Source organism: Bombus affinis, chromosome 8 (assembly GCF_024516045.1).
Source record: "Bombus affinis isolate iyBomAffi1 chromosome 8, iyBomAffi1.2, whole genome shotgun sequence".
Taxonomy (NCBI): Eukaryota; Metazoa; Arthropoda; class Insecta; order Hymenoptera; family Apidae; genus Bombus; species Bombus affinis.
The window spans coordinates 15,885,195-15,955,546 of NC_066351.1; the positions used below are offsets into that span (position 1 = coordinate 15,885,195).

The following is a 70,352-nucleotide window of genomic DNA, read 5'->3' on the forward strand; positions in this document are numbered from 1 at the left end:
TAATACTTTGTCAATAATAATATATGTATATGTACGTAGTTCGTTCTAGAAGATATCGATTTTATATTTATTGTCTCAAATTATATTTATTGTCTCTTGATTATCTTGTAGATACATTATTGTAGACTGTATAGTTTTATAAAATTTGTAGTAATTACTAGTTAAGTGTAATGAATCTTGCAAGTATTCTGTGCAGTGAAAAACATGAAGGGAATATTTCTTTAGTTTAGGGAATATTTCTTTTATTTTCGATAACGTGATATCCAATCGCATAGAAATACACATTGTGAAGTCTGAAATGTTCCTACGATATTTCAATTTCAATTTAAATGAGATATATATATGTATATAAATGTTTGGTTTATAAGTTAAACAATCTAACGGGATGAATGTACCAATATAGAATATCTTATAACAATTTATATTAGCAGGCGTTTATCATCGTATACAGTTGCCCAGCCTGGTCCTTGATAGCGTTTATCACTATACAGCAGTAACAAAGATTTATTATTTCTATCCTCCTGTCATTAATCTGTGATAAGGAAAAGAACTGGTGTCATTTCTTTGCAAATGCAATTAATTAGATAATATTACATTATTTTCTTATGACAAATCCATATTATGTAAGTTCATCTTGAACGAGCTTAAAAATAACATAACGTTGCTTTACAAGTACAAGTGCCGATATTCATTGGAAAGAACAATCAAATCGTGTTATAAATAATAATAACTTTGATTAAACAGAAGTAATAACAAGGTGACTCAATCTTGATGTTCTGCTGGACTGACAATCATGACACGACTAGGAGGCAGAGCCTCTTTAATGATCACCGTAATGATCAGTTTTACTCTGTTGATTGTTATTTATCATATTCTCGATAATGAGGTCAAGGACATCACGGCCAGTAAATTAAATCCACAGTTTAAGATCGAAGAGGTTTATCCATTGAGTGACCTGACCGAGAATCCTCTTAGCATTGCCAGAAAGAAACAAATAGAGACTCAAATAATGGGAAAATTGAAAAGCGGAGGAGGAAAGCTATTCAATGATATTAATTATGAAAGATTGCACGCAGAAACAGTTCCCTTGTTTAAGGGACATAAAATCGTGCATTTAGATTTAAAAGGAGCTCCTCCAAAGGCAAGTTATTACAAGTACCTGCTAAATTTGCTCAAAAATTTAGGTGCCACTGGTATACTTATAGAATACGAAGATATGTTTCCTTTTGAAGGAGCGATACAAAATATCAGTGCAGGAAATTGCTATACTAGGAAAGACATTGCAAAAATTCAAAAGATAGCCAGTAAGAATAAGCTTATAGTTATACCATTGATTCAAACTTTTGGTCATATGGAATTTGTTCTCAAGTTAGATCAATATAAAGACTATAGAGAAGTTTCGAGGTACCCACAAGTTTTATGCCCTACTTACAACAAAACTCTACCATTGATATACGAAATGATAGACCAAATAGTAGAAGCACATCCTGATATAAAGCATTTGCATATTGGAGCTGATGAAGTTTATCAGATAGGAGAATGTCCTAGATGTTTAGATACAATGGTTAAAAGACAGTGGGGCAAGAAACAATTATTTTTGGATCATGTTTCAAAAGTGGCAAAATATATAAAAAATAAGTATCCAGATCTTGTTGTTCTTATGTGGGATGACGAATTTAGAGAAATATCATCCGATGAAATAATAGACAGAGGCTTGCATTTAATGGTAGAACCTGTTGTTTGGAAATATACCACCGATCCTGGAGCATCATTGACAGATCAATTGTGGAAGAACTATGCATCGGTTTGGAAAGATATCTGGCTCGCTACAGCTTTCAAAGGTGCTACTGCTCCAGATAGATATTATACCGATATTGGTTATCATATGGAAAATCATCAGCGTTGGTTGGAGATTATCAATAAATATTCTACTGAAATTAAATTTAAGGGTGCGATTTTAACAGGGTGGCAAAGATACGATCACTTTAGCGTACTGTGCGAACTTCTACCATCTGCTATACCTTCACTTGCTGTAAATTTAGCTATCCTGCAGGCTCCAGATTTATGTAGATTTCCGATAGAAGTACCTGCTTCAGTATTACAAGCGCTAGAGTGCGAGGGCATCATTTCTCTAAGTATTCCAGAACCTCAATATGGTTGGACCAGATGTAGTTATCACGGTGTATCTATTTATGCTGCCATATTGCGGCTGTATTCTTTGACTCAAGCAGTTAGTAAAATGGAAGAGGATAACACATTTAAGGGATGGTTGAAACCGTACAATTTAAAATATTCTTTTTCAAATCCTAGTCACGTAGAAAGAGCGGTTGCAGAACTGGATAAATACAAGACGGAGATAAAGTATATTGAAAAAGAAATAAGAACAGCTATGGAAAACATATATGACAATTATACCATACAAGAATGGATAGAAACATATATCGCTCCTTTGAACGAGAAATTCACTCAACTATGGGAGGCTAAAGAAAAGATTTTAGAAAAGAACGTATGGCCAAGAAGACCACTAACAAAACCTATCTTATAGTTTAATAAATGAATAGTTTCCATAACGTGTAATATGAGACTGAAGATCGTACTAGAGTAAAAAAAGAAGCGATATATTAATCGAGACATTTAGAATCTTTGTTTTATAAAGAGAGGAGTAATCGATGGTATATAAAGTTTACCAAAACTATAATTTTGCACGTTATATGTCTACATTATATAGAATATGCTCTATATCTCAATTCAAGCGGGTGATCAAATTTTATCGACTGCACCGTCCGTAAATTAGTTTACCTTTTTTCCTTTTTTGAATCGTCTAACAAACATTCGATTGAACATTTGATCAATGGAAACTGACCTTAATTCGCGCACTTGAAGAGCGAGCTAATTAGAGTTTTTCAACTAACACTTCTAGAATATGAATTTAAAGTTTGAATTTGTAATACCGTATATAGTTTCGATGAAGTGTTAATTTAAAAATTGATCCTAAAATTGATTAATTCTTCTATCTTCTGAATTACTACGTCACTAATTCCTAAAGAAAAGGGCTCCACTAACTTAGTTGCTATTTATTAACATATTTTGCCATTTAATACTTCCGACGGGCATCTTACATTTATGTTATTCAAAGCTAATTGTTCTAAGAATACGCATATACCGCGATCTTACTCATTCTTGTTTGTTAAATGACGTGTTCTTCCGTTGTAAGCATTCTGTTTTGTATATTTGTTTTTTTTTTTTGCATATAGTTTTGCATGATTAGTGCCATTAACAATTAGGTATAGAAAAGAACCTGTGAATCGACAATTTATAAAAATAGAGATACATCTGCGAATCGTTTAATATGGACGAACGAGTTTTCTCTCGGTCTTTAAAACGCGAATAAACATTTATTCGTTTACTATCCTGTTTTACTTAATCTTACGATATTTAAATGCGATTATAGAGCTTTCTTTGTCTGGTGATCTCTTCACGGATTAACTCTCGATATCGAACGATCTTTTCCCACCAGCATTTATACATGTACGATAAAATTACCGAGGACTTGAATACAAATCTATGGCATGTACTCAATCAACAGTGTATATACATCACTGTAACGAACGATGCTACTATTATTGTAAAAGTATTTTTAACATTGTTACGTCGATCCATATTAACATTATTACCGCAAGTAGTAAGATTTTATCAATAAATAAATTTGTTTTTAAATCTACTACGAAGACACCAGTGGTTTATTGCATTGGCCCCTCAAAGTATAAGTAATCTCTTATATACGGTAAGAAAGTAGCGAAAAATATTCGTATGGACGTCTTATGTACAGGTGAACAGTCCTTGACGTTAGACAAAAATATTGTATTGCAAAAACCACTTTTCGTTATGGTAATTTTCACTGTAGCAGGCAAACTGACGACTTTGAACCAGGTAAATGGGGATGAAATGGTATTTGACTTTGCTTTTTCGTGGGGATCCTTTTCACGACCTTGTGAATGGTGCTCATGTCCACTGTGTCGCCTATTTCTGCAATTATTATGGGCTTGTGATAGTCCTGGTCTGTTTTCGTTAATCGAACACCCAAAATTTGCGCGGCTAAGGTCACTATACACAAAGAAACCTGAAATGAAAACCAGTTTTTTTTAAAAGGAAGTACAGGATATTGCTCCTCTTATTGTTTAACGAATATTTTACCGCTTCACCGGTTCTAGCGGAAACATCGTGAGACGGAAATCCATTGTCTGCGGCGAATTTGTGTGTTCGATCCTTCTTCACCGTCCTCTGATGTTCCATGTCGCATTTGTTACCAACTACGGCCATCAGCGGTGTTTCCTCGTAGTTGTCGCTCAATTTTCTGATTTTATCTATCCATTCTTCTAGAACTTCGAAACTGAAGCTATTGGTGACGTCGTAGACTAAAAGGATTATCTGAAAAATAATATTTTTCCTCCTGTAGAAGAACAGCTGATCTAGATTTTTTTTTGTGAAACGATGTTTCGACTGAAACGTATGTCGGATGCATTCCGTTTTCTTACATGAGCACCGAAGACGTATTTGTCCAGCATGTTTCCGTGTAACGCAAGACCACCGACATCCCATAAATGTAGATTAACGTTTTTATAAAAACCAACGCTGACGTTCTTCAGGAAGAAGTCGATTCCAGACGTTGGCGTGTACTGTCTCGTGAACTCGTTATTGCAAAATTTCTGAGCGATGCTCGTCTAAACAGGGATCCTTGAATTTCAGTTATCCAGAATTGCTATTCTATCGTTACGACGAGATAGAAAGAGAGAAGCTGTCGTGCTTTTCTAATCAAAGAACAGCTTTTCGGCTTCAAGAAACGAAAATAAAAATATTCTATCTATCTATCTAAATAAAAAAAAATCATCGACTGGCAATCAATATACATAGCAATCTTAATAACTAAGGGTTTTTGGATCAGTAGAGTGTTGCTCGGGCATTCGATTCATAACACGGAATTTCTACGTCGATCGAAACTCGCGTGTTATGCTTACCTGCTAATTAATAGCTAGAAGTTGTTTGAGAACTAGAAGTCGCTCCTGTTATTGAGCAAAAGAATTTTGACGAAGAAAGGAATTCAAGACAGACGTGAAACGGCTCGAATCACGAATACCTAATTTTGCTCGAACTACGCGTAGACTGTAGACTCTAATTACTAAAGATTTATCGCTGACAGTGTATGACGCCTCGAGCGACGAAGATGTCAAAATGGTTATTACCAATAAAGTAAAGTAAAAACACAGTAAACATAAAACGTTCTATACTTGCGAAAGTATGTTTAATCGTGGCACTGACCACACTTCGCACGGAGGAAATAAATCGATACGTTGCTTGGTTCTTCGAAGCTCAGGCACTCTGAACTCGAAACAATTTAATCATATACATCGACGTTTCGTATGTGTATACCCTTCCAAAAATGTACGATCGAAAGTCAAATCGATATTTTGTTAATTTCGCATTAACGCAAAAACAAAAGACTAGAAAAAGTACACTGTCGCTTGGGACTTGGATCGCACTTCCGGTTAAACGCCGGGAACATTAGAAAACTCACTTTGCCGGATCCAGAATCACCGACCAGCACGATCTTCAACTTCTTTACCAGTAGGTCCTCCTCGACGTCAGACATTGGGGAAGATCGGGATAAAAGGAGCACGAAAGGAAGAAACGCGACGATTGACGGAAAGTTTCGGGAATCATGCGAAAAGTCGTGTCGGCCACGACGGTTCTGCGTCGACTATAATGCAATATATAAACGAAGGGTCTGGCATGTGGCTAGAGAATGAAATCGAGCGAATCGACCGACCGGCCGTGGGCAGTGCGACGTCGTCGTCGTCTACACGGCTGCATGAATAAATTAGCGAATAATCGATACGAACAGCTATGGTGCGTACCTCTGTCTCTCGTCGATATTATACTTGACAAACTTTTTCCAATGACGATCTTTCGATTAATTATGAATACCCTGTGACGTAATGGATCGAGGTCTTGTACTTGTACGTGTCAAGGTTTTTCCTAATAATTCTCATTGATTACGTGGTTAGTCTTTTTCCTATTCTTTTTTCCCTTTTCCTCTTTCTTTTGCTGGTGTATATGTATAGTATACATATATAGCGTATATAGTACATAGGTAACGGTACGGTAATATCAAACGGTTCGAGATTCAAGGGTCAAAGTAATTCGACCTTCTCGTCTACTCACGCTATGCGCTTGAAAATAGTGTAAAAAAATATGTATCTGTCTTTCGTAGGCAGGAGTAAGTGCTTGAGTAATCGCAGGTAGATTCGTTGTTCGATCGTAATTGTCGTTGTTCGCTAGCTGAAACAAGAAATTTATTACAAATTATACGTTCCATAATATCTTTCTCAGCGTCTACGTTTAATCCTTTCATGTATTACCTTCTTTATATGCTTCTTCGTTTCGGTGCTTGTATTTTATGGAAGAATTTATGTACGAATCCCTGCAGCGTATGTACAAATATTTATATCGTAATAGTTAATTAAAAATCAAATCCTTATAATTTGCTAAGAGGTAGTAATTAGACACGCGGCAGCACGTTGTCGTACGAACGACCGTCAGTCTGTCGGCGCGTTCAAAATTGGCCTTTACTATTTCATAGTATCTTCCATCGCTGCAAGCGCATCGATTTTACAATTACAGAGTGTACTTTATTTATTGCCCGACTTCAAATATGATTATCCGGTTATGTGATTACCTCAAGCTTAAGCACCGTAATTTAATGCATTTTACACGTAGTATATCTATAGCCTTCTGACTTTTGTCGGAGAATCGAAGATTCTCAGGATCCCAGCGGAGTTCCAGCCGCTCTAAATTTGGACAATTGTTAGCAATTCCGTCCATCAACTGATCCACGTGAATATTTACGCCTAACCTCTCCTGTGTTCCCATTACAAGAATTCTAAAATAATAAACAGATATTTCAATGATATCTTGTCGTAGTATATTAAAGGTATTAAAGATCTAAAAATATATTTTACTTGGCATTGGTCAATATGGGTAATACGCTCTGCCATAGTTGATCGGTGATGTGAGGCATGCCGAATAAGGCGAGCCCCCAGAGTTGATGACCGTATCTCGACAAGAATTTATGCAGACCATCGTCGGTCAGGTTATCGGAACTATCCAGATCTAGAGCGATCAGGTTCCGAGGATTGCCGAGTTCAGCCCAGGCTTTTAACACGCTATCGTTAAAGCCGTTCAGCTGACCAGCGCTGAGGAAACGAAGGCCTGGAATTCTGGTCAACATGTCGATCAGACATTCCGTTGACAGGTCCGTCCCGGTAACGTCCAACTCCTGGATGCTCGACTTTTCCCATTCTACCTGCATCACGTATTCGCTCTGAAGATCTGAAAGAGGTGCGTAACATTTCAAGTTTTGTATAACCGAAGATTGCACGTCGATGAATATTTAGTTACTTGTTCCTTGCATGAGGAGACACTTTAATCTTCTGCTCCTTTGAAACAGAGTCTTCATGGTTGAGCCAGTGACTTTGGCACAGAAATTCACGGCCAAACATTCGAGCTGGATGCAATTGGAAGAAAATGCGTCGATGTGCGAATCGTCTACAAAATTGATCCCATATAAATTAATTACTCGCAAATTAGGGGTGGCTGATTTCAATTTGTGCACATTTATCACTTCGTAGATTTCCTCCTCCTCCTCTTCCACCTTCTCGTACGTTCCTATAAGATTCTAGATGTAGTTAGTTTCTCGTTGAAACAGGTGCTATGATAAGGATTCGCATGGATTTCAAGGTAGACACGAACCTATAAGGTGAAGGATCTCCAAGCCGTTGATAAAATTGTAAATTTTTCTCATAAAGCCCTCCATGAAGATTACCTCTGACAGGCAGATGCACATGTACTTGAGTTTAGTCGGGAAGGCTTGCATCTCCGAAAAATCGTGCAGCTGCATGGCAGTGGAGAAGTCGAGAAGCATGTGAGTCAAATTCGGACATTTATTCGCCAATTCGTGAAGAACCGTATGGGTGATCAATTCGATCGGCAATTCGATGTACCTCAGCGAAGCTCCAAAACGCGTGCTGTTACCAGAGAAAGTTATTTTAATACTTTACGGCTGCGTGAATCCACCATATCGCTACCGTTTACGAGTTATATTTTGGCAAGTGAAGAAGAAGTTGATTCTGGCGTGAACCTCGAACGCGAACGTTACCTGCCAACATTATATCGAGAAAGTATCTACTACCTGATCAAGTGCAGCAGATTGTCCAAAGAATTCACGTGCAATCCACTGATTTCCGGTCGCAGAGATACGTGTTTCCATAATCGCGTGTCGTACGCGATTTGCCGCCATCTTTTGCACACACGTGCTACCCTGCATATTTCGCGATGAGACAGATAACTGAAGACGTTTAACAATACCTTGTCTGGCAGCTTTTCTATCGTCTAAAAAAAATGAAAGAACGATAATCCTTAGTACGAGACGCGTTAAATAATTCGACAGCTGCCTGGAATTAAAAAAGCAAACTCGAGTTGACGTCTTTCGTCACATCTTTGGTAAAGTTGATCACTTACTGTCCCAGCGAAGCGACTTTTAACCACGCCGCCCTCGGAAACGAACATCTGAGACGTTTCCACGGCGATCTGACCCCAGACATCGACACCCCCCAGATCCATCTTGTTATTTTCTCAAAGCGTACTCGAGGCACAAAATTGGTTTCCCTTTGGAAAGATATTGTCACAGAGCTTACTTCGATCGACAGGATGTTGATCTATCCGATCCGATGAACGTTTAATCCACGTGTGGCGAATTGAACTCTGCACCGCGCGCAAAAATTACCGATACGCAAAGAAAAACGGGAATATTTATTCAACGACGAAGAAGGTTCGTGAAAATCGCGGCACACGGCAGATTTCAAGGAATCAGAAGTTCTAAGTCTTCGACGGGGATTTCTAATCGGATCGCGCCTGCGCGTCGTCCTAAATATAAGACTTGGAAGACCCGTCTCCGCTTTAATTTTAAACTCGTCACCTGCAGCCAAGGTACATTTCCTTGTGTTTCCCGTAAACGTCAGATTTTGGGCGAAGTTTAGGAAATATCCGCGAGTCTCGCTATAGCCATTGTTCGAAACTCGTTGCGCGTGATCGTTAATAATTAAAGAGTTTCCAGAAGTGCTTGTACAGTTTACTTGCAACATAATGTCGATGAAAATTGTTTTTACATCTCTTTAAAATCGGCGTAAGAAAATCGGGAATTTATTTGCTGACAAATTTATGTTTTCCAAAATTTCACCTCTTCTTTTTCGGGTTTTCTTCCTTTTTTTGATTTCAGCGGACGTCGTAAAACGCTTGACCACTAATATTTTGCCTCATCGAAGAGAGTCATAGGCTTTTTAGAAATCTGCCAGAACGGCCTGGTTGATGTAAGACTTGGAACTTATCCGACACGAGACTTGACAAAACACGTGGTATTTACACAAAGATATATGTACTACAAGAAAATGTTTTTTTTTTTTTTTCTTTAAGAATCCGAGTCGTTTCTCGATAAAACACTTGGACTCTGTTACCTGATTATCGATCGTCATTGGCTTGGGATATTAAAAAATCGAGTACTTCGATCAAATAGCAAGATGGATAAAAACGTCGATCTAATTTTGTTAAACGATATATCTTTTTTTTTTTTAACAATCAACATTTGTCGCTGAACTCGCAAGTTCAGCTTCTATCACAAGAAATCTCGAGTGTCATGATGTGATAACGAATTTCATAGTAGCAATCGATAACGTCACCGCTTAGATGGTTTCATCCGGTACAAATAGGATCTTTTTATTTTCAAATAAGCGCAAAGTTATTATGCAATACTAAGATGAACGCTCTTGCGCGAACAAATTGTTAGCTGGCTAGCTAAACGTTCAAAATTGAATCAAAATCAAATAGAACTATCGATTAATATTTTAACTAAATAATTACCACGCTCGACGCGATTTTTTTCCGATAAATGCTACGACCGACATCCTCTCTAGATATAGCATTCGTGGCGAATTCCACGTCCAGCTGATGCCAGGTGCTCATTGTTGGAAATGCAATTAATCACACCGTGCTGTACGATCGATCTAGGAAAAATCACTTTGGACCACACCTTTCTCGATCTACACCGAATTATTGAAACCGTGTCATATGCAGAAATATCGCCAAACGGTTCAACGTTCCTTCGTTCATGTCAATATATTTTACAGACACTCGAGTCACCGCGAGTTCAGAAACGGTCCCGAGCCGGCAACCAATTTGTCAGGAGTTCGTCGGCTGACTGGACGATGCTAGGACTCATTTCAAGCTGAGTGGTAGCTTAATTAGTTATAAATAAAGGCAAGCAGTCAGTCAGGCAGACATCAGGCAAAGATAAGAATAGATAGAACGCACTTGTATGTACATCCTACCAATACGATCTAAAGAAGAAGTCCATCTTCTACGTGTCATAATTCTGATTTGCAAATCGTAAATATAAAAAAGCACGATATTGCGGATGTTCTTCTAAACGGTGTAAGAAGAATGCAAGATTGTTATTGCGACAACGTTTAACAAATTTTGTTACGAGAAAGAATGCTAATGTCTGTTTTGATGATTTACCGTATTCGATCGTTTTATAACCTCCTTCTTATCGTCGTCAAAGTTGTTGAGCTGTTGAAGTGCAGCTTCTACGCTCAGTACGTTCCAGTTAGACATTCTTCGTGCATCCATAGCGATGGTATATCGGTTGATCGAGAACGGATTTAGATATCAAAAAAGTAATGTTTATATCGCTATACATATATCTCCGTACGAAAACAGCACACTCTAACATTACACTGTTTACTGAAAATGCTACGAAAGAACGAACAAAGACTTTACACTTTCACCATATCCTTTGCGATTCAGTTTAACGCGTAACGTCACTCGAGCAAACAATAGGAAATTGTAGAATAAAATCTCACAAAAACGATTTGTGCATCACGAATACACGGAAAAATACGAATTTTGGTAAAGAAGATCGAGATTGCGTACGTTCTCCTTCGTAGATACTTTCTGACAGAGGATGGAATAGTAAGCCATCGTTTAACGACGTCCTTCCTTCGGTTTACGAAAAATGACGGTTGACGTTTGGATTACATAATTATCTTATGACTGTGATCGAAGTAATCCTTTTTCTTTTGTGTTATTTTAAATACTTATCGTTGGTTAGTCGGAACGCATGCAACCCTCGATGCTTGTCGAAAATCAACCTAGTCGACCATTGTGATGTTCTTATGCTAAGCACCCTACGTTCTAGATCGGAGGTGAAAAATGTAACTAAAATAATCTTAACTTTCTGTCGTTCCCTAAAATAGACTCGCTGGAGAGCTGTGCCACGCAAGGATGCACAGCCAACAGAGGGCCGTCATGGTACATTGCGGGACTTTTCGAAAATTCAACAACAAAAAATATGTTGAATTCCATTTCGGATTATTCGGATAACCCTTTCATTGTATTTATTTTTAGTCACAGTTAAATAACGAAGAAATGCAACAACCTTTGATTCTATAACTGTTTGATCTATAAAACACAGATCGTTTCGTTGTCCAGTACGTACTTTAACGAAAATAAATAATTTGGTGACTCATGAAATGAGTCTCCAAATAATGACTCATAAAAAATATAAATTTATATTATTTTTATTTTTTTATAATATACCGTAAAAATATTGCGAATGACAAACGCCTTGTATGCGTGACAGTTGTTGAATATCTTCTTGATTGCAGGCCAAATAGGTAGCATTTGGCTTGGCGCCATTAGCAATTTGATTAATTAAGGCCACATAATGTACGAACACTGACAGTGACTTACAAGATCTTGCACGATGTACGCTAACTATGTCCAGTTTGTTTATAATTTTTTATCGACATAAATATTTTCTTCTAGTGGACGTGTCTTTAAATGATTCATTATGATTCTTAAATATCAAGAAAACAAAATATCACGATATTCCGTAATACTTTTTTTTAACTATTTCAAGTTATCGAAAAGTAGAAAAATAATGAGAAAGATAGACATTTATAGATTTATTAAGTTTCTATACGCATATGTTTGCAGTTCATGAATAAAGATGGCGTTAAAAGTTCTACGTTACCAACTGTAGGTTTCGATTGAAGAAGATACACTTGTCAAACATTTTTGTATAAATATATGTATGTACATAAATAATAGTTTGCAATTTGCTATATGAATATTATTAGATATATATGCGTATAACAATTTAAGGTACATGAGACACAACTTGTAGATGGATTGAGATTTTTTAATAATGTGTACTTCTACGAGCGATTGCGCGTTTTACCGGATGGAAATCTCATTTTTCATTTAATTTAGTCTTTGCATATGACTGCACAATAGCAATATGTTATCAGTCATGTTCATTCTTTCCGCTCTTTGTTTTCGTATTTATTAAACTTATCAGTAATAACAGTTGACAGCCAATTGTTATCTAGCAGTAAAGAAAAGTGTATATTTATACGTTAATCGATCATCGAAATGACGATCGTGAAAGTGGAGTTTCGCAATAGATCGCAATATTTACTTCGCTATACTGCGAAAAAGATAATCTGAAGAACATTATGCGTTTAATTTTATCTGTAAAAGATGCCACGTCTTATAATTACGTACGTCCATAGTATTTAAAAATCGAATATTCTTTTTATCTTGGCAACGATGCAATCGAAATATATACACATCTATTGACAAATAATACGGAGAAGTAATGCGATAAAAGTATCAAATATGTATCTTGATGCAGTGAAATTAGTTGTCACGTGGAGGCCATTTTGCGCAAAATTGGAATGTTAAATTAAATCTATGTACTCTAAAATTTTAATGAAGTACTTTACATATCTCAAATGCAAAAAAAATCTAAAGCATTTATCTCTCTTACAGTTGTACATAATTGTTTCAGTACTAAAAGTCATATTTCAATTTACTTCGCATTTAATTTACATGTAATATCTATAATCTATACTATACATGTATAGACAGTATATACATGCATGCATATCTAAAGATTTATAAGGAAGTACAGCAGCGCCTCTATGAACTTCGATAGTAACGAAAATGTATTTTCCTTTTCCTTTTTCGTCTATTCTTTTCAAAACATTTTCTTGAAATAAGCAATTAATTGTCTCGTCATTGAATCGTGTTGAGTTCATTTTCATTGATTTAAATTCATCTTGATTGTTTTTCCATTTCCTTTTTCTTTTTTCCTCTTCTATCCTTTGTTTATCTTTTTCATCCGCGGCAGACATGTTTTTCGTCTCTGTTTCGTATGTAGAGCAATCTGGTGGAGTGTTTTAGTAGCTATAAAAAGGACTGCTTTCCTTACAACATTCATTGGCTGTTGCATCGTTGCAGTGAATGGGTGATATAACACATTGTTTCTTGTTTAGCAAAATAATCCGAGAGTACAAAAAAGGACAGAGTAACAACATTGCAATTCTATTCGTTGCTCGGTGAGTGTCACACTCGTTGTGTTCTCACACTACCAGTTCGAGACATATATAACCAAAAATATAGGGACCGAAGAGTCGCAACTTCTCGCGAATACATATGTTCCAAGCATATACTGTGTGCTGTTGTGTAATCGTGTTTATCAGCTGTGGCGGTAAAGGTGACCACTTCACTCCGTCAATGATTCAAATTTCCACAGCGTATTGAGTACCCTGATTAAAGACGTAACAAGGTAAGAAGACCAAGAGACAAGATTGCATTTTGCTGCTGATAATCTAAGGCGAACGTCAATCTGCATTATATCCTGATTTCGCTGGCATGAAAGACTATCGTGACAAATGCGAATCGGATAAGTTACATATTGAAGAAAGAGAAAAGGAGTAGGAGAAGAAGGCGTACAGAGAAATACATCACCGGACAGGGTCATTTTGATATCTATCATTGGAGGACCGATCTTGCAGCTCTTATCCCCGCATCGCGACGGTATGAAATAACAAGAGGCTTCACTTGATCGACAAAATCGACGACGTTAGTAGAGGCGGCGACTGTCTGATTTGTAGCGTCCGTACTCAGTCCTCAGTGTAGGCTAGTCGGGCGCACAGTTGTCGTTGTCTCGACGATTTCCAAACGCTCGTTTTTCTTGGTAAATCTTTTCCTCAACAACTGACGTTTCATTCCTCGAGATATTCTTCAAACATTAGTGTTATTTCTACACATTTAATCAGTGAAAAAACGCAAGTATTTTCTTAAAGGTATTTGGCAGAGGTTATCTTTATATAAACAAACCTCGAAAGTAGAAATTTCTTGTGACTTTTACTTAGTATATTTCCAACGAACTTTGATAAAGATCATAACATCAAGGAGAAACCAAAGAATCAAGAAGATTGAGAAAAAATAAGTGCTTTTTTGACAAGTTCGGTGTTCTATACACGACGCACAAATATGGCGACAGACATGTGTATGCAACAGAACTGTACCTATTCTATCGGATTTTTGTATGAAATGATCACAGAAGAAATGTGGACGCCATGGAAGGCGACGGTGGAATATTTCGATTACACACCATGGCTGTTTTCTTTGCTTGGAAGTACCCTGATCGGACTGACTGGTATTTTCCCCCTTTTTATCATCCCCATTGAAGAAGGTGCCAACCTAAGGACTGGAGGTAACATTTTTTTTCAATGACACGTAATCGATCCCCTTTTTCCTTTGTTATCATGTTATTTTCTTTAATCAGCATGAACCTATTAAATGATTCATGTGGAATCACGATGTTTTCTTGCTGCGAGGCATTCTGACTATTGCTAAAGGAGGTTATACAATGTACTTCCATTTTACCGCGCACGCGGGAAATAGCTTCACAATAGGTTTAATACAGGTGATCTATATCAACGAAGTAATTTGTTATTTTATAGCACGATGTTTATGGCTAATACAATGCTTTTACTTTCTTATTTTAAACTTTACGTAGAGACATCTTTTTACATATATAAATGTCATGCGCGTATAAATTTATAATAAACAAATGAAGTTCTTCAATGAAAATTTTCGACATTAATTAACGTGTTCTTCAAGTGTGGTCTTTGAACCACGTTTTATTTGCTGGAAGATTAGATTATTAATAAGAACTAATGAAATTAACCATTTCTTTTTAATGAAATTCTAAGAAGTTATCTAATCAATCTGTCCCGTACTAACTTGCAATAAAATATTATAAATAAAGGTGATAAGGGTCTACATAAGTAGTTTACCGCGTGCACGTAGGATGATATTTTTCTTTAAGATTCAATGATCATAGTAGTAGTAGCAAATCGTTTTGTGGAATATTTGTTGCAAATAACCATCAAAACCCGTTAGAAAAATATCAATTAGTCGTGTACCGTTTAAAATATATTTATCTTTACTTTTTAGTGATCGCTGCTGTTAAAATGTTTTCCACCAAACTTTAGTGTAATATGTCATGTAACCCTGATAATGTCAGTATACTACGCAGCTATTTGACAAGAATACGAGATTGTTGTATTCGAGGTAAGATAAACGCTAATATATACGTATTTACACGAAAGCGATTTCGTTACGTTTTTTTAGACCCTGAGTTATGGATTACAGGTATATCGTTAATAGTAAGAATACCGAAACAATAATAAATTTCACAAATTTAAAATTCTTACTTCTCTAGTACGGATGTTTATGAAATTATAAATAATTGTATGATCTTTTTCCAGTGTATTCTTTAAATAGTCCGCGAACAGAGAATATCGTATACATTTGCAAGAGATTACGTCAGATTGACAGTTATATTTCTTACTCTTCAACCGTGTTAATGCTCGTCAGTATGCTTAGTATCCTGTTTACCATAATGTATGAAAATAAGATCATTTACCATTGATTTTACTAAAAACGTGTGCTCGATCGAATCGAATCGAAAAGAACTATTCGAAAGACAAGAAAAACACGCTTGTTACGCGCTTTCTTCCTATTCTATCCATTTAATCGTATAGTTCTTCTAGGAATAAAAAGATAACGGTGTTTCGACAGGAAGATTACGCAAATTGTTGGAAATTAACGTCCTTGTGTATCTCCTAGCGATTATTTATAATGTCTCCATGCTCTTTATTCTTATTTAGAAAAAAATTTTGTAATTTTGTGTATACAAAATTGCCACGTTCCACGAAAACTACGATACCACGGTAGACGAGGTAAAAGTAATGACGCGTTATTACATAGAGTAGAAAGATTCTTCCCGGTGCTCGAAAAGAAACGTATTCGGCCAAATGGAAAGAATCTGCTGCGCAATACCGCGCATATTGTTTACCTAACCTTCAAATGCTGCGTGCCAAAGGCTTCTCTTGAAACATAATCTCGTCTCTCTCAGTGGAGTGCCACAAACTGCGCCAGAATACTTGTTCTTCTTCGAATCGCACGAAGTTGATACCGTGTCGGTGTCTGAAGATAATTTGTATATGTGAATCACTTTCTTTTGTTTCTACATAAAACGTTTTATATTTTGCATTCCGATGTCAATGGCCGAGAATTAATTCCGAAACGAGTGAAACGAGAGATATATTTTCTAGTGTTATCACATGTCGGAGAGAGTAGCAGTCGCTGTTTCGTCTCGTTACGTAGTGATACCAGGTGAAATTAGGAAAATGCAGACAGAGTAGTCCATTGTGTGTACGAAACACAATCCGTGAATCCGTGATCGGTGTTAATGCGCGATGACTCTTGTTCCACGCCAATGTGAACAGACAAGGTCGTGGAACTTGCGTGGAGATGGTATGCATTGTAGTAATGAAATTTGTAAACTAGAAAACAAGGTGGACAATGCAAATGTGATCTCGTTATATATTCGACAAATTACGTTCAGTTTGGGAGACGAGTATCGAAGAAAAGTAAACCTTTTTATTTAACCTTTCAAACTTCAAATTTTCTTACTCAGGTGGGATTTTTTTCCTTTTTGCCTATCTTTTTAATTGATTTTTATATTATGATAAAATAATAAAATAGTTGGAAATATATAACAAACGAGGAATTACTAATTTGAAAATTTCACTTTCAACAAATAGAATAGGGAAGGTGAAACCGGTCTTCGAGCTTCCAAAAATCGACTAGGGGATATAGAGGTAAAAGGTCGAATCGAAGCAATGACGGCAGAAGTGCTCGGATCGCGCCAACATGTAAAGTTCACGTGTGTAAATGGCTTACCGCGGCACACACTGTACGTCGAAGGTCGTGGAACCTGTTGGACAGAATGGAGAATACGAATGAAATTTCCAATTCTTCCGTGGGTGGAATGCACGTTGTATATATGTGTAACGTCGTTTTAACCGGTAGAAAGAATTCAAGGACACGCGGTAGTTGAGGCAGATGGTTTCCAGGCAATTTCGACGCCACTACGCAGGTTATTATGTGAAAATTAGTATTACTTTAACGTTAACTGCATACGAAATAGATTTCTGTAATTTGTCCATTTATGCAGATTTATTTCTTGTTCGTATAAAGATTGGTCAACGGTAAGAGCAAGTTTGAAATCTTTCGTTGGGTCAGTCCTTTAACTTTTCTTCTACAATGGTGACCCGTCAACCCGTCAACTCCTATTCATTTTTACATGGAAACTTGCTACTTGAGATTGCAGGGGTCTCTTGGGTTACAAAGGGCATCCCAGAGTCTTCTATCGAAGAAAAACCGAATCAGCTGTTGCAGCGTACATTCACTGGCCATCTTCCATTATACTTGGGTACAAAATAGAGAAACTATAAAAATGAATCGATACGCCGCTGTACTTTTTCCGTTGCAAAACTAGTTGGCAATAATTTGAAGGTAGTTTTCACTTTTACTCTTTTATCACGTAAAATTAAGACTTAGATTTTAAAGACAACAAGGTTGAGCCGCAACACAGCTACTATCTTTATTTTCTCTCGAACTTTATTGAAAACGGAGAACTCAGCTTTCCCGGTAGCCAAATATTCGATTTTCCCATTAGGTAACTATCTGTCTTTTCCGTAATTTGTAAGAACGTACGATAAACCTAAGGACTGTTCCAAGGACTATCCATAACCCGATAAAACTTGCAGGAACGATAAACCAAAAGTTTAAATTCATGGTGGGTCCTTGAGGTTATCGAGGGCCCGCACACATCTGGCCTCTAATGTGGATTGACGTCACACTTTCATCGTTCACGGTTTTACGGTATGTCTCGCAGGAAATCCCCACAACTTGCAGAGTCTTCGCAGTGTTCTAGAATTTACTCGCAAAGCACGATCAATAGCCGTAGGTCCATTTAAACGGTAAATTACAACTAGCGAAACTGAATTTAAATTGTTTCCTGTAACGCGACTGTGACTCTCCGAGCCGTACAGTTTCTCGCAGCGAAGCGAATTGTTATTCTCGTTTATGACTCGAACAAGACCTTTCTTGTTCCTTTTCTCCAATATCTCGTCGCAAGGCACGTGCATCATACGCCTGTTTGTTCTTGGTCAGTTTAAACATCGCTTTTGGTCATCGACGTTTAAGAGCTTGTCCTCTTTCTCGTTGTTTCATTCGTAGCGACGTGCAAGGGTCGAGAAAAGCCATTTACATTGCGAAACTGCGAATCGATGATGCAAGGTTGTGTAAGCCGATTTTCTGCCATTCAACGATCGGACTGCATTCTCGTTTACGTGTATCCTCTCGAACCTTCCATCTTTCATTATGAACGGTATTCCTATCGCGAATTCCGTTATCGATACTATCGTCCTCTTATACTTCTATCGACTATTATCTTTCTGATGCTACGGTCTTAACAATTACATCTAAATACTGGTAATTTCGAGATACGAATTTAAATCGTTGTCTGCGAAACAGATTCTTCGAGTTAGTAACATATATTTAAACCTATTAAAAGTTTGGATGAAAAAGGCCGTCCGAAGCCTTGGGGAATTAACGCGTTTAAGTCTACATCGTCATTACTGCATTTAGAACGGAACGATTGTTACGGACAAATCTGGAAATGATCGCGTGGATGGCGCGCGAAACGAAACAGCTTCCCTCGTTTTAACCGAGAGAACGACTGTTCTCGAACGAATCTATTATCGAGCGTGTCTCGCTGCTCTGCTCCACGATTTGCGTTCACAGATGCGTTCTCCATTTCTCTTTCGCTCAACCCGATCGCGATTAGATTGTGACAGGCGGTTCGTTCGTGCACGAACAACTTCAGCCGCATCGAATCGCGCGTTTAATTTCTTTGAATGCTTCCACACGCCATCCGATCGATTTTTCTATTTTAGAATCACGCGACACACGTACCGCGTTTCCTTGTAAATATATTATATACTATACAATTTCGCGTGTAGGATCACATTTGACCACGTTTCTTGGCAAAATTCACGCGAAGAACGTGGCCAAATTGTTCTTTCCTTACGTACGGTTTCTTTGCTTCGTGGTTGCATTTAATGCCCTCTATATCTTGTTAGTCAATTAATTATTCCATTGCGGACAATTAGGGAATTGCGTTTTAAACGATTCGTTAGATAATTAGTATCATACTCTGCCAGTGCTCTACATAGTGACGATGCTCTAATATCGTTCACAACCGCATATAGCTCGTTATCAGACGTTTTTTCCTATGCGTCAGTGCGTTTATCAGGATCGTTTTTGGTAACAACGCGTCATCGTGTCTATTTTGTTTAATATTCGACCGAATTAGACAACACTATTCGACACGTATTTAATTTTGCAACCTGCAACGAATGATTCTTGTAGACTCGTGTCCGAGCTAAATACGAATCTGCAAACTGTATTTTCTTAGGAAAGCGTTCTCTCTACGGTTTCTAGGAACAACCAATTTTGGCAATTGCCATCGAGATGAGATGATTCTGCGGTGTCTGCCGAATAAAATGATACGCAGTTATTGCGTTATAAACATCTAAACGAGTTTAAATAACGATCAAAGTGAAAAAAGAAAACGCCTAACACGCAGCATTTTTTACTTACATTTTTCAATTTATTTAAAAAACTAAAGGGGAAAATCAACACGCGATAGAGTAAATATTTTTGCCAAGAAAAGCATCAGGAGAAACTAGAATATCACTGTTGAACAGTGTTATCGACGATCTTCTTGCGACGCGATGTTATTATCAATTATCCTGCGATATTTGTGCACGCTAAGTACCGTTGCTCCATGCAATTATCCTCGTAATGGCAAGAATGCGGAGAACGAGAAAGAACTGTTTCGCGCGTTCAGGCAACAAGGTACCTAATTGTTTGAAATTGCAATAGCAGAGTTTGTCACGTGTTCGGAGAATACAGTGATTACTTTTCAAAGTGTAATTAACCTCTGATCGTGCGTTTCAGATAATTTCGTCGATATATAGCGTTTTGAAAACGAAAGACCTGTCGCTGATCTTGCGTAACTATCGGCAGATATGATTTATCCGATACGGAGCAATGAAAAATAAAAGGAAACAATGAACGTCAATGTTCTATTGATCGATTCCCGATATCGTATCGAATTATATCTAGTTGATAACTTTGTAGCGACATTGTAGTTATTTCATCGCGTGCCATCGTGTTTACTCTTCGCTCGTAACTTTTCTTCTGAATCACATCGCTTATCTCTTTGATTCTATTCCTATGGAGAAGTACGGTTTTTGCAATCAAAACATTGCAATTTCGATCACGTTGCTGCAATTTTATATTCGCGTTCTCCCTCGAAGAACCTAACGATGACTATATTCGTGAAACCACAATCGATATTCTAATCTATGCAAATTCTCCATATTCCTGGTAAATACATCGAATTCCTACTAGCAATTTGCAACATTGTATCAGTATTTCATCGTGAAAAAGGCGCGACGTGATTCTCAAACGATTCTAGGAATTTCTTGTAAACTCAGACAGGTAGAACTGATGAATACTCATTATCGCGCGATGCAATTCGAAATTCGAAAGATAATACGCACCATCGTCATCGTTCGACGGTTTATCGAGAGATTGGCGTTGCCAGTAGTAGATTCGAGTAATGAAATCGCAGCCAAACAACGTTTGTATAGAAATTGGTAGAGATTGTACGTGTATATAAATTCCGTTCACTCTTATAGTTTGTGGTTTATCTCTCTTTCTCTCTCTCTCTCTCTCTGATTTCGCTATCATTGCGTGTTTCAAAATCAAAATATCGCAACTGGGGAAGAGTAACGTCGTATATATTACTTGGCATTACGTAGATCATAATCTGTTTGAGCGACGCTTAATTCTTGATTTCTTCGTGTACACACGGTGATTCGAAAGTTTCTTTAATTCAAAACGAATTGTAATCTAGAATCTGTTGGCGAAATAATAAAACGATAAAAAGTGATTTTCTACCTCTGATAGCGTTTGATGCTACCAGCGCAAAATGGAGGTCAGCCGTTAAATAATTTACACGTGGTGGTTGAGCGATTATTTAGAAATATGCGAGTTGCGTAACATGCGAAAACAAGCTCGCGCTACTCGACATCGTTCGTTTAATTGGTCATTATTATAAAGGAAACAGGGAAGTGGTTTTGTCGTTGCAACGATCGTTTTCGGGCAGCGCTTCATCGTCGATTTTATTACTAACGACTTATTGTTCCCATGGTCGATCGCGAAACCGTGTTATGGCAACCTTTTTACGATTATAGTGGCTATCGAGGATGCTTAACGACGCTAATGATATAACTTTTTTCTTGATTGATCGATGGCCGTTCTAGCGAGCGCAACACACGTGTAATATTGTATGTAAATGCTCATTCGCTTTAAATGCAACTGAGAGACGTATGATCTATTGAACCGATGTATCGATTACGAGGACAGTGCAAGGTTCGCGTTGCCAACGAGAAAATTACTCGAAAACTAAATTTGTCGTCGAAAAGAAAGTCCAGACACGCGAGTTATATTTGTGAAATCGTATGTCGAAAAAATGACGATACTGCTTCGATTAACCCTTGATCGGTAGATTTTTCAAGATACGCCTATTTGCTAGTTTGCTTATCGCCGCGGAAAATGTTTTTGATCTCTGTGGACGCGTTTTACCATTTTGTACACTCGAACATATTAGACGTGTAAATTGACAATCCGTAACAGTACATATCTACGTAACAACGAGAATTTTCCGTAACAGGTCATTGTATCCAGCAGGCTATTTAAACGACATAAGCGTTTATCACGTAAAATAATTAGCGCTACAATAGTACTACTTAACGAATGCTATTCGTGATAAAGGCTAATTAATCAAAAATATGTATATCGATTATTGCAAAAGCAGACTTGTTAATTGTTGTATATTAACGTTATCGTTGTTGCATATTTTTCCTGGTAATTCATTACAGAAATAAGAATGCAGATATTTTGGAGTGAAATTATTAAAATAACTTGAATCCGAATATTTGAAAAACTCAGGATGTTTGTCGAGGCCAGTCTACTCCGTTTTTTCTACATATTTTTTCTACATATTTTTTCTACAAGAAGTGGAGCAAGGTCTATCGAATAATTATCTCGTATCCAATGAAACGATGAAATTATTTCCACTCAATTTTTAATAAAAATTGCAACTTCTCGAACGCCTATTATTACGATTAAATAAAACGGTTAGACCCCCGCCTATTTTTTTAGGGAACAAAAGTGATAACACGCTTTACGTAACCTACGATGAAATGAGATGTACGAATTGTAGTTGGAAAAGAGCCGAAGTATAATTGAATTCGGATATTATTCTATTACTATTTATTTTAATTTAATATTATTATTTTCAAAGTATAATTGACTATGTGGCAAAATGAAATATCGTCTGATTAAATTTCAACTGTTGTATCTTTTCCTAATCGAAAATTCAGATAACTCTATTCTAAAAAACTCAGATATTCTATATATATATTTTTGTATCGAGTTCGCTCATTCTAGATTATCATTGATTACCGAAGAGAAAGCAGATAAGGGCCAAATCGTATTTTAACGAAAGTATCGATGCCCATAAAGAAACTCAGTCAATGGTAAAATTGTTAATATCGCGCGATTTAACTTTAAATTTATCGGCTTCGTACAGGAAAGGCCGGCCATCCATCCGTGCACAGACGCGTATGTGCGTAGGAGGAGAGTTAGAACAATTTTCTAGAACATCTTCGATCTGTTAAGTACAATCTCCTGCACTTTTTCATCCTATACCATGTTCTATCTATAATTTTATCAATTTTTCCGCAGAACATACGATAATAATTATAACGCTAAATTATATCGATCGATATAAAAATAATTCGTAAATGTTGCTTCTTTTTCTAGAACCTTCTTTAAGAACGCCGACCCTCTTTATGTTACAGACAGTGCTAATACACTGAAAATATTGCTGAGCTTCGCAGTCGGTGGCCTTCTGGGCGACGTCTTCCTGCATCTGCTACCGGAAACATGGGCGAGCAGCTCTTTGAACAAAGGTACGAAAATACTACAGAAAGGAAATGAAAAGAATCAGTGGTGCCAGCTGCACTCTTGGCAGATAATAAAAAACTATCATCAACTGGTGGCTCGTTCTTGCTTTGGCCAATCATACGAGATAACGAGCGAACCAATCACGAAGTTCGCACGAACAAACTTGGAATAAAATTCTCCTCTATTCTTTTTCATTCTTCGAGTTCGGAGAATCTTGAAAGTTGTCATAATTGAATATGAAATGTTCGAAACGAAAATAACGTATATTTTCCATCCCCAATTTCATCCTAAAACTTTCTCGAACTTTTTATTCGATCGAACGTATTGCATTCTTTCGAACACGTTCAACTATACAGCAAATTCGAATTGCTACGAAATCTACACCATCACAGGCGAAACTTATCGCTAATGTACAAAGAACGAGGACGTTTCTAGGGTGATCTAATTTAGTTCTTTATACGTCATTGACGAAACATTACCTAATACACAATGTGTACTATAGAGTTATGTAATGAGAAAGTTATAAGGGGTAACAGCCTTGAACGATTCTATTCGGGAAGACCCGCGAGTTTATCGTGTGGTGCTAGCGTTAGATAAAAGAAAAAAGTTTCAAAAAAATATACGAGAATAGTGTCAAAGATTAAGTCGAGGTCGTTAAAGAATCAATCGATCGACGCAATCATGCATCGAGCGTGAAACTCGACTGATCTAACTATGTCGTTTAATCGTAAAGTATGTATATATATATATATATGCAATTCGCATGCACAGACACACGGACTTGACAGTTGGTTTTATCGATCTTTCCTCTGCAAAAATTCAAAGTATCATCGTATAACATGAAAGAAGCATTAAAGATTTCGAAATGATTCCTGCTAAAAATAGATGAATTTCTTCTTTTGCTTCGCCACTTTTGTAACGGTGTATTTTTGGTTTTACAATACGAGTCGTATTGAATAAGCAGCGATACAAATTTCAATCGAAGAACATATATTTAAATTACGGACCACTTTGGCCTCAGGCTGCAATTCATCATATTAGATCTATGCTAAGCATGACTCGAGGCGATCCTTCACCTCCGTTGTCCGCTTTATGAGCGATTCAAACGGCATTCTCAAACCCTATTGTATTTCAGTTGCGGATTTCAATTGCCAGCTGTCCTCTCCTAAATGAAACTGGCTCGTTTCTAGTCCACCTACAATTTCTCAGTTACCTTGGCCATGTTTTTCTCTTACAGATGACTGTGTCGTCCTCTCTAAGATCTAGAATCGCTTTGCACGTATCTGTACAAGTTACATCGTTTTGTTTCAGCAACGGATGATAGACATCCGTCGATGACGTGCGGTCTATGGGTACTAGGAGGCTTCTTGGTATTCGTCATAGTGGAGAAACTGTTTGCTTTCGAGCAAGAAGCTGAAATCGAGGATGCGCCCATAAATAACACGGAACTGCGCGAAAAAACCAACACTGAAGCTGAAAAGGAGATGGAAAATAACAATTGTATTAATTTGATCGGAAGCAATCCGAAAAACGGTTTTTCGAAGCGACTTCCCAATGAATTTTCGAAAGCCATTAACGAGGTGATACATCGATTCTAAAATAATGTATTATTGAAATATATCGTTCTTGAACACGATACTAATACGAGTATTTCAAATTACTCTTACAGTTGCGGCCCTTCTTAGAAAAGAAAAGCGGATACTCCGAACTGCCAAATGATTTCAAAGATAACCATAAGAACGGCTTCGTTAGCAACGGCATGAAGCCAGTATTAATGTGCAACGAGTTGTCGAATACCCTAAAAGGTTTGCCGCTGAAAGAGGCAAAAGATTGTTTAAAGAAATTTGCGAAGAACGCTAATGGCTTTTCAACCGAGTTGTCGAAAGGTTATTTAAAAAAAGACAAATCGGGCAAAGCTTCTAGCGATGAACAGACTGTTGCGAAGCAAAAGTCCAAGCATATAACTGGCTATCTTAATCTGATAGCCAATATCATAGATAACTTTACTCATGGATTGGCTGTAGGCGGTTCTTTCCTCGTATCCTTCCGTTTGGGTGCTCTCACCACATTTGCTATTCTCATACACGAGATTCCGCACGAGGTCGGAGATTTCGCAATTTTATTACGCAGTGGATTCAACAGATGGGATGCTGCGCGGGCGCAGCTTCTCACAGCTAGTGGTGGCATTTTTGGAGCCATGTCCGCGATAATTTTCTCTGGCGGTGAAGTAGGTAAGTATCGCTTCTTTAAAATTTTAAGGAGAACGGCTTAAGAATTTCTTCGCTCAATGAATTGTACATTTTTAAGATTTGTGACAATTGTATTTCTTTAGGAGCGAAAACAGGTTGGATATTGCCTTTCACCGCCGGTGGCTTCCTTCATATCAGCATGGTCACCATTTTACCCGAACTGCTTAAGGAAACTACTAGTCCTAAAGAATCTTTCAAACAAATAGTCGCGTTGCTCTTTGGTATTACCATTATGGCAGTTTTAACGATTCTTTTCGATTAATAGAGTTACTTCATTTAGCAATAGCATTAGGTAGTACTACTTGTCGATATATATCGACACGTGTCGAGTGTAAGTTATTGTTATATTAACGTTCCTTGATACGTGTCGCGACAAGTCGTTCGAATTTGCCATAAGAAATTCTATCGCGTAATACTTGTTGCTCAATGATGGTGGTGCATCCATGCCGGGAGACAGAGGAAATGAAGAACGACGGTTAACGACTGACCAAATTCATGTAGAAATTACTTTTGTACTGATTTTAGTTTCATATAAAACTTCATAGTCATCTGTATATTTGAAATACGTTCACGTTTAGATAATTCGATAAATAAAAATAACGTCGATCTCCTTCTGCGGTAATTAATGTTCTTCTGATAGCGAGAGACAAAGAAAACAGGGATATCTGTACAAGTTACTTTTATATTTTTCGATCGTTTATCGGGGTTCGTATTATCGGCAATTCGGTATTATCCATCTATATTGTTGCATTAAAGGATACTCTGTTACAAACCTGGCATAGTTTATACATAAATATACGTATGTTCCTCCATAAACAATCGAAAACTTGTTGCATGAAACGTCATTTCCGTTTCTATGATATCGACTTATTTCGCACTTAAACTTCGTTATCTAGGCGTTACACTGTGAAACCAGTATTGACGTGTGATTTTCACGTTGTAAAACATCATCGTGTACATAATATCTATGCTTCCTCGTTTACTGTTAAAAAAAATTGAAACTAAAAAAAGATTGTAAATTACGCAAAAAGAAAAATAGTATATTTTGTGAGTACATCTATCGGTTTGTTCGATCATTCCGACAAATGTATAATTTAAGTTCCTAATGTATTGAACTCTTAACTACCTTATTGTGAAAGGAGGAAATAACATATTCCTGATGATGAACAATATGCGAAAGATATTATGTAAAATCTGTAAAATTGGTATGTAGATATAGAGTCATTGTATTTAATAAAATTTGAAAGATTATGTAAACTCAAGTATTTTAGAAAAGTTTACGAATTAGATGAGTTATTGAACGGAGATTCCATCTATTCTCCGTAGTCTCGTGTATTATCTAAAGGTGCTGGTTTTATAAACCGAACAAAACGCAATCCTTGTACTTAAAGGATTATTCTTTTACAACAGAAACCTTGATACATGAGCATCGTTTTTAAGCACATGTAAATAGAAATTCGGAATTACGAAGCTAGTTTAATCAGCGATTTGGCAAGTATATTTTCTATAAACTATGACTTCACGAACAAACTGTTCGTATGTAATCACTATTATTTGTAAATAAAGTATTTTATTCTATGATATATATCGTCGAACAATTTTTTTCTACGAAACAACACAAATGTGAACAGTAAAAAATAATTTATTAAATAATTTTCTTAAAACATAAAAAAACATGACACTTTCATTTACATTTACTGGATGAGTAACACAGATTTCTTACATAATATATGTACAGAATAATTTTCTAGTTTGCATATATACACACACGCTTTTCTTATGATACATTGTACATTCATCCGTTAAAACTGGTAATAATTTGACAACAATGTTTGTAAGATATCCACGGCCAAAATATTCAAAATATTCATGCCGACGATTTTCTTCATCACACATGAAAACTTTGTACAATTATATCTACACGACACGAAATAAATACTGGAGCTCAGTCATTACGAACGTTTAATTTTACCTTCCCTTTCTCTCTATAACTCATCGTGGGTAGTTTCGAGTGTTTGAAGCATGCCTATTAATATGTTTAAGTCATGATGCAAATCCAGTATGTGCTGTATAATGGGAAGAAATTCGTCTTTATGTTTTCTCCACTTGTCAATACAGATGGGAGCGGCGGTGATCATGCTATCAGAAATAGTTTTAAGAAATTCATAATTAGTTCTCAACAAATCACTAAGATCAATTTTGAAGCTTGTTATCATTAAATTGCTTAAGTGATCGCAATATGAATATTTTAATAATTTTCTCTCAATATCAGCAGCAGAATATGCTTTTACTCTTAGTTCTTGTTGCGCAACATCGGTAATATGTTCTATATGTTGTCTCTCTACGATTAAATCATTGATTAATTTCATAACTTTCATTTGTACTTGTAATTGGCCATCGACTAAAATTTGTCCAAATATTTCTATTCCTCCATGATCGACCCACACCTTTTGTCCTATTGGAAACTGCCTTATCAGAGCACCCAAAGCAAAGAGACATCTCGACTTCAAGTCTGTTTTACTACTTGTAGACAATATATGTAAAAGTTTTTGAACAAAATCATTTTCCAGTGCTTTTAATTGTACTTTAGGATTAGATTGGACAGCTGCACCCAGAAGTCTCAAAGCTTCGATCTTTATTTCGTTGTTTGTTCCATTGAGGCATGGAGATATAATTTTATTCATACTGTAATTGAGAAATCATGAAAAAATAGCTCTGATGTTGATATTTCATTAGAAAAAAAAATTGTTTTTATACATACCCTTCCATATCGGCAAAAGCTTTGGCATTATCAATGTGATGAAGCAGGTATTCTAAATTGTACAAAATATCTAAAATTCTTTCTGTTTCTGCAGTCGTTAAAATTCCCATAGTGACTCTATTTTTATAAATTTGAAACTTTTTAATGTAGCTACTTAACAAATCAGAATCACTAACAGTAATGTTTATTTCAAATGCCTTAAATTCTTTCTTCAAAGCTTCATAGTCTCTAAATTTTTGCCTTATTTTTTTTGAGTGTTCAATCTAGAAATATTTATAAATGATTTAAAAAAATTCCTTATATGTTATACAGAGACCATAGTTAAAAGTAGTTACATCTATTTCTGGAAAATCTTCACCCTCTTGTTTCATTTTTTTCAATCTATCTTTCAATTCTTCGATCGAGTAATTAAACAAATCAGACTTTTCTGCTGGTACATGATCTTTTTCTTCCAGGATTGCGTTCTCAGGATGCAATATTACAGAATTTGTATTTGTATTTGTACTGTTCAAATTTTTGTTCGAATCCTCTTCTTCTAAATCGTTATCATCCATTAATTTAGCTTCTGTTACACCAGTTTCAAAATTGTGTCGAACATGTAATCCTGCAGGTATAGATGTACCTAATGAATTAAATGAATTAAAAGAAGAATTAATATAACAAGAATATAAATTGATATCTTTTTTATGAATGAATAATTAAATTATTAAATTAAAAAATGAAGTAAATGATCAATCTATTTGCACCTTTAAATAAAATTCTCTATACGTCACTGTGGTATAAGTTGTAAAATATCGTATTTGAATAAACTATAGATATTCGAAACGATAATGAATAAGAAGTTTACAAAAAAACTTTTCGTAAACTTAACGGTACTGCGCGTAAGAAAATGGCCTGAATACTACAGACATATTGTCTCAAAGAACCGCGATGTCAAATTTGACTGACGTGGTCTTAGGAAGAGAACAATCAGTTGCGTAAAAAAGTAGTCCCAGAATGTACGTAGAACGAAATTAAATAAATGTTCGCTTACCTCTTTTCACAGTTTGCCATTCTCGAGTTGGTACAAATGTCGTTTCATTTTTCTCAAGGTCTCCGAGAACTACCGGTAACAAAAGTAAACAAGTTAGAATAATCGTATTGGATTGCATTCTCATCTTTTCCTGTGGTTAACCGAGGGCTACGACTTTTCTCAAGATACGGCGATGACTTTTCATAAAATTATTAAAATTCTCTTAATGATATTTTGTTAACTGTATTACAGAATATTTTCAATTTTCCTGCGAGTCTCTTTCATCGCGCTTTTGTTCAATTTAAGTATTATTCACGTGTTGCGTCCGATATTTATTCAGTTAGTGTGTCAATGTTAGTTTCATGTCTTGCCACCAGGGCCTACGTAGACCAATAGTCGTTCAGTACGATGTTGCCAAATTTTTCATTCAAATTGTATTACTGTATATTAGTCGTTTTTAAATAATTACTTGAGATTGGTATATATAACAGACCAAATATTTTGGTACTTTACAAAAATATACATTCGTAAATATATAATACTAAATTTCTTTATTATTTTCTTAGAGAAAAAGGATCGAAAATAATCACATAGTTTTATATTCCATTATTTTGAAGGAGAAGTAATATTTTACTAAAAATTCAATAATTAAATCTTCCATGTTTACATCAAATAGGGATTAAGGTATATCAGCATGTACTTATATATATAACCTTCTGTCTAGGAATAATTTATACGCTTAATTTTTTGTTATCTTGCGCGAGATTCTTACATTTATCGGCCAAGAATAATGATAAAAAGAGTGAATTTGAACAGTTACATTTTTTATTCGACTCGTTTCTTTCATAACCGGCAGAATATTCGTTGTGAGGAGGGGAGGGGGATATAATACCCGTCGGAAAGTCTTCAGTGTAGTTCGTGATATTAGATGGCAACGCTGTTGATGATAGTTGAAAGTACACCGACCAATCAAAGAGAAGAACGTATTCTAGGCGCGCAAGGCTGAGTACGTGAAACTCATTTGCTACGCGTTCGTCTAGCACGTGCGACCACTGTTCTTCGCGCAGCGAACGTTGTGCGCGCGGCGTCTTTGGCTTCTCTACTCTCGTTCGGCACGCACACTCCAACGGGTTGCTTCTATACTTCCACTAACGAGAATCCTTTAATATCAAGTCGATCGTCATGGCAGAAGAGTATCTTTATGGTAAATATTAGAAGCTGTGTTATCGGTAACGTTGTGGCTCCTTTATTTTGTGGAGCACGCTATTACTTTCGTCGTCATTGGCCATTCGACGCGAGCGGTATTATGGTCGAGACGCCGGCTGGTTTTCGGCCATTGTGACGAGGAGACCCCATTGTCCCCTAAAGAGCTAACGAACTTGATTTTTTTTATCAAACTATGATACAACGGCAAGCATTTACGATATTCCGTGTGCGTACTCTTGTGATTTCTGTGTCCAGGAATTACCCTCGAAGGACTGAATTCTAGCGAGGTATGGGATCCAGAGCATAAAAACGACGACGCAGACGGAACAAACCAACATTTCGGTGCCGATCAGAAGCTGATCATAAAAATGGTAAGTAAAAAATATCGATAGAAATTCGCTGGGAATTTGCATTATATATATATATATTTTTTAATTGCTGCTTGATACATTATATACGTTTCGTTTGCTTTTCGTCATGTTCGGTTAAGAGTAACGGATTTTCATTAACGCGCGATTTCATCGAGAATGGCCCTTTTATTCGATTTGCGATGTATATCTCTGATTTATTTCCATACAAAGTTGCTATATTTTTACGAACTCGCCAATATTTCGTATATGTATCTATTAACCGTGCAAAAATATATGACCAATATTTGGCGTCACTAGCAATCACGATTTTTCGAGCGCTTTCATCACTTCTTGTTAGGTTTGCGCGCGAATTTTTAATCGTAATACGAAATTAAAATGCTGCTCTTTATTATAGCCTCCATTCTTTGTTTTCACGCGCCAGAACCCTCTTTTTGTTTCCGAATTTTCGAGAAATGAAAGCAATGAAGATTTGTGATCTTGATGTTTGTTCCGTGAATGTATATTATTTACATATATCTTAATATAAAAATATTCGCAAATTATAGATAAACAATCCAACGTTTATAAACATATGTAAATTAAGAATGTTTGCCAAGCTTCTTTTTTTATAGAAGCGTTTATAACTGTTTGTAGCAGTCATACTTTACGATTGATTGGGATAAAGATTTTATTTCTACATAAATGGGATTCCTTTTATAAATTTGTGTAATAATTATACACAATTGTGGTTCCTGTTGTCATTGGCGTACATAAAGCACCGTATATTTCTGTATACATGCATATGTATATATATATTTTTTATGTATTTTATAGGCTCTTCTAGGTCCAGAGGCTAAACCTGGTGAACTTAATGTATTACAAGTTGAAGCAATGGGCTTAAAAGGACCCATCAAAACACCAATTGCTTTATTGGAGATGGGAAAAACTGCACAGATTATTCTGGATCTCAGTTTTCCTGACCCTCCAGTCACATTTACTTTGGTTAAAGGAAGTGGTCCTGTTCACATAGTAGGACATAATCTACTTGGTAAGAACGAATATTGTCTATCGCCATATTGAATTTAGGATACTCTTTATAGCAAAAATTTAACATCTTATTTGTATAATTAAATTTCTAATAAAATGCATGTTAAGGTATTGATATCCTTTTTTTCGAGTAATCAATTGTATTAAATTTAAACATTACATAGAGAAGGGCGATAATTGCAACTGGACGCCTTTTAACAGTTGTGATAATAACAATGTAGCAAATTTAGATGGAAACTCGAATTGCAAAAGTATTTGAACAATATCTTCAAACGTTAAATTTAGGGAAATGCATATTTCAGAGCTCTTTTATCTAGTTACGATAATTGTTTTACAATAATTTGTCAAGAACACTTTGTTTTCTTAGAAAATGCATATGAAATTACAGATTTGAAATAAACCATGCAATATTAATTCGGATTTTTCAGGTACACACATGGAGGAGTTTGATGATATGGATGATGAAATGGAGGAGGAGAACATCGATGATGATGATGATGATAAGGTATAGAAATCATAATGATTAATCTAGAGTAATGATATAGATAATATGTACATATTAAAAGTTATTGAAAAATTTACAATTAAAGAAAAGATTGTATTAATAACTGACATTCTAATTAGGCTTGCATAAGATCTTTTTGAGAATTGATATATGGAAAATGCGGAATATTTTCGACCGAAGCAATTATGTTTATAAAGATCAACTTGATATTAGCTGTCTTTGTTATGCTTTTATTATGTATATTACCAGAAGTGATAGTATTTCATTTTCTATATACTAGGAATACAAATTTCAGGCACCGCAAAAGAAAAGAAAGCATTCTGCAGAGGGTAAAAAAAATGGCACGAAGCGTGCCAAGATGGATGAAGCTGTAGACAAATAGAGTCCTAATATTAAAATGCTGCTATTCAATCATCCCTGAAAAACAAGTTTTACCAAGAGTATTTTAAAATCCCATTATACGACTTAAAATTTTCCCGGGGGTGCGGGGGGAGGGCGTGTGGGCACTGAAGATTGAGGAATAAATGAAAGTCGTGGATATAACTTTCTGCGTTTGTATTTTCATTCCATGTGTCTTTTCTTTTTTTTCCATAATAAATCATCCCATTTTGAAATAGTTGCTTTTATTCCTTACTTATCATGTTTCCTCCTTTTTCCATTTTTTGTGTTCAGACAAATTTTTAGTATTATAGGAACAGGAAGTGCATTAGAATGTCAGTAAACAATACAATCTCTTATAAAACAAAATTTCGCATCTAGGTTTCCATCTTAATGTAACACTAGTACTTGAAACTTTGCAAAATATTTGCATAGTTATATTCTATTTGTTACTTTAATATGTTAGGAGCCAGAAGATGAGGAAGACGATGAAGATGAACCCAAGAAGAAGAATGCCAAATTAACAACTGCAGCCAAATACAAAAATCAAGCTAATAAGAACAAGAAAAAATAAGCACGAGCCTTATTACTATGGAAACAACAAACTTTTAAGTTAGGCTAAGCGTAAGTCCATCAATATCATCCGCATTTGTGCGAATCTAGTATCGTTTCACCAGATTATCAGACGACAACGTTGCCTTCCACGTTTCTACAACACAACTGGACCAATGAAAATTATTATAAAATATTATGCTATGTACGAAGAATGTCGCATTTCTTTGATGTATAAAAATTTTAATTATGTCATATGTCTATTATGAACAGAAAATGGGATTTATTTTGACAATATTTTTCCCAAAATGCCTTAGAGGAATGACCCGTATTAAACAAACTCTATGGGATATTAAGAATGTGAATCAAAAATTATTTTTTTGACAAAATTTTATGGAGTTGAAAGTTCAGAGGGCATTCTTCTGAGAGCCAATTGTGTGTATTAACTTGTTTTATTTTGTTACGGGGCTGCTAAAGAAAAGAAAGAAAAGACCATATTGTGATGAAAATTACTTAAAAAAAAAAAAAAAAAAAAGAAAAAAAAGAAAAAAAAAATATGTGTAAGACTATGTAAAAACAAATGTGAATTTTTAAAAGCAAATGTGGAAAAAAATAAACATATTTGGCCCAGTTGTTGTTAATAAAATTAGTGGAAAGCACGGACGGACCCACAGTGAGGTGTATTCGTATTGTTTCCTTTTTGTCTTCTCCGATGCCGTGTTCACACATCGATACTTCCAGTGATGCGAAGATACACTATTCTAATGTAGTAATGTAAACGCGATTCGCAGAAAAAAGAAAAAAAAAAATATGAATTACTATGCTCCTTAAGGAAAAACAAACAAATTTCGAAGATAACGTTCCAGTGTAATTTATTATTTTCGTGTGTACAAGATGGGGAAAGGGTAATAGTCACAGAACCCTTATGTTAGAATGTTATTAATGATTGTAAAGAGGGTAAAAAAATGAGATCAGGATTTTAAAAAAGAAACATAGTTACGAGTCATCTCGATATTCATTCCATTTGATGAAAGATAACAGAAGAGGGGATTACACAGGTGTACTACACAATGTGATGCTCTTACATCAGTGTCATATGCGATAAAAGCATATGTAATGCGTGCATAGGACACGCCCATACGATTGATAAGTAGTCTGTACACCTATTTTGTACATATACGATACAATAAAAAATTTCACAACTTTTAATCAGTATTGCGCGATGTAATCTTTATTCAGACGCCTTTCCCGATTGTACAAGAAAAATGATGTATTCGTAGTTTGCAGAGTTTTATGACATTCAAACGTTTGTCATTTGTTAGTACAATCAAAGATATATAATAATTATTTAGTGAAAATGATTTTTCGCCATTATGTGAAGAACAGAAATTGCCTGTTTATAAAATTTTCGAGGAAATAAATACAAGCATCATGTTAATGATTTTTAATTTATAAGAGGTACATCAGCTTATTTTATTAGAAGAGTCCTGTGACTGTCTACAAACGAACAGAACCTAACAATTTTATAGATTACTGTATAACTAAATTTTTTAACATACTAAGGTAAGTGAAACGTCGTCAATGAAATGAACAATACGAAACATTTTGATGTGATGTAGTTGAAGGTCAAGAAAATTTTACCGCTGATCGCTAGCACGTAATACTCGCTATTATGATATGCAGAATATTAGTTGTAAAAACGGCTTGAACAGGGGTACAGAAGCGAAGATTTTTCACTCAAGTAGACAATGTCAAGTAGCCAGCGAGAAATTAACAAGTTTATATCAACAAGTACGTTGAATACGAGTCATTTCATATGGATATTTAATCAGTGATCCTAATATATGTCTATTTGAAAGGTGGCAGACCTGAAGGAAACAGTTATATCATTAGAAAACATAATACAATTAAAGGATGTTCAATTGGAAAATATGCAACGAGATAATGGTCGACTATCGGTCGAATTGAAGAAACAGCAAAGATACGTGAGGAACCTGAAACGTAAGACTTTGGAAACTTGATTCGAGTTCATCGCGATTCTTAAATGTATCGACTTAATTTCAGAGCAGTTGGACGATGAAAGATTCCTCTATCAGAGAGAAAAGGATTTCTTTGACAGTGAAATGCAACGACAAAAAGTACGATATGGTGCCTCGAAATTATCTCAACGAAGAAAAGAATTAGAAGTAGTACGAGAATGTTTGGAAGATGAGAATAAATCGCTGCGAGAAGAATTAAACGAAAAAGCGGAGACAACGTACAACTTGTGTATAAAGTTTTTGCGAATGAAATATGCTAAGGATTCGTTGAGGGAGAAATTTGATCAATTATTGAAGGAGCATCTAGGAGTAATGTCGGATATGATGGAGAAATTAGACGAGGCAAGAGAAGAACTTAATATAATCGTTTCCGAAAAATTTCAAGACCCTTTACCTTTGAGCAAAGCAAAATTTTTGCAGGTGAGTTTCATAAAGATGCGATTGATCCTAACCATATCTCGATTCTATAATGTTTTATTTTTAATCTTTTTTATTTTTTTTAATATAAAAAAAATCATTGTTTATTGCGTGAAATCTCAGGTGGTGCAACGAAACGCTCGACTAGTTCACGAAAATGCGGCACTCAAAATGCAAATACAGCAATTGACGTTAAACATCGAAAGATTAAATAACTGTATGCAAAAAACGAAGTCAGTGAACGTAGACGCGAAAATTATTGCCAAACTAGCAACGCAAAATAAAAAAAGACGTAGCAAAGAATTTACAAAATGGCTACCGTTTCAGTAAGATTATATGTTTCGTAATAGATGTCAGTATATTATCTGCTTTTTAAAATACACTTTTCTATCTTTCTTTAACGTTTTCCTCCTTGCATCCTATTCTTCTTTACCTCGAAAATTGATCGGACGTATTTATTTTGTCCTAGTTTATATGAAAACGAAGTTGACAAAACTTTGTCCCTTACTAAGTCGTCGAATACTGAAAATCCCGTTGATTACTCTGGAGATGCGAAATTAGCGTCGAAATTTCGTTCGGACAATATAAAAAAGTACGCGACTGCTGCGGTACAAGAAGTTCGAACTGAAGAAACACGGAAATTGCGAACGGAACGTGCGCGAAGCGCACCAGAAATTCGACTAACGAAAGTACAACCAACCTCGTCGGTGAATATTTGAGCATAGCTTTTGGTCGAATGGATGTGCGACACGCCTTAACGAATACTTAGGACTACGAATCTAGGATGTTGTAAAAATGTAAATGTTATAATTATCTTTTTTATATTTATTTTCTTTTTTGTTAAAAACATATCGACTGTAGAATATAAAGTGTGATGTATCAACTGTAGATTAAGTGGCGTGAGAGTAAACTGTTTAGACATTGTCCCACCAGAGGGCGAGTTCGGTATGAAACAACCAGTTTTATTTGTTCGGTACCGCGTTAAAGTCGTTGCGTCTTAGTCGACCGTGTAATTTTGTGATAAAAATAATTTCAACAACCTTGGAAGACGAAAATGCTGCAGCAGAATGACGACACGAAACTTCCGGTTCAAGAAAAACTGCTGCATCGAAATAACGTTCCAAAGCTTCCTTTTCTGGTAAGTAAAATAATTTGTGTAATCTGTACATACACGGAACGAAGATAAATTAAACGAAATCAATGGTGAACGTTGATCGATGCAAATGCGAGGTAGTAATTACTTGGCACGGTAAATCGTTTACGGATAATTCTATAGCCAATACGGGCAATGAAAGCCAAGCTTAAGAATCACGAAATTAGCTGATCTCGTAAATTCGTAATACGATATTCGAATTCTTGATCGCAATAACCTTTAAGATACAGTATGCAGCGCCACCTGAGTATTAAAAATTTATGACGCGGAATATCGCGCAACGTTTTATTTCGAAACGACGATACATAATCCGAATCGTTAAAGAGAGACGATTTCTAGGGATAAAAATTCTTCTTACCGGGGTAAATAAAATATACCGATATGGAATAAATAAAAAGGGATAAGGGGAATAAGATTCGATATTATTTAAAGGAATTAAAAGGCGATAGCTACTGTCACGATATTCGCGGCACTCGTCGATAACGAGAAAAGTAAAGTCGTGACGAGAAATCGGCAGGGCCTCGATACTTATAAACGTCGTTACGACAGAAAGCCAGTGATTACGTTAGAACGACGAGAATTGCCGGTGTGTATACGAGGGTGTGGGTAAGAAGGCAGAGGAGAGGACCGGGTAGCTTCGTCTCGTTTCATCTTGTCGGTTCTCGTGCGGCGAGGAGCCGGTTCGAGGCGAAGCCGGGTTTTAACGATCGGTCATTAAGTCGCGAAGAAAATTGAGACGTCCACCTCTCGGTGAGCTCATACCCAATTGAGTAGCGGCCTTAATACCCCTTATGTATTATCCGGTAGGCGAAGCACCTTGTTAAACGGATCCGCCATTTCTTCTTCTCACTTCGTGTTTTTCCACGGTGATCGTGGCTCGATCGAAAACCCGACACTGCCGTAACAGTTCTTCGCTCCCGTTTCTTTCCTTTTCCTCGATAGTTTGTCCGCCACCATTTGAATTTCCCTTTTCGTCTTTTATTTCCAATTTCCAATTTGCGAATTATCAATCTGTCCCTTATTATCAGATACATAGATCTCACTGTGAGTTTCAATTTCAACGAATGCGTCAGACCTTGAAACATCGTTTCATCGACGAACTCTTACCTCTGGCTTGTCGTACGATAGAAAAATAGAAACGCGGAGATTCGTATATGTCTTTCTTCCTTATAAATATGTAATAATAACGACGATAGATCGACGAGGAGTTCGGTAACGCGTGTTTAATCGTCACGTGACACCTCTTTTCCCGGTGTGTCAGATCTTTGAGTAATGGCCTCTTGGAGAATGCGAACGTCGATCCTGATTACCGATTCCCGATCCTGTTCCGTTTCTGATTGCGGGTATTAGCGCGTACGCCGGTTATCGTTCATCGGACGTCATGCACGGTACGAACTCGGCATAAATGTGCCGCGAAAGACAGTCTGTTAGATCCACGAAGGATTTCGATACACGTCGATCAATCGTGCACGATCGATAAACCCTCCGCTTCCATATTGTTTCAAAGCTTTCCGGCTCGGTTGTCTCGCGAAAAGTCTGCTTTTAACGTTCCAAGCTAGCGCGCGTGTTGCAAATTTTTATTCTCTCTATTATTTAAACAATTTTTTCCCCGATAGCGGAATACCGTATCTCTCGTGTCGCGGAATAAATCGGTCGGCTAAATTGAAAAAACTATTCGTTACGACTAAGTTTTTCCTTCTTTCGAATTTCGTTCTTTTTTCGCCGACAAAACGTAACGACACGTTCATTTTGATCGGTTTTCTACTTTCTATTGTTCGTTACGGGTAATTGGGTGGTTGGGAAAAAAGCTGTTTAAACGCAGAGTTACAAGCTTCTTAGAGATAGCTTTCCCATCGTTTCGTGATAAACTAATGGCATAACGTTTGCGACAATCGACAGATATCCTCGAAACGTTCAGGACTGTTAAAATTGTTCCCGCGAGAAACACGAAAAATATGATTCGTTTGGTCGCGTTCGATGGTGGAACGAGAATTTCCTAGGCGTAAAATAGTCCGCAAATTGGCACGTTTACCGCGTCCAGAGTCTAGGCGATAGCGTAACGAATTCAGAAGCGTAAAAGCGTCTTGGTGGCGAGATGCATTAGCGAGGGGCATCCGTTATCGGCGATCGGGCGCCGCGGAACAGGGTGAAACCGGTATAAATATGCCGTCAAAGGACAAGTAAGATGACAGCTGCCGTACATACGTAATATTTCATCGTTAACAAGCGGACAACGAGCGACTCCGGCCGGTTATGCCATCCATTGTCGAAGATTACATCGTTATTTCATTGTTTTACCGGCCGATTCAAATTCGCTTTTTGCTGCCCGCCTCGTGCAGCGTACACGAATCAATATGTTCCGTAATAATCGAGTTATCGCGGGACGCAACGTTTTCCTTTCGGTGCAAGGGAGAAAGAGGTCTGTTTTCTGTCCCGTGGCATCTCTTTCCCTTCTCAATTCCCCCCTCGATTATATTTAAAAAACAATTTTTGACGCGTTGATCGATCATTTGTTTTCCATAGGACCGAGCTTTTAAAAAGGCCTTAATCGGCGTCGGACTAATCGTTGCGGCGTAACGTTTCAACGAGCGCCCTGACGCTGTCTGCCAGTGGCGAAGCTGAAAAAGATACGCCCTGAACGAAAGATCGCGTAAACCTAATCCGGACTAACCGATAACTGGAAATGCATCGCGTTGCTCGGCGAATCTCGGCCTGTATACTCGAACGATCAGGATCCGTTTATGGAAGTACGTAGCGGAAGATCGGAAGCATTTTCCTACAAACCTATCTTGCGATCTAGCCGATAGCGATCGATCCGAGCGACGCCGATCGTTGCTCTGTCCGAGCGGCCGCGGTACCGTCCGATTTTCTGCGAACGATCGCGAGTCGAAATTAATTAGGGGCCTCGCAGGAAGCTCGCTCGCTGCCGAAGGATATCGAGCGTCGAAGGGCGGCGGGGAGCAGGCCAATCGTGCGCCTTCATTGCCCTCGACGCGTTTCAGGCCGTGAGCGTTAATTGGCCGGACCAATTAATTCCAACAAGTTCGCTCGATGCGATTAGTGCGCGTACGTGCTGGTGTTTGTGCGACCTGTACACACGTGTACCTTTAACGCGGTGTTGGAGCACACACACGTACGCGTATGCAGGCCGTATTCTTTCGTCTCGTTCCCTCTTAATTCTTCGTTTTTCTCCGTTCTCCTCTCTCTGTTCGCGGTAACAAGCGAACACCGATCTGCCCCCGGAAAACGAAGAACCTGTTCCACACGCGGCGGAGGTTTCTCGCATTCTCGGCTGCTCCGCGACACCAGATACCGTCGTTGTTCTCTCGTGCCTTCGGCCAACAGGAATCGGACGCAATAACGAAAACACAAATTACGGGAGCACCGAGTGCCGATCGTCTCGCCACGATAATCTTACCCCGCGGCGGCCGGTGGTCGCGTTCCATTTTTTAAATTGTTTCTTCCTTCCCTTAGACCTTCCACTCTATCGACCACCGTTTTTCCTGCTGTTTGCAATTTTATCGAAATCCGATTGCCTGCTTTCTAGTGCCTGCTGCGCTGGATGGTGTCGACCGGTTCTCGTTCGAATCAACGATAATTACGTAATTTGTTATCTTTCCTATATTCTATTATAATCCTATATCCTATATTCTATATATCTATTATAAAATTTTAACTCGATACCGGCTCTTCGTCTTTCGACGACGCAACATTTCAATGACACGGGACTCTTTTGCTTCGCGATCTCGCCATGCGCGAGCAAATCGCTTCTGGCGCAGAGATTCTGGTCAGCCACGCGAATTCTCGTTTCCACATTACTTTTCGTTTCGTCTGCTTTGCCGAAAATCGAGTCTTTCGGCAACGAGCGAAAAACCATAGGCGGGGACGATCTAGAAACGACGAATTCCTCGGCGAGTTCTCGACGAAAGGAACTGCAACTTTCGCGAAAATACGAATCGACCGACAGAGCGGCAGTCGCGTTCGAGAATTTATCACGTCGGCTCTCGCCTCGTCGCTTGGCTATCGGCGGTGATCTCGATCCTCGCTGATAAAATATCTTCGTCGTGCTCGTTTGGACCGACCTCTCGCCTCGTTCTGTCCGAGACTTGATCGCTGCATCAAGTAGGCGAACGTATGCGTAGCTTGGCTCGAGATCGCGCCAACCAGAGGATAAAGTTGAGAGGTGTTTCCGCGTTTGCGAAGACGCGCGTAATTAGTCGAACCTGTGGCATTCGAGCTATTCGCCAAGCTGTTCGCTCTCAAGCCGTGTAATTAGTACCAACGAATCGTTGTTTTCTTTCTAAAAGACTCGTCGTCTGTACTTTTTGCCTTTTGCAAAGAGACACGCAGTTAGCAGTGGTAGTTTCGATCAGACGGCGAATCTCCGCAAAAGAGGCGAAAGCGGGAGGAACAGAGACGCGAATCGGTGCGAACGGGCGGAAAAAATTCTATCCTCGATCCGCCGATCGATCGACAAACTGTTGTACGATGAATCGTGCTGTAAAATAGCAATGGGGGGGAAAAAGAAAGCGGGAAGAAGAAACGAGTGGCGTTTGAAAGAATACGCGCGGCAGCGGCGTGGAAAAGGGTCTGTCGGAAACGTCGTATATGTATCGTGAATTTCTCGGAGCTCGGAGTACCGCCGTTCAAAATTAGACTCGGGGCGCGTGTATACCTTGCGTCCGGAAAGTCCACCTATGAGTCTAAAAGGTCCAGCGGAGCTACGGTGGAGAGAAGGTAAGCCGGAGGTTGATTTATCGGCCAATTAGTCCAGCGTACCGGGTGCGCTTCTCTGCTGCGTCTCACCTTCGCCAGATGATATCCCGGCAAAGACCGGCGCACGGGTTAAAACGTTCGCTAGCCATCGAGAGCAACGAAGATGCCACACGCCAGAAGCGGGGAAGGGAAGCGTGCAGTGCCGTAACTACGAGATCCTTCAAAACGGAATCCTTTTCAGGGAGGGAACGCGTCCCCCGGCTCTGCCAAGAAGAAATTCAATTACGCTTCTCGACGATTTATGCGACGGGTTTTGTCCTCGTGATGAGATGTTCATTGTGTTTCCTAGCGTTTTGTTTCTTTTTCCTTTCTTTTCTCCTTTTTGGATAATCAGACGGGACGGTGGTTTGGGCTTTCGCGTATCCCATCCACCGGATCGAACGGATACGAGTTCTTTCTTTTCGATTTTCGTTCGTTCTCGGCTCTCGAGCGATACCAAGCGGCGGATTCTTCGCTCGTTTGTTTCTTAATCGATCGATCGACGAAAAACGGTGGCGAAAACATAAAAGCCACGATGACGGTATGATTTAGCGACAGGAAGAGTCGCAAGATTTACGTACTACGTATTTTAGCCGCTCGTTCGGACTGGCACATCTTTGTATCTCAAGTCGTACAAGTTTCGTTTCACGCTTGAATCTTCGAAGGAATTCATCGCGTAAGATCACCTACTTAGAATTACAAGAATAAGTCCGTTTAAGTTTAGCAAATCCATCGAGCAACTTTCTTCGAACGATAGCGAGTCTTTGCCGAGGTTCGTTTCGCCTCAGGAAAAACACAAATCTCGTTGTTACGAATCATTTTCCACGGAGATTCGCGTATATTCGCGCAGGCTCGCGTACCGAGCACCCGTGAATTTACTACCTGTTTGGAAAACCTAATCGCGATGACACGTGCACCACCGATGGTACACGCGTAAATCGTTAACCGTAGAGCGGAACAAGGGCGCGACCGCGTACGATCCAAAGCAAAACAGATGGTACGCTCCTCGCGAGGCGTCGTGGGAACGACGATATTTGTTTGACACGAGATACGAGATCTCTTCGTTCTCCTCTTCTTTTTTTTCCACGCTGTTTCACCGTTCTGCTGCCGCGTACGACTCCATTAGGCTTCGGATCTATCCCAATCTGCGGTCTGCGGTTAATGGTACAAGCATCCGTTCGAGTTGCATCGCGCGAGCCTCCGTTCTGTCCCGGCCTATCCGTTCGTGGCGTTTGTCACCGCGGGGCCGTTTAAACGCGCAGCATCGTCGTCTCCGGGGGCGAAAATAGACGGCCGGCCGGCTGCTCTCGCCGCTTCTCTCTTTCGAGAGCGAGAAAGAGGCCGTTCCCAGAAAAATGCCTGACGCTCGAAGAAACAAGATTAAAAGGCGCTCGCGGTGCGCCGACCACCGCGTTCCTACACATCGGCGGCGCGACGCGAATCTCCAGGATCCGCGCGAAACTCCGAGTCCTGCGACTCGATCTCAGCTTTTTCGAACGTTTCTTTAAAAAAGAAAAAAACTGCTTGCGGACTGATCTTGCGGATCTTTGGAAATAAGTTGGAAAGCTCGGAGTAATCGAGCGGCAGTCGGATTCCTAGCTCTTTGGGTCGTTTCGTTCGCGGAACGGTGGTTCGAAGTAGATCGGCGAGCGAGTAGAAATATTTGCAAGCGAGGTGAAACGAGTTTGGAGTAGTCGAGCGGCAAAGTATACGATAAGCGAATTTTAGGCTTCTAGTCGCGTTGGCAAAAAAATGGCTGGAGGCCGATCGGGAAGCGAGTGTGGAACTGGTCTTGAAGAAATATTTGCAAGTGATTCGGAAGGCTCCAGGTAAATAGATCGTAAGCCCTTGTACCGTAGGATTTGCACGTACATCGGTGGAAGGTGTCGCGAGTGTTGGACCGACTCGTGGTAAAAAACGTTACTAATCCGCAGAATACTACGTTTCCATTCGTTCGGAGCTATTCGAAACGGGAGTATGGTATGATCTTGTCCAAGCTGTACTTCGATGATTTCTACGTCTTATCTTCGCACGTATCCTCAAACGAGAGACGATAGTAAATTAATAACTCGGCAAGACTTTGTTTCTACGATTTCGTAGCGACAGAAGGTTGCAACGCGCGTTTCCTCCCGTCCAACGGTATGAAAATGCAAATTGTGAGAAACGAAAGGAGGGAAACCTCGAACCTTGCCCCCGGCGGAGCTATCGCGACGTTATTATGCTCGATCTCGTCCGTTATATCGCGAAAATGAAAAACGCGCGACCACGATGGAATCGTACGACCGTTTATCCGCGAAATATATTCGTCAGCGCCGAAGACAATTACGTCGAACGGATTTGCGGTCGCGGATCATCCCCGTGAGCAGGGCTGCGCGCCTTTCCTGATAACGGTATTTCATCTTAAGAACCCCCGTCGTATCGCGAAACGTCTTGCATATCCCTCTTTATGTACGAAAAGTGCTTTAAAGCGGCTCGTGAATCAACCGGCGCGAAAATACGACTAGCCATCTCGAAACCGAGTTTCCCTAGCTCGCTCCTCCTCCTTAACGCGATATTGTGTTAACTCGCGGCTTGATAAATTGCCTCGTCGCTCCCCCTTTTTTTTTTCTTCTCTCGTGCAATTCAATGTCGCTTTTGCGTATCTTTAAACGTGGTCTATTAAACGTAGACTCGTTCTCCGCGTTACGTATTATTACAAAGCGACGCGAGTATATCTTTCTTTGGGAAACGAATTAGGTATAAGAACGTTCATACGGACGGCGTAAAACGTAACGTTTGCGTTTGTCCAGGAAATACTTTCGCCAATTTCGAAGCTGTTGTGGATGTTTGCGATAGTTCGATAGCCTCGAACGACGACTGCTCGTTGCGGTGTCTCCGTGCGGTGTAGCTTGCAGACGATCTCTTTGATATCTTGATGATAATCTTAATAAAGATAAACCGTAGCGCCCAGATTTATTTATGTCATTTTTCTTCTGTCGGACTTAACATCGTGCGAACCAAAGATCGGAGATTTTCAATTGTTCGAACTTTATCGAATCCCTAAGTATCAGGTCGTCTGAAAAGTTTCTTTCGTTTTATAAGGAAATAATGGATGCACGACGTTTTCCGTTTTATGTTATTTTATCGAATTACGTATGATCCATTTTGTACTATCGAGATAAAGGTCACAACGTTTGACAGATTAGGTTTCACGTTTGTATAAAGATGCGTCGTTGTAAAAGACACTTTCCCGACAATTTAATACCAGGAGGAGCGAAAATGCTTCCAAACGAAGATCGAATACGACGAAGTGGAACTTAATTCCACTTTGTAGTCGATTCGAAGCTTCGACCGATCAGTTGGAAAGAGTTTCGAGAGATCGTGCGAGCAGCGAGCCAACGATCGTGGCGAGCTCGTTAGCCGTGTGACGGGTGCAGGGAACGATTTCTTTCCGCGAATTCTCGCGTGTCTACGGCTCGATTCGCGGCGCGATGACACGCGCGTTAGCTAATGCTCGCGGTAACACGACACGAGTTCTTTCTGCTGTTCGTGATTTCCATTCTCTTTTTCGTGTCCCTGTAACGGTGGCCCCTGGTGGCTGAGCCCGTTCTCCGTCGTAGGTACGTGATGACTCGCCTTTGCCACCATTAGATCTGCCGACTCGAATTTCAGTTGCACCGCTGAGAAACGGAACGACCCCGTTCGCCTTGTACCGTTGCACGCTCCAATCCTGTCCGATTTCCACTTCGTTCTATTCGCTAGAGCTGCACGCTTTTGCAATTACTTTTTCGCCTCGCTAGAATTACGGTGGAACGCCATTCGTTCGCACGAAGTTTTAGTTAGTCGAATTCGTTTATGCGGACGCGAATTACTATTTTACGTATGGGCGAACAGCAACGGCTACTCTCGTCCCTCGACGAGTTCCTACAAACGCGGGGTTCCACTGTGTATATTTTTGAGATGTCGAGGAACGTTGAAATTGCAAGGTAATTTAAAAACGAACAAGAGACAAGGTTTGAAATTGCCGCGCGTTAAACGTAATTGATCACAGGCGAAAGAATCGTTTGTAAAGTTTGGATCGTTATGGCGTCGCATGTCACTTATACGACACCGTTTCGAGCTCGTAGTCGTGGATAACCACGTTGCAAGAGGTTTACGATTTTACTTTATTGCCTTGACGATGCATTGTCAAAATGTGTTATGACCGCGATGTATAGAGCGTAGTTTAATATCCTGTCTGCATTTAATCGTAGCGGTATTAGAGTACGGCTACGGGTGGTCCCATTAACTGTCCGCCAGGCTGAAGCGGCTTTACTTTACCTTCCTCGAATATATCCGACCTGTATTTACGTTATTAGTTCACCGTAACATCATCAAGATTTTTCCCGGCCGCGAAATTGCCGATTAACGCTTCAAAACTTTAAGCCCTTCCCCCGGGCCAACGAAATTAAATGGAACAATGAACCCCGGCAATCTCGTTCACTCAACCCCTTTATCCTGTTCCTTGCGTTCAATTCGCCGGTGTTGTTGATAAAGCTTGCGTTTAACTATTTTTTCCTTCGCAATTTCTCTATGGTAATCTTACTGTACTTTCCAAGTAAAAAAGCTTCGAGTTTTCCCCTACTTCGATACTTCAGGCGTTAAGTAGCGCAACGTAGTAAACTTTCGCTAGCGTTTTATCAACGAGACGCACAAGTTATCAACGAGGAATCTTAATTTATCAACGTAAGTCTCAGACTTACGTTGTCTACGACGTAATTCGTTGTCAATCAACGATCGACGGGTTTGCAGCAATAAGGAGGCAGCAAGCTCCGATATCTAAATTTTATTTATAGCGAGAGAAAATTTGATTACTGTCGATTTCGATTAGTTTACCACTATCTGTATGTAGCGAGTCGTAATCCTGTTACAAGGCGTTGAAAGACTCGAGGATTCTATGGGAATTTGCTGGGAGAAAGGTTGAACGAAGGTGGTGGGGGATCGTTCCCTGGTGACCTTGAGCTACCAATCGATTCGAAACGAGCTGTAGCTTCGGCAACGCGATCACGTTCCAATAAGAATCGCCGCCTTTTTAACGTCTTTTTAACACGGACTTTTTCTACAGTAGCCCGGTGCGTGACGTTAAGTAGTCATAGTCAATGGCGATGCAAAGTGAAAGTCGTCCATTATGGAGGGGACGTTGAAATTGCGATAAGTTTCATTTCATCGGGCCGAAACGATCGCCGCAGTTTCGGATTTACGATCTAAACGACGCGGTTCGTGCTCTCGCCACTCGCTACGACGGACCCGATATTAACGTCGGGATCGATAACAAATTAATAAAATTAATTATTCGCAAGCCGCGATACGTTCGGCTCGTACGACATTTTCTATCGATTATTCGTACCTTTTCATTCGGTCGACGGTTTTAACACGAATTCGATCGTTTCCACGAACGCTTTATATCACATCTTCGTTGATTATCCGATCTGACGATTATTGCTGCTCATAAATTATTTTACGCATTAAAAAGTGACACGAGCTAGTCACAAGTCCAAGTGGTTAGCCGATTCTCCGGAGATTTAATAATTTTGCCGATCGATTTGCGAGAGCTTTATGATTTTATAAATCCTAGTATCGGAGTTTGTGATTATTTATTTAATTTTTCAAAAATGGAAAAGAAAGAACAAATGTACTCCAACGATCGAAAGGATCCAGGAACGGATCAAACGGGAAATAGCCTTTGCCAAGTGACGCTAAAAAAGAGGAAAAGTTTCGGTTTAAAGACATTACCACAGCTTTGTCCGCTCAGCCGGTACAGCGCTACGAGCTTGCAAGTGCTTCGGCCATACTTTCGAGCATGATTCGCACACCGTAAATACGTGCACGGGCTGTCTCCGAATGTACGATACGCGAACGACGATGAAGAGGACGAGACAGAGATTTCGCTGGAGCACTATGTCTCGGTCGTAAAATGCGGGCCCGCGGGTTAAATTTGTATTTGTAGAGTCGAGAGAGAGAGAGAGAGAGAGAGAGAGAGAGAGAGAGAGAGAGAGAGAGAGAGAGAGAGAGAGAGAGAGAGAGAGAGGCAACGTGGCGGCTCGTGTACCATTTCGCCGTCCGGTGTGTTTGGTCACGGGACGTGTTTACTCTTTCTTTGACACACGCCACTGGTTAAATAGCGGTTGACTGCGCTGTCAATTTTCGGAATAGTAATTGCCCAATTAAGCGCCGGCTGGCTCTGCCGCGGCCCTCATAAAATAGAAGAATCGAGTCGCAATTTTAGACGGCAAAACGGTTCTCGTGTGCCACATTGTGCGCGTGATTCGGCCTTTCGATGCCCTGGTCGACGTTTACGACCTTATTTTGTAACACGCCCCGGCCCCTTCTCGATCCAGCTCGGCCTGAATATGCAACAATTTTGCCTTACGAATTTCCTTTTATTTTTACGACGAAAGAGATTTACGAACGTTTTGTTCTTCTCGATCGATATCAGCGATCGTGCATCGACACCTAAATCTCTATGTAACGTTCTACCTTTTTCAACGGAGAATGCAAAGTAAGTTTACAACGTACTTTGCGTAAGCTTACTAGATCGCGAGCTTTTCACATCTCGGATCTTAAATTTCCGTCGAGTCGGACGAATTTTACAAATTATAGATTCCGTCGAGTAACATGCGATCGATAACTTTCAATTCGATTCCATAAAATTCCGTAATCGATCGAGCGATATTATCCATTGATAGTCAGACGGTTTACATTTGTCCTGAAAATACCTACCTTCGTTCTCGTTATCGATTTTCTCCCAAATTTCGAATCCTCTTTTCCTTCTACAATTATACGCATTCGAGAAGCAAACGAGAAGGAGACGACGAAGAAGGAGGAAGGTTTCGGTTAAAGAAGAAAAGAAAGACGGAAAAAGAAGGAATAAAAGAAAGGACGGAGCGAGATGCTTCGAACAATGGAAATTTCCAATGTTAATTCCACCGGTGAATCGATGGAAATCGCATGCAACGCGAAGGAATTTATTTAACTGTGAACTGCCTGATGCGCGAGTGAGATTCTACGCCAAGGGACAAATAACGTGGATATTGTTTTCTAAATCAACGCGCGACTCCGCATGCATATGCATAGCTGCAGCCACACGGCTAAAGAAGGAACGAATGGGTCGGTCGGTCCGTGTCGAGACAACAATCGGTAAATTTGATAAATATTCATCGGCGGAAGTGTTTGACAATCGTTCGACCCTGAATTTGAACTAAACTCGTTAGATCGAATTCGTGTATGACTATTCCGTGACATCGGCGTAACCATTGTTTCGCTCGTTAGCCCTGAAAACCCGAAAACTCGAATATTTTACGATACGCCTATCGGAAAGTCACGTAAAGCGGAATTTTTTCGGTCGTACAAATTTTTCACCAAAATTTCATCATCCAGAGCTGAGAATGATCGTTCGCGAAACATTCTTTGTATTTGTTATTATAAAAAAATCATCGCATTTTTTGAAATCACCAGAACGTGTCACGATAGAGAATAAGGCAGTAACTTATTTTCCGATTACGAAACCAAAAGACCGATACTGCCAAGAGTCGAAATACGTGACCGAATCGAAATTCCCAACAGCTCGACGTACCATTGCGATTACTAGTGGCCGATTCATGTTTAATCACCGTCGAGAACGATATTCCCTCGACGATCTGTTATGCTTGGTCGAGAAATCACAGGTGCGTGGGGCACCTACCCTCGCTCGTGCGTCCCATCATCCGCCCGTGGCCAGGATTACGCAAGATAAACGCTTTTAATTATTTTTCCCCACCGTGCTCGAGGAAGCCTAAAATCCCTTCGGCAAACACGAGTAACACGAATCAACCCCCGACGGGATGCAGCCCTTCGCTCTACCCACCTCTTCGTCTCTCTCTTTCTCTGGCGCGCGTATAACTGCGTCTCGCAGAGCTTTGTGCGTGTGGTACGCACGCGCGCGTAATATCTGCAGCGGCGTATCCATTCGGTACACAAATTCGAGTGCCTGTTTTGTGGATGTATGTTTGTACGGTGGGAAAATGGTATTGGCTTGGTCCTTGGAAAGTCGCTTGTTCTTGGATTAACTGCGACAGGTCTGTAGGTAATTTCGCGTCGTTTCACGTCCGTATACCTTACCCGAGATGAAAGCTCGACCGCTTTAACAAAAATCGTGTCGCAGGAACAACGTAGACGGTGTTCGAAAACGACCGTGAAACGGCAAACGCCGTTAATCGAACACGAAGTTTCGCGAATTTCTTTGGCTACCGGCCGAGCTACGCCACTGCTCCGGAGGTTGCAAGGGATGCGAAGAAGGAGCAGAAGAAGAACCGGAGGGAGGCAGCGGTGGATAGAGCGCGAGGTACACACGTGGATGGAGAGAGAAAGTGGGTCTTTTAACAGGCCATTATTGTGTGTCGGGGACATTTTCCCGGGCCATTATTGTATCTGACGATAAGTCGGGAGATAACCGAGCCGACCGGGTTTCCTGACGTCCCCCGTCGTTCTCGCAGGCGGCGTGTGCGCGAGAAAATCGGTATTACCATCGAGATTCGATCGATGACTAAGCGTTGTTTGTTAAGTGGGTCTCGCTGGAATCGTCGTTGCCTAACCCCCTTCTTCTTTCACTTTTTCGTCGATCCTCGAGTGCATAGAGCAACGGTAGATATCGCCCTTGCACCTAACCATATAAGCAATTTCGAAGAAAAAAACGACCAACGATAGGATAGGAGTAAGTTCTAAGCTGACCGGTTTAACGCCAAGACGAGTTCACGGAACGTCGAGGGATTCCGTGAGTTCAATTAGAGCGCAACGTCCCGTCAAGGTCCGACGATCTTAATTAGCCCCCGATGTCTAAGGTGGTCCGGCTAACCGTAGATTAGGAAACGTCGATAGGGGTCTTAATAACAAGCGACATTATCCTCGCGACTCATAACTCTGCGGTACGGTTAGCGAGCGATCGCGAACCGAGAGAGCGAGCGAGCGAGCGAGAGAGAGAGAGAGAGAGAGAGAGAGAGAGAACGGCGCGTTGCACGGCGAACAAAAAGAGAACGGTGCCGGAACAAGGAGGTGGAAAGGGATTCGGGGGGCTGCCCTTCAATTATCGAGCGGGGCTCGCCTCACGGCGGCCATGTTGCACGATCCAACGATGTCCAGCTTCGGTGTCTATTCTGGACACCCGTTCAGGACTCGGCCGGACTGGCAGCGGACTCCAGCCAGGACTATTGCATATGTATTATATGCGATTGTGTTCCGAGAAACTTGTGGCCGACATACGAGGACTCTGTTGGCCGCTCTCTCCTTCCTGCTCGGGCCAGCTTCGCGGGATAACGCTCTTCCTCCGTCTTCAGAGAACTCTACCAGAGTCACTTTGCACCTGGCTCGTGTTCACTCGTTGGCAGCTCTCGTTTCGAGCGAACGCCACACGATATCGTCTATCCCCTTCCATCTTCCTCGTAATCTTCCTTTTTTCGCCCTCTGTTTGTTCTATCCTCCCATTCTCTGCTCCCCTTGCTCCTCATCCTGCCTTTCTTCGTTCCTTCTTCGTTCCTCCTGCTCGTTCGCTCGATCTCTGCTTCGTTTCAACGGAGGGATGAAGGCAAGTACAAGAACGAGGCGAGCTCGTCCATCTTGCCGCGCGATCGTGCGACCACTGTCGACACAACCACGGCAAATTCGATTCGGGATGGTTTTTTCTGCGACCATGATTAGGAGCGTACTTCGGGGATGTTGGTCGGACACGATTCTCCTTTACGTTTCTACTATGGCGGACGATATCGTATTAACCTCTTCACCGTCTTTATTTCTCATCGTCGTTCTACCCTTTGATTGGTCTATTTTTCTACTTATTTTTATACGTTATGAGTACACCTTTACGTCTATGTTTCTAACTAATCTTCTTCGATAATCGTCACTTTGTAAGTGACGCGTAGTAACGAACTTTACTCGTCTACGATTCAGGAAAATTCCAGAAATATCGCGATATTCATGGAATGACCCGATAGTTTCGTTTCGATTAATTTCATTTAACATTCGACTTAATTATGACGCGAACGACGATATACGATTTCCAGACGCGTCCTTTTGACCATTGACATATTATCATCAGTGTCAATGCCTGGCCCGATTGTTCCGAAGCATTGACCCTCCGTTCGCGGTTAAGTGATTGTATTCCAATTATTTTCGTTATATCGCCATTCTAATCGATTCGATAATCGGTTTACAATCGCCGGAAGTATTACGTTTCGATCGCTCGTTCGACTATGTAAATATTTCCATCGATGTCTTCAATTTCGCCTACGAATGCCCATAATTCACGATTATAACAAACTGGTATTTTACCGTCACGGTTCTCCGTTTACCGGTTCCTACTAAAAATGCATGCACGATGGACGAAAAATACAAACGTTGGTCGCTGTTTCCTCTATCGTTCGACGCTGTTTATTATCGCGTCGTTGTTGTTTTGCTCGAAACGTAGTAACTATAAACGGAACCCTAATTAACCTCGATAACCGACTTTATCATCTTTGCCATGAAAAATATCGTGTTCGATCGAAATTAACGATTCATCGATTATTCATTGATGCTATTGCGACTCGTATCGTTGCGAAACAGAGGCAATCGAGCATTAAGCGAACGGACGAACGAATCGAGTTCGGTTAACAGAATCGTTGTACACGGGATTTTATAGAAGGACGCCGTTAACAAATTGTTAAGTCTCCGTTCGCGTGGAAAAAAGAAGCTCAAGATTTGGAGGGGAGATTGAGAATATTAGTTAGAAATAAATTTATTATAAATTTCGAGTAAATCGATCGAAAGAACGGAGGCGCCACAGCAATTTAGAGAGTTTAGAATCACGGCCCGTGAAAAATTCAGCTCCGAAGAAAACACCTGAGTCGGTTTCGTGGTATCGGCTCCGAGTCGCGAACAAAGGAAAAGTCGTAAGTCAGAGAGACGGCAGACGGTTCCCGCGTCATTTGTCATCGGACCGAAACGCAATTGTTCGCCAGCTTCGGCCGCCATCTTGCCGGCCACCCTCCCGATACCTAATAGACCACCCTACGCATTCAGCGAACCCGAGGTGATAAATCGTGAAATAATCTCGTTCGGGTCGCATTATGTCGGATTTATAAACGGCCAGAAAGAGAGCTCCGGCTCACTGGCCCGTGAGGCTGTTTCATTTTTCGCTTCCTCGACCTTCCGTCGCCTTCGACCCGATCGAGTGTCTGTCACGACTTCGATCCTAATGACCGCATTATGGGCACCGTTCTCGGGTAATGTTTCGGTAATATTTCCAGGGGAAAAATTTCTACGGTTCGCTCGGCCGGTGATTTTTCCATCCCGATTAGCTTCGCTTCGGTGCGCTACCGAAGTTTATTTCGAGGATTTTTTTTACAGCGTTGTCGTTCCGCGAAACGTTCGGAGAAAATTTGCAAAGGGTTAACCTTTCTACATAATACGGCTAGGGACTTTGACGCAAGATGACTAAGGATTTTTACGAACACGGTTCTTTGCGAACGCCGAGCAGATTTTCTCGAGAAGACTAATTGCTTTGTCAGGCTAAATCGGGAAAATTAATAGCGTCAACATGCCAAATCTTTCCTTTGTACTTGGAGATCTTTTATACTTCGAGGATCATCAATGTACTCTCGAGCGAACCTCTTCGCTCATGCTCTTTGACAAATATGTTACACCAATGTAAGAGAAGCCGCTTATGGTAAAAATTTTTGCGAGTCTGTCCGCTGGCGAGGGACTCGTTCGCCAAATTTCGTTCTTCGAGAAGAAAGAGTCGACACAACGTCACAGAGTATATCGAATAGCTATGACAGGCGATCTTCTCGTCGCCTTTCAGCGATGACTTCATTAACCGCTGCCACAAGAACGAGCAACAACACGATGCCCCTTCTAGCGTGAATGCCAGTTCCTTTCAGCGGCTAGAGATTTTGGAAAATCATCGCGAGACGAAAATGTCGGTCGGAACGAGGCTTTGTCCGGGATTTCACGGGACGAATTCATTCAGGAGAGTTTTTCAGCGTGAATGGCCACTCCAGTCACGGTTATGATCTCTCGAGAGCATCGATTCTGCAGCTCCAGTGGACGTAAGTATATATTCGAAAGTGTGCCGGTGCACGAACGATTTCGCCGTAGTGGCGGCAACGTCGTTTATGCGAAATCGTTCTCGAGAGCGTCGTTTCCTTCGTTTCGGAGGCCCGCTGCGATCCGAACAGGCTGCTATCCCATCGGACACAAAGCAATCCCTAAGAACGATAAGCTTTTTTTATATCATTGTTTTGTGAATTATTTTCACGACGTAGATTCGATCGTATCCGAAGAGAGACGAAGGGTGGGAAAAGATGGAAATATTTTTGTTACGTCGCTGGAAAAACAACAATAGGTGGAATTAATATTTAATTCTGGTTAAATCAGGAATTTCGGTCATTCCGCGATGATATTGCTGGAAGTGTCTCTCGACTCGTTTGAGGAAAAAATATGAGTAACAGCTCCCGGTAATGGCCTCGTAAAGAGAGCTTTACAGTATCGTAACTTTCGAATCGGGTAGTTCGCGCGACCGAGTCGTAAAAAGCCTATTATCTAAGGGTTCGCGCGGTTGTACCGAGTTTGATAATAAATCTGATATAATTATTCCGCTCGCATCGCCGGCTTTTACCGTCCGGTTAAATTAACTTCTTTCTTCCTCTCGTTATTTCGTGCGAATAAAACGATCGTCCAATAAATCGCCGATATTCTTTCCCCTTCGTCTTCGTTAATTAAAACTGAAATTTAAAAAAGGAGAGGAATAAGAAACAAAAGAAGAAAGGAAACAAAGAGGAGAAGGAAGATATAACAACTATCGACAGAAGCACGAAAGGAAAAAAGATTCTCGCGAGTCTATATCGATCCTCGCCTTCTTGCCGGAAATTCGCGGTACGTCCATCCCTCGATCTCTCTTTCTCTAAACAAACTCGGCAAAAAGCAAACAGGAGAAAAACAACAACAACAAGAAGAAAAAAAGAAAAGAAAAGATGATACAGAGAAAAAATAAAAGAATATCCGTCGAATGGCCGTTTGGAAGCAGCGACCATGCCGATATCCGTTCGCTTCTGCGACGGAATAAGCGAAAAGCGTTTTACACAGAGAGACAGAACTCGAGGGGATGGCCTCGCCGAGATTTCGCTCGAAAATAGCACAATAGCTCATCTCCCGGCGTTGATACGGAGCCCTCCTATGGTACTCTGACTTATCGAGTGAGGCATATTTAATTTCCGTTCAACGCTGCCGCTCGCCCCTCTGCCTCACCCCTGTTCGCCACCCGTCCCCGACGTCACCCCCATCGCCACCCACACACGCGTACATCCGCCGCACTCGTTCGTGTGTTCACCGACAACGCCGCGTTTGCACGCCCATTCACACCTACTCGCGCCACCCAAACCTCCCTTCTCCGCTGCCAACCCCCCTTATCTGCTCTTTTCCAATAAGGCTTCCTACTACGGAATTACCCCTTTCGCTACGCGACACAATGTTCGCTTTCTGCGGGACATTACGCCGTGTCTTTTGCCTTCGACCACTTTATCGTTCCTCCTCGTATCGGTTGCTGGCTGTTTCTACCCTCTTCTTTGTCTCTCGTTGACGATACGTCGCGTCGCGCGATCGCTCTCTTCGATTACGTTCAACCAACGTGTAATTTTAGAAATTAATTTTTCACTTTGCTCGCGTCTCCACGAACGCTTGACATTTAGGTAACAGATATCGCGCTCGGGTTTCAAACGAAAATGTCACGAGGCTTTTTATAATCGCGCAGTGACGACTGTCGTCAGAAACGAAGGAAGGATCGTTTCTAAATAACGCACCATTGAATAACGTCGCGAGCCTGAATTTCCCCGTTGCCTGCTGAAGTTTTTATAACAATTGTCCGCCGGTCGATTGTTCCTTAATGAATAAAAGCACGCATAATGCCGGCTCGCGGCCATCGAGCAGATACGTTCGCAGCTCATTTCCGTCTTGCCGCGAGTATTCCTCATTAGCTGTTGCGCGTTTAAATGTCACGTTCCTTGACGTATGCGCTTTTTCAGTCGCCTAGCGATAAGAAAGCGTTTAGCGGGGACGTCTCGTTCGCGAACGAGCTTCGACCAGTAGTCGTCGGACAGCCGCGATCTATTACTCAAACGAAGATAGAAAGTGGCGCAGGCGACGTTTCCAAACGGTTTCTGCGAATATAATTTCAATAGTTTCGATCGTCGAACGCAAGTGCAACCGATTATCGTCACGAGCAAACATTTCCGATCCGAATAACTTAAATCATCGCTCGATCCTTTTCCACGTTTTCAAGGAAATTGCCTAGATCGAAAATTGCCGAAAAAGTCGGATCGTCGGAAATTCGAGTCTCGTGCGCCGACGATACATTTCCAGCCGTTGCACGCATCGTGAGAAAAATGTCGCGAGTAGACGCGATTCTACGCGGAACAGCAGAAATCACGAGGGTGAATTCCGCCCCGAATTTTTCATATCCATTCCTCGATACATCACACTTAATCACAGTCATAAGTCTCGCGGGACTCACCCCCTCCCATATTTCCCTCTCTGGCTACCAGATTTCCCCTGGTTAAACCACGGTAAACCATACATAATAGGCAAACAGAGAACGTATGGGGTCCATCGTCGTGCCGCTTCACTTTTCCTATGTAATGCCGGCTTTTATGGGGTGCATAAAACGCCGGTAAAGATATGTCACGAGTAGCGGTTGGCGCACGAACCGCCACCTACGTTCCAGGGTGGACAATAGTTTCCCGGAGATCTCACCCCTAAGGATCTTGTCCACAGATCGTTGGATGGCCGAGATTCAATTTAGGAACGCGCAACATTAAACGCTTATTTATATCGTCGACCAGTTTTTATGGACCCTTCTGTATCTACGAATTGAAATGTCCCGGGGGTTGGTCGCTGTTATCGGTATGCATACGGTATCAACTTGATCGAGTTTATAGCGTTGTTTCAAGTGGCTCCCTATCCACCTGCACTTATCGTTATCGTTCCTTTAAGCGCTATTTAATCTCTCGTTATCGCTTTGGTTTTATCCACTTTTAAATTTCTTTACAATTATCGCGTGGAATTTGTCGACGTTATTCTATTTCTATAAATATTTTATCATTTTCTTTTTACGGTTACCGTGTTTCGTCTAATAACGCGAATTGTATCGGCTCTATGGATCGTAAAGTTCATTAACGGTAGTCGATTAAGCGGCGAGAAATTCCAACGACAGTTGCGCGACGAAACGCACGATTGTACGCCGGGTTTTCTCGAGGAGCGTTCGCGTTCCCGTTCCATTGTGCGACTATTCCTGAAGCAGCTCCTTTTTCCTTTGTCTCCGTGGAACAAGTTGGTAATTAATTTTTGCGAATTACTCGACAGTCGACGTGCTGCCACCGGTATACGCGCCACCGAAGCACTATCTTTCCCCGTTCTCGTCGCACTTCTCTCCGCAATAGCGATGGATTCAAGGTGTCGATATTTCCTTCTTCTTTCCGTCGTTCCATACAAACATCTCTTTTCTTTACATGGTCGACGAGCAATTATAGCAAAATTAGCCGTGCAACGTATGTCTAAAGTACGATCGAAACGCGATTAATAAAATTAAAGGGACAGATTTTTCAACCCGTCGTTTCACGGAATCGACGAAAATCAATTCGAAAAATAATTCGGTAAAAAGATGTTACGTTGAGAATCGCCGTAAGAAATTTCTCTAAGGAAGAAAACCGTGTGGAAGAGGAGTAAAATTTGTTTGGGCCCGGTCGAGGTTCGCGTCCATCGCGACGCCGGTCGTCGAGGCGGTCGGCCGCGTCTCCGGCGCGCCCCTTCCGCGGCGTGCAGCCCCTTTCCCCGTTTCAGCACAACTCAATTTCTCGTTTCATTCTCCAGGCACGGTGCTATCTCGTTCGCCCGCCTGAGTTCCCCCGACGGCCGCGTATAATACGCCACCTACCCAGTTATAATAATGGCACGGAGGGGTTGGCACCGACACCACCGACGCCGCCGCTACCGCCGCCGCCGGCTCTCGCGGCTATGCCAGAGCACTGGTATTGGTTGATATTTCCAACAGTTATGTAATTTCCTGGGTATTGTCGGGGCTCCAGAGAGCTCGTAGCTACTCTCTACTGCCTCTGCTCTCGACTATCGTCCCCGCAGACGCGGTCGACGAAAAGGAAAGAGAAGGAGGCAAGTAGAGCCGAGTCGAGACGAAGAACGGACGAAGAAAGGGATACCGAGAGATCCGTGCGAACGACGAGGAAACGACACGGTAACGGAACGAGACGAGAATACGGACGAACGAGGCTGCCAGCCAACGGCAGAGAAGGGAGACAAAAGGCGACGCGAGAGAAGAAGCTGGAAGAATGGTGCGCCGGCAACGGCCACAGCCACGACTACGAGCTAGCGACCTCTCGTTTTATGCCCTCCTCCGCCTAACAGAACGTATACGACTCTGTTCGAGGTCGGTGTTGTTGCTGATATTGCTACCGCTCGAAGAGAGGATTCTTTGGACGGCGAAAGATCACGGCGCACAGGACAGACATCTCCGCGTGGCTGTCACGGCCGGCCACGGGGATCGTAGATAGGAATGTATGGAGCGACGAGTGGTTACTCGGTGTCACGGTGATCATGGATACTGTCACCGGTCGCTGCTAATTTGCACGAATGTCGCAGATCCGGATTCTTCGAACGTTCCGCTTCGCCTGCCTAGCCGCCGTTTCTACGAACGGGAGCTTCGTGGCTCGAGCCACCGGTTCTTTCTCCTACGACTTTGCCGTCTTTCGGAATCTCTTCTTACTCGTCCGGCCGATAGACCGAGCGAACAGTACTTTTCTTTTCCAGTTTAGAATCGAAGGTGAAAATCGGTCCGATGAAATTCCAATGGGACGAAGAAACTCGCGGAAACGCGGCTTCCGCAAAAACAACTCGTAAACTTCTAGACGTCAGTTCGTCGCGGCGATACTGTCAACCCTGGTGCGAACAGTTTCGAAAAAGACTCGGCCTCGATGGAAAAACCAAGCCCGGAATTCCTCGGGCGAGAAAGGAGTTTATGCCGTCCCTTTTATATCCACTTCATACCGCGCGATGCTTCTTCTCCCATCGCCCGACTCCGAAATTAGGAGTCGAACGATTCCGCCGGCAGAAAAAGCCGCTTCGGCCGCCACACACAATAGAGAATCGTCGCACGTGAGATGGTTCGTTGAAAGCCTCCGTAGAAACTACCCTCTATCTCGCGCCTTTTGCCCTCCACCCCCGCCTTCCCGTCACCACCCTTTTGCGATCCACCGAGCACGAAGCGATGCCGCTTACGTACGATAAGGTTCGTATCGGCAAGAACGTCACGACGTTGCTACCCGGTAATTTCCTGCGTTTTATGGCCCGCTTAAGGAGCATCGGGACGCCCGATCGTGAGAATTAGGACGGCCATCGTACGTAATATGCGATCTCGTGTTAAGCGCACCGAAGATCCTCTTCGTCTTCGACGAGTCGGCGAGGGATTCGACTTTCAGCGCGTTATTCCGTCGCGATATATTTTTATTCCATGTCACCAGGACGTTGCGTTCTTTTCGCGCGCGATACCGTAGAAATATTTTCGGGAGATCTCAATCGTTATCCGTTACGACAAATGACTGATACCACGACTCTCGTTGAAAGATACGAATCTTTCTTCAAACACCGAATCGATTAGCTCCGCTTTTTGTTTTCCACTGAGTTGATCGCCACGTTAGATTTCCTTCCGCGAGTCTATGTATCGCGACGATATCGCAAAGATGAAATTGTAAATTCTACGGAACTGCGATGTCCAAGCGAAACGACTTTCCCACGAAAAAATATTCTTTACGACGATGATGCAGGCGAAAGCCAAAGAGAAGGCGGATCGCGAAGGCGGCCATCGAACGGTCGCGTACCATCGGCTCGGCTGTTAATTCGCCGTGGTAATTAAACCGGCGCGTTATTAGCGACAGCTCGATGAAACGTGTCTGGCTTGCGCGGGGGCAGCGCGGCAGGGTAAAACGCTGCGAGGAGAAAATGCTACTCGCTTGGTTCGATACGCGCGCGCGAGAGACAGCCGCAGGCCCACAGTTATCGGGCGAGTAACACGGCGAGAGTTCTGCGGCAATGGCGCGGCGACGCGTAGTTTAATTAACAATGAGCACGTCCCCGCGACGTCAAGCTGAATCCCGGACAATGAGAAGTTGTCAGCGCTGCCTCCGGGTAGGGGCCCGACCGGAGGAAGGGGCTGGTATTCGTTGAACACACGGCTACACTGTACACGATAACGCCCCGACGACGACGTTTTGTCCCCGACCAGCCTGCTTTTCGCCACCCGCAAGGGTATTATTGACCAATTATTTGCGACATCGCGCCCAAACACCTCCTTCGCTACCCCTAGCCAAGCTTGTTCGTGGCTTGTTCGATCTCTCCGACTTTTCCAACGAATTTCCTGCCACCTTCCGCTCAACGAAAATTGCTAAATCGAAAAATGTCTTTTCTCGTTTTCTAAATAGTTTTCACACGTCCACTGCCAAATCGATTCCATCGATGCCTATTAAATATCTTTGTCTTCGCTCTCGATACAACGACTAATTGCTAAAAGCGTACAGGTGTTTTTCATTTCTCGTTCGTTATACTATTTTAAAGATCTGGATCAACTTTATGGCTGATCCTTACAATCGCACGCTGCGTCTTTCGCTAGTGTTTTAGCGGTTAGTTCAAGATGTTTCGCTGACAATATCTTTTTTCTTGAAACACGAAGAAGGAAACTGATGCAGAAACTTGGTAAACCGAAATTGCAACTACAGAATGACGCGACCTAACGCGTGCTGTCCAACGTGGCTGTATACACGTTTGTTTTGTCATTTTCGAACAATCGTTAGGTTTGCAAGTACCATCGTTGTACATCGAACAAATCTCTTTCGAGATTTTGAAGCTTCCATACAAGAAACGAAATCAACCACGTATGTTTATTTAGACACATGTTACGATTCGGTGGACCTAACGTTGTCGTTGACGTGCATCGTTGACGTCGAGCGTCGATCAGGACAAGTCCAACGTTAAGCGTAAAGGTATTCCTCTTCTTTAATTTTCACGTTATCGTTTCGATGACCATTTCGTTTATCCTCGCGAATCACGGTATTTGTCTCTATCAGACTTTCCGTCGTATTCGTGTTTTTTTTCATGTCATAAACTTTTTTAATAACAGCACGTATTATCGGTAATGTAAGTTGACGATAATGGTAAAGCGAGCGCGTCGCTAATTCGAAGACGGTGGGGCAGTTTCGTCGTCAGGGTTGGAAGGTTTGCCTCGGTGCGGCCAGTTTTTGCGTCAGTGACACCGAAGTCTCGAGGCTGACTCGTCGGTTAATATTGACTGGCAGCGGTTACGCGTGCGCCAAAGTGGTTGCTTGCCCGAACAACCCACCCATTTTAACTCGCATCCCCTGAAACGTCGGCCACCCCACGAGCCGTCCTCGCGATCGCTCATGGCGCGTGCTTTTCCACCTTCCATCGCAATCTCGTGCTGTGATACGCGTTTTTGTCGTAATTCACTTGCCCCCATAGAGCGTTATATAGCGTTTCAGCCACTTCTTCGTACAAACACCGTGACGGCACCGTAAATTAACGGAAATTGAAATCTCTGATCGTCGAACGTGCTTTTCCTCCTGCGTAAGCGATCGAACGGAAAGTGACGAAAGTACGAATACAGAGGGATCTTTCTCTGGTCGGTCGTAATTTGTCGGACAATTGCATAATCGACGCGTCGATTTGCATAGCGTCGCGTCGTACAATTATATTACACTCCTGACGTCATATCTATCCGTGTTTCCGGCCAAACACGAAGTTACTATTCTCGATGGCACAATTAACCGGCAATGCGCAAATGTTCCAAAGTAGCAACGCGTCTAAACAATCCTGTTATCTTAGCACGTCCCCGTTGCAAACTCGGCCAGGTCGTAGGCAACGTTGCGAAATTCAAGCGGACTGCAGCTTCGAACAGTTAACGTTGCGATAAGCACCGTGGAGCAATTGCGATAACTGTCAAACGGTGGTACGCTCTCTGCTTTATTACGTGTCAAATTTTTCCCCGGTAACCTATCCTCGTCTCTTCGAATTAGGAAAATAGTAAGACGTAGTTTGTACGGTTATTAGCGGTTGCACCGTAAATCTGTCTATCGAGATCCGACAGAGATATTCTTTACCGCTTCGTTTTCCGCCGTCCGTGTTTACAGCGTTTCGTTGAATCATCGTCGGATCCTGCGACGCGTTCGCGCGGTTGCTTCGTATCGTCGCGAACCCTTCGTTGTAAATAAATCGCGCACGATGCCGGCCGAGCAGCAGGAACGAACAGATTCTCGTTATTTTGCATTGTTTCCACGCGAGAGCGACCGGGCAATGGCAAACAAGATAGGCACGCGGTAGATAAGTTTGAAGCACGGGTATTTGTAGCGGGATACGTGTCGGGTAAATACAACGATATTCGAAATGTCAGAAGTGCAGTCACGTTTGCGCACTCGCCTTAAACGTGAGATATGGTCGGGCTAATGTGAGATTAAGTTGCTCTCCTATTTCGAAAGGCAACATTTGTACGGTGAAAAGGCGACCGCCGTAAAATGCCACCCTGTAAAAGAGACCGAGTGTCTTTGTGGCTGGTTTTTCGAATCGTCGTCACGGATTAACGCAGCTCGTCCAAAGACCATTTTCATCGCAAATTACAGTTTCAGCGGTCGTCGTAGCAAAGGGCAACGAAAAATTAAAATACGCTCGGAAGAGAAGGTGGACAGTCGCTGGTCCGCCCGTGGAGACAATTAGAGCGTCGACGAGGTCTAATCGACTTTTCCACGAGGTGTCGTCGCGTCGTTTCACCACCCGCGTCCAACTCGGTGGCCCGAAATTCCTCGTCCCCTTCCTCCCAACGAGTATTCGCATTCAACCGTCGTCGTTTCGTAATAATTGCTACCGATTCCCAACCGCCATGCTGCATTTCCAGCTTTTTACCTCCAAGATCCCCTCTCTTTCGCCGCCATCTCCCACCCCTTCCTTTCTCTTTCCTGCTCGCACACGTTCGCGTCTTTTTTCTCTCTCCCTCCTTCCTCTCTTCCCCTTCGTTCCTCCTCCTTCGCGTTCCGCGTCCCCTGTTCGTACAACTTTCCTCCGTTCCTCTCGCTCTCTGTCGCCCCTCGCTAGGTGCATCGGCGTTTCCTTTTCACCGTCAGCCGTCCTTCTCTTCGCGGGAACATCTTCTATTTGCCTCTGTCCTGCTTCCCCTTCTTTTTCCCTCCATCGTCCCTCTTCCATCACCCCTCTCGTTGTTCGCGTCCTCGTTTAATCTACACCCCCTATTCTACCACCTCCTCCTCCTGCACGCATGGCTTTTCTGCCACGCTCTGTCCTTCTTCGACGCGCGTGCACGTTGCGCCCGTACGAGCAGCGTGTATTCGCGAAGGTTTCCTCGTGTGCGCCGCGCACAAGCTCGCACGCAGACACGTACACCGTACGCGGTCCTCACGGAGAATCTTCCCTCTCCGTTGCACCCCCGGCTGGGTAACATGGCCGCTTCAGTGGCGCAATTAGAGGAAGCCTGCGCGTGTGCACGCCGGCTACAATATCATTAAGATACGGTCCCTCCCCGTTTGCCTCGTCCGCCTCGCTCTTTCACCTTCTTCCTCTTTATTCGACCCACGAAGCGGTTCGTTCGCTCGTTTTTACCCTTTTGCACCTCGAACTCGCCTTTCCTCTTTCTTCCGTTCGGCCCGACACTTTCCCTCTTTGCCGCGTCGTCCTTGTCCGTTGGCTGCGACGATCAAGGGGGATGGGCCGAGAGAAATGGCCCGACGAGGAAGACACCGACGAAGATAATTGCTTAATTGTCAACCCCCGGTCCCGGTCCACTCGTTTCGCGAATCTCCGCGTCACGCTTCGACCAACCGGCCGCACAATCGCCTCTATTTACTCGTGCTCCGCTCCGATTTCGTCTTCGAATTAATCTTACCTCGCGAGCTATCCCCCCCAGACCTACAGGTAATTAATCGTTGCGTAATAGTACGGCGAATTGGATTTCCCCGATGGTATAACTCGTCTCTCTAGTTCTCTACGCTTTGCAAGCTGTTGCGTTCACCGAGGTATCGTACGAGGCGGATCGCTTTACGAGCGTAAGCGTACAACGACGCGGTTGCGATTCTGTAACCGTCATGCCGAGCAACTCGGTCGAATCGAGTCGTATCTTTCACGACGCGACGGACAAAGACGAGCGATTCCGCTATTAGAGACACGAAGCTGCGAAAATCGTAACAACGCCGCGTCCTTCGTTTCGTATCGTACGAAACTTGTACGTTTAATTGGCGTTCGAGGTTATTTCGAAAGCCTCTCCTGCTTACTGAAAACCCGAAAACCTCGCAGCTCGAGGAACAACGGAGCGTCGGTTTCCTTTTGTCGGACCGTCTTCCAGTATCCTCTGCTTCCCCCTGCCTCCCCCTGCCTCCCTGCCTCTCCTCCTCCCTTCCCGGCAAGCTTGTCTCGACGAAGCTTTATTCTCCCTTTCTCGGGCAGGCTCGTCGATCCTGGACCACGAGGACCACCCCTTGGTGAAACGTTGGTTTCGCGTCCACGGCGAGGGAGGGTCGGAAGGGCCAAGGGGGAGGCAGCGTATCCGCGGTTCGCTGGTATAAATCCTTATAAATTGACAAAAAACCGGGGATATCGGCTGGCGAGATCTCGTGGTAACCCACTCGAGAGAGGGCTCCCTTAGTTGCCCATGCTAAAACAAAAGGCGGCGACCCACCTCGCGGCACATACTTCTGGACACACGCACATACAAAAGCTGGCCCGCGACAGCCGTGTTCCACGAAACACGTGTGCACGCGTTCCGTTTTCAGCGTTCGTGCACGACCTGTGCGCGACTTCCAGAGGCCAGACTTTTTCGCACGTTTTACTTTATCTTCGAACGTACGTCGAACGTAGCTATCTAATTAGCAGGCTACTGTGATTCGGTTTCCGCTAGAATTTTTTCTTACGATTCCTTGAAAAGTTTGGACAACTTTTTTGAGCAACTGTCGCAATTCTATCGATCCGATCGATATCTAAAAATTTACGCCGTACGCGCATATTTCGCGTGGACCAGCTGCTGTTTTACGGATCATCCCCGTTGGGTGGGCGGGCGAAAAATTCGTCTTGTCTTTAATCGGTCGCGTTTCAATTCCAGGTAGATACACCAGCGACTATATCCCGCAACAGTTTTTACCAGTTAGATAACTGAAAGTAATTTTAATTTATTTCCGCTCGAAGCGTTGCATCCCAAGAACCTAGGCGAAACGAGTATCGTACGCCATATTCAAAGGCACTTGTACGGTGCGTTGTTCTGTTGTCGGTGACGTTTTTTCCCCGGTCCATCCCTCTTGAGACCGGTCGAGTACCGCCATTAGCATGATACTCGCGCACTCTCCAGAGTGGGACCTTTCCTGTGGACGAGTTAACGAACCACGAACAATTAACGAGTTTTCGCGCTAGCTTCTACGAATGGCAAACGACCGGTGTGCCCGTACGTGGTCACGCTGTTCACGTTTGACTCGAAGCACCGGTGAAAGGTTCGCGTTATTAAGTAAGATATCAACGATGCATTTCGCTGATACCACCAGGCCGCCTCCGTCCTGTGGGACTGTTATGATCGATACGCTTCCGGGGAAACGGAGATTTCACGGGGACTACGTATCTACGCTTGGCTCGACGATGTTTCCATTTTGTTCCGGCAGCTTAGTCTCCTCAAACGGCAGCGCATAAAAGAAACGTAACGTGCATCGTTAGCCGAGTCTCTTGGACGCTCGATGTCGCAGGATTCGTAGATAAATTAAAACGAAACGCCATCGTTTCTTCGATTCTATCGATGGTACCGAGTATCTTCGATCCGTCTCGTTTGTTTCGGTATCGTCGTCCTTTTTATTTCAATAAAATCGATCGGTTGAATTTACTTAACTCACCACTTAATCGAACTAATCGAGCCTCTAGCTATTATTTTTGCTCACGCAATAGGCAAAAGTTTGGACGATACTACGACTATCGAGACACGTACAAATGTTCGTGGCGAAACGAACGCTGACTCTTCGTTACTAATTACATTCCTAACTTAGTTCCCGGCATAGGAATACCATTTCTATATTAATTCTATCGTCTTAATTGTATTCTACAAATAGAAATTTCTTTCCAACGAACGATACTCGAACGAAGAGCGAAGAGTGACGGTGGCTATCAGGGAGCTATCGTACGGCCCTGAACGTCCGGGGAACGAGCCCGAAGAAGGGAAGCGACCGATCGGGACCCGAGTGGTTCTTGCTGGTGAGCGCTCGCCTTACGCCCGAGCGTGGAGAGTAAGACAGTGGCCACGAAATAAGAAACCGGTTGGGACCCAATTTACTTAACAACGGCCGAGAATCCAACACTTACGGATGTCCGTCGTTGCGCTCGCGCGCTCGCCACTCTCTCACGGCCACTGTGTACGTCGTAGGGGGTAAATTTGTGTGGGTTTGCCCAGCGCCATTACCAGCCAGATTACAACCACCGCTGCGGCCGATCGCCGCTGACATCGCCTGTAACTGTTATTACCGCGCTATTAACAATGCGGTTTGCCGTTGTTGCTCCGCTGTCCGATGCATTGTCCCCGTGTTTGCGCGCCGGAGGACTCGCGTCTCCGGCGATTTACGGGTTCTGCATTGGTGAAATTTCGAAGACCACGCCGATGGAAAACCGTGGAAACGATGCTACTCTGTTCAGGCATTTTTCCTCTCTGACGATCGAGTAGTGGCGCATCTTCTCTTTGGTGAAATTACGAGTTGTTGTTGTAGCGTTACTCTCGTCACATAGAAACGATGTCCGTTAACTTTATAAATAAAAAGGCACAGCCGATTAGAAACTTTGTTTCGAAAAATTTCCCCTGAAATTTACAATTGCTCGCGTTATCTCTCCGCGATATGTAAATTTATGAAAATAAGATTTCTTTCCACCGCACACTGATCATGATTTTTCGACTTTCGGGCGGAAACTCGGCGTTTCGTTCCAACTAGAAACCGTAATTACCATGGAAGAGCTCGTGGCGAAATTTTTTCAACGACGATTAATTCGCGGAGCCGCTTCTACGCGGAACGATCGCTATTACCGGAACTTCGCCATTGATGTTACCACGAGCAGCGCGGCTGCTATTGGCATACCGGCTATTAATATTGTCACGTTCACCGACGCCACACATTCTCGACCTGTGACTACGCTCGCCACCAACACCACCATCGGCCACCAGACCACGGCCATCCCTTTCTCGACGCTACCAGGCATCGGCGCGTCGTGTCATCACCGATTTTCACCACCACCAGCGTGTCGTGGCCGCGAGGGGCCGTGTACGGTAGCCAGCTACTAATTTCGACTTCATCGGCCGAGATAAGGCCGGAATTTTTGCCACTGCGAGCAAACCCGAGCCGGCGCTAACACGAACTCCGAGCAGAGTCCTTAATTTTCGGATCCGGTCGGATTCGTGCGGCCGTTTCCAGCCTGGTAATTAGTAAATCCTATTTTTATTTCATATCGTATCGCGGTTTTAGAGGACCGACGAGTTTCTATGAAGTTATTAAGTGGTTTCTGGTTTTAGAGACCGATGGGATCCCGTTGCACGCTCGTAAAATTCATTTTTTATTCGACCGATCTTTCCCTCGAATTAGCTTTTCTTCGTTCGGAGACCAGTTAATAAAAACTTCAACTTCAAGTAAACCGAACGATATTTACGATGCGTCGATAGAAATTCAACTAGAAAACTCGATACTTGTGTCGTTGATTCTCTCTCTCTCTCTCTCTTTTGTTTCGTGTATTTTGACGAAATATTCGATGATCGACGACTGGAGGATTTTTATTCGCGCGGGAGGGGTCGATGGCGCGATTCGTTTTATCGATCGTTGGCAACGACTGGTCTAACTACTTGTAATTTAAACGGCGGCGCGCGAGCAAAAAATAAACGAGCGTATTAAGCGTGATTATTTTATCGGTGGCTTAGGCGCGCCACTGCACCCGGGTATTCCTTCTAATTGCGAGCATAATTTCCGCTTTTTACTCGGTTTACCTCGAGCGGTCGTTCGCCAGTCGCACGGTCCGATCGCCGGCTAACTAATTTCGTTCCCATCGATGAAGATAAGCTTGGAATTTTTGTCAGTGTCGCTTTCGAATCGTGAATTTCTTCATTTTCGCGTCTCTCGTATCCTCGAGTGAAAATTCCAGCTATCTGGATCGTTAGGCGCGAACCGAAATTAGCGAGTAACGTTGGTTGTCCGAGTTCGTCTTGGCATCGTGAATCGTCGTCGATGGAAGCTTGCGATCTTGATACCGGCTGGAAAATATCTCCTCGTCCCGTGACATTGGCTTGTAATCGGTGCTTCCAAGTAGCTGTAACGATTTTGACTTGGATAATCTAGACGACTACCAAACAACGACAGTACCTACTTAGACAACTCGTGTAACTCGTATCGTTAATGCCGACGAGATCGCGATACGCGAATTTATCGCTTCTTTATCTTCGCGTGTTCTCTTCAAAGAAAAACACACCCAGCTCCATCTTCCTTTTTGTAATCAGAAATATAGGATACGCGAATTTGTTCGTCGATCGGGAGCGACGGGTCTACAAATCGGATCATATAAGAGTATCGCGAGACGAAGAAAACAAACAGGATATGCAGAGACCAAGAAAGTGAAACGAAATTTCTACCATTTGCATATCGATTCCGGCTATAATTCTAACGTGTAATAATTCTCGAGTACATGTTGGATCAGAATGTTGAAAAAGTGCCTGTGAAATAGCGACGTGACTCGACACGATGTTCTTGAAAATCAAGTACAGAGATCTCAAAGCGATTTCACCTAGTCTTCGTTGAAGAGAACCGACTTTCTAACCTCGCTGAATTCTGCGCTCTACGCCGAACCCCTCTGCCCCTCTACTCCGTCAGCCCAACGACAGACCTCGTCGAAAGCGTTGGTAACCTCTGCTCCGAATGGCGACGACGCGACGCCGTGACCGTCTCCTAGAACGGAGGTTGGCAGTCAGCGACAGCTTCCAGGGTCCAATCCCGATCCAATTTGATGCACAGTAGCTCGGTCGAGATAGCAGCGGCTCAGGGGCACCGGGAGTAAATGGTAAATAACTTAGCCGTCCGAACACGGGCGGGAAGAGAGCCTAATTAAACGATGTACAATTTATAACACCAGCCAGAAGGTCTAATGGCTCGCGTTCCTGGAAACCCGCTACCTCGAGCATAGGACCACACCTAGCCGGGCCTACGGCACCGGAGATTGTCATCGCGTCTACCGGAATGACGACGACGACGACGACGACGACGCCGCCGCCGCCGTTGCCGCTGCCGCTGCCGCGTTCACCGATCGACCACGATGCCATCGCTTGTTCCGCGATGGTACGCGCGCGATCAGAACGCGCCGTTCTTTCATTCCTGTTACGTATAATTCTTTGGATTACTTGGAATTCCTTTTTTTCGGTAGAGGATTGGAGCGTGCTCGAGGAATTTTTTGTGGAGTATGTTTAGGAATGCGGTGGGTTTGTGATACAATTGAAAATAATTCTGTCCTATTAGAAGAAACCATCAAAGGGGAATTTTAAGGGCTGAGAATGGAAAATTACAGGAATAATATCTGATCGTTGCTTCCTCCGGTTTGTCTCTTTATCGGGAATACTTGGACGCGTTTACAACGCGATATTTTCGTAAACTTTCAAGTGAACGTTCGCCGTTGCTGGAAAAATTTCTTTCACTCGTGTCTCACTTTTGAAGTACAGGATATAAAAATAAGGATGAAGTTCACCTCCAGTTGGCGAAAGTTATCGACGTGTCTGGCAATTTCTTGCAGGAAAGTTGTCAACTAAATTGAAAATTTGTTTGCAACCATTCGTACCTCGAACGGTGCAAACATATTTTTCCTTTTCTTCGGTTTTAAATTTGATTATTCCACGGAAAGTGGAAGATCGAATTTTAAAACGTTGAACTTTATACGCAACTTTATTCTTCATATATTTGCGAATGTAAGAGTTTCGTCAAAGTCTCGATATATAAAAAATAATCGCGGCATAATAGCAACAACAGGCACGAACAAGAACGTGCTTACTTCCTATTGGAAACTCTTCGTGCGCAACTTGGTAAGAACGATCTTGGAGGTTGTTCCGGGGCGCGAGTAAAAGTACGGCTATTTAGATGTCCATTGCTGGAGGGAACGGTTCTCGAAACGTCGGCATACGCTTATCGGATTCCAATTAAGCGCGCGATCGACCGTTCTTCCCGTAAACGGTTACACCTGTGTGGCGACCGCGCGCGGAAGTGATCGCTGTGAAGCAAGAAATAATTAGAGCTTTCGGCCCGGCCAAAGGGGAAGTCGTCCAAGTGTAGGAAGTTCCTTAATGACCTCTGTTTACACGTATATACGCGAATGTACGTCGCCACACGATTGCCTCGAGCAACGATAACTCGAAACTGGAATATCCACG

At 41.7% G+C, this 70,352-nt stretch overlaps 6 protein-coding genes and 1 pseudogene across 14 annotated transcripts; 4 read left to right on the forward strand and 3 right to left on the reverse strand.

The window, feature by feature from the left end:
• Window positions 1-338: 338 nt before the first annotated feature.
• LOC126919738 (hexosaminidase D-like) lies at window positions 339-3,721 on the forward strand. Its single transcript, XM_050729300.1, has one exon. The coding sequence runs from the start codon at window positions 794-796 to the stop codon at window positions 2,543-2,545; it is 1,752 nt and encodes a 583-aa protein (XP_050585257.1). The 5' UTR covers window positions 339-793; the 3' UTR covers window positions 2,546-3,721.
• On the reverse strand, window positions 3,231-5,705 carry LOC126919773 (ras-related protein Rab-28-like). Its single transcript, XM_050729368.1, has 4 exons — window positions 5,573-5,705; window positions 4,536-4,721; window positions 4,195-4,428; window positions 3,231-4,120 (listed from the first exon to the last, which is right to left on the reverse strand). The coding sequence occupies exons 1-4, from the start codon at window positions 5,645-5,647 to the stop codon at window positions 3,896-3,898; spliced, it is 720 nt and encodes a 239-aa protein (XP_050585325.1). The 5' UTR covers window positions 5,648-5,705; the 3' UTR covers window positions 3,231-3,895.
• Window positions 5,353-11,290, reverse strand: LOC126919743 (F-box/LRR-repeat protein fbxl-1). Of its 4 annotated transcripts, XM_050729310.1 has the most exons (9): window positions 11,041-11,290; window positions 10,627-10,860; window positions 8,246-8,445; window positions 7,807-8,081; window positions 7,456-7,722; window positions 7,017-7,386; window positions 6,734-6,937; window positions 6,417-6,649; window positions 5,353-6,336 (listed from the first exon to the last, which is right to left on the reverse strand). In XM_050729310.1, the coding sequence occupies exons 2-8, from the start codon at window positions 10,735-10,737 to the stop codon at window positions 6,514-6,516; spliced, it is 1,563 nt and encodes a 520-aa protein (XP_050585267.1). In that variant the 5' UTR covers window positions 10,738-10,860; window positions 11,041-11,290; the 3' UTR covers window positions 5,353-6,336; window positions 6,417-6,513. The 4 variants fall into 4 exon arrangements, with proteins under 4 accessions (XP_050585267.1, XP_050585266.1, XP_050585269.1 ...); XM_050729309.1 differs by having other exon boundaries at window positions 10,627-11,290; XM_050729312.1 differs by lacking the exons at window positions 10,627-10,860; window positions 11,041-11,290 and adding an exon at window positions 9,970-10,512.
• Window positions 11,291-14,274: 2,984 nt separating this feature from the next.
• On the forward strand, window positions 14,275-27,255 carry LOC126919757 (zinc transporter ZIP13 homolog). 4 transcript variants are annotated; one of them, XM_050729342.1, is made up of 6 exons: window positions 14,526-14,674; window positions 15,421-15,537; window positions 23,316-23,426; window positions 24,733-25,001; window positions 25,091-25,652; window positions 25,754-27,255. In XM_050729342.1, exons 2-6 carry the CDS (start codon window positions 15,465-15,467, stop codon window positions 25,930-25,932), a joined length of 1,194 nt encoding a protein of 397 aa, XP_050585299.1. In that variant the 5' UTR covers window positions 14,526-14,674; window positions 15,421-15,464; the 3' UTR covers window positions 25,933-27,255. The 4 variants fall into 4 exon arrangements, with proteins under 4 accessions (XP_050585297.1, XP_050585299.1, XP_050585300.1 ...); XM_050729340.1 differs by lacking the exon at window positions 15,421-15,537 and having other exon boundaries at window positions 14,275-14,674; XM_050729343.1 differs by lacking the exons at window positions 14,526-14,674; window positions 15,421-15,537 and adding an exon at window positions 17,088-17,410.
• Window positions 27,256-27,294: 39 nt separating this feature from the next.
• LOC126919756 (nucleotide exchange factor Sil1) lies at window positions 27,295-29,804 on the reverse strand. Of its 2 annotated transcripts, none has more exons than XM_050729338.1 (4): window positions 29,465-29,804; window positions 28,767-29,053; window positions 28,432-28,694; window positions 27,295-28,355 (listed from the first exon to the last, which is right to left on the reverse strand). In XM_050729338.1, exons 1-4 carry the CDS (start codon window positions 29,586-29,588, stop codon window positions 27,656-27,658), a joined length of 1,374 nt encoding a protein of 457 aa, XP_050585295.1. In that variant the 5' UTR covers window positions 29,589-29,804; the 3' UTR covers window positions 27,295-27,655. The 2 variants fall into 2 exon arrangements, with proteins under 2 accessions (XP_050585295.1, XP_050585296.1); XM_050729339.1 differs by lacking the exon at window positions 29,465-29,804 and adding an exon at window positions 29,178-29,336.
• Window positions 29,805-30,497: 693 nt separating this feature from the next.
• Window positions 30,498-34,696, forward strand: LOC126919780 (nucleoplasmin-like protein). Of its 2 annotated transcripts, none has more exons than XM_050729382.1 (5): window positions 30,498-30,647; window positions 30,905-31,020; window positions 31,834-32,047; window positions 32,475-32,551; window positions 33,396-34,696. In XM_050729382.1, exons 1-5 carry the CDS (start codon window positions 30,626-30,628, stop codon window positions 33,501-33,503), a joined length of 537 nt encoding a protein of 178 aa, XP_050585339.1. In that variant the 5' UTR covers window positions 30,498-30,625; the 3' UTR covers window positions 33,504-34,696. The 2 variants fall into 2 exon arrangements, with proteins under 2 accessions (XP_050585339.1, XP_050585340.1); XM_050729383.1 differs by having other exon boundaries at window positions 32,847-33,475.
• A 150-nt stretch (window positions 34,697-34,846) lies between these two features.
• Window positions 34,847-36,869, forward strand: LOC126919793 (uncharacterized; annotated as a pseudogene).
• Window positions 36,870-70,352: the final 33,483 nt, after the last annotated feature.

Bases quoted from the DNA above. Each gene is read 5' to 3' on its own strand.
- LOC126919738 (XM_050729300.1), top strand. From the start codon at position 794: ATGACACGACTAGGAGGCAGAGCCTCTTTAATGATCACCGTAATGATC.
- LOC126919773 (XM_050729368.1), bottom strand. From the start codon at position 5,647: ATGTCTGACGTCGAGGAGGACCTACTGGTAAAGAAGTTGAAGATCGTG. The intron at 4,429-4,535 runs GTAAGAAAACGG...ATTATTTTTCAG, and splicing joins AATACGTCTTCGGTGCTCAT to ATAATCCTTTTAGTCTACGA. The intron at 4,121-4,194 runs GTAAAATATTCG...TTTTCATTTCAG, and splicing joins CCGCTAGAACCGGTGAAGCG to GTTTCTTTGTGTATAGTGAC.
- LOC126919743 (XM_050729310.1), bottom strand. From the start codon at position 10,737: ATGGATGCACGAAGAATGTCTAACTGGAACGTACTGAGCGTAGAAGCT. The intron at 8,446-10,626 runs GTAAATCATCAA...CATTTTTTTTAG, and splicing joins TTATAAAACGATCGAATACG to ACGATAGAAAAGCTGCCAGA. The intron at 6,650-6,733 runs GTAATCACATAA...ATGCGCTTGCAG, and splicing joins TTACGGTGCTTAAGCTTGAG to CGATGGAAGATACTATGAAA.
- LOC126919757 (XM_050729340.1), top strand. From the start codon at position 14,452: ATGGCGACAGACATGTGTATGCAACAGAACTGTACCTATTCTATCGGA. The intron at 25,002-25,090 runs GTGATACATCGA...TTACTCTTACAG, and splicing joins TTTCGAAAGCCATTAACGAG to TTGCGGCCCTTCTTAGAAAA. The intron at 25,653-25,753 runs GTAAGTATCGCT...GTATTTCTTTAG, and splicing joins TTTCTCTGGCGGTGAAGTAG to GAGCGAAAACAGGTTGGATA.
- LOC126919756 (XM_050729338.1), bottom strand. From the start codon at position 29,588: ATGAGAATGCAATCCAATACGATTATTCTAACTTGTTTACTTTTGTTA. The intron at 28,695-28,766 runs GTAACTACTTTT...AAATATTTCTAG, and splicing joins AAGATTTTCCAGAAATAGAT to ATTGAACACTCAAAAAAAAT. The intron at 28,356-28,431 runs GTATGTATAAAA...TCTCAATTACAG, and splicing joins GCTTTTGCCGATATGGAAGG to TATGAATAAAATTATATCTC.
- LOC126919780 (XM_050729382.1), top strand. From the start codon at position 30,626: ATGGCAGAAGAGTATCTTTATG. The intron at 30,648-30,904 runs GTAAATATTAGA...TTCTGTGTCCAG, and splicing joins GGCAGAAGAGTATCTTTATG to GAATTACCCTCGAAGGACTG. The intron at 31,021-31,833 runs GTAAGTAAAAAA...TGTATTTTATAG, and splicing joins AGAAGCTGATCATAAAAATG to GCTCTTCTAGGTCCAGAGGC.